Below are 60948 nucleotides of genomic sequence, written 5' to 3' on the forward strand. Positions count from 1 at the left end.
AATCCCAAGGAGGAATGCAAAGCTATGATGACAAGGAGTAAGAGGTTTATGGAGGATGAGGATGAGGAGAGTGTTGTGCACAAGAAGAAAGCTGCTGAAAAGAAAGGTACTGATGGCAAGAAAAATGATGTGAGAGGTGAAAACAATCAAGAAAAAGAGAAACAAATAATGGTCAAGAAAAAAGAATTTAATGACCAAGAAAAAGAAAAGGAAGTAGAAAAAGAAAAAGAAAATAAAAAAATTGAAAAAGATAAAAAAAAATGAAAATGAAGAGAAGAGTAGAAGTGATAAAGCTGTGAACGAAGGTAAGGAAGTACCATATCTTGTGGTACCTTCCAAGAAAGAGAAGGACCGTCATTTAGTGAGATTTTTAGATATTTTCAGGAAACTGGAAATAACCATGCCCTTCGGAGAAGCTCTACAGTAGATGCCACTCTACTCCAAGTTCTTGAAGGATATGTTAACAAGGAAACATAAGTACATTCACCAGGAAAACATCGTAGTGGAAGGAAATTGTAGAGCTGTGATTCAAAAGATCCTTCCACCCAAGCATAAAGACCTTGGGAGTGTAACTATTCCTTGTTCAATTGGAGAAGTCACTGTGGGAAAGGCTCTTATTGACCTGGGAGCCAGTATTAATTTAATTCCACTCTCCATGTGCAGAAGGTTGGGAGAGTTGGAGATCATGCCCACTAGGATGACTTTATAACTTGTTGACCGCTCCATTACTAGATCATATGGAGTAATTGAAGATGTGCTGGTCAGAGTGAAACATTTTATCTTCCCAGTAGACTTTGTGGTAATGGATATCTGTGAAGATACTGACATTCCTGTAATATTGGGAAGGCCATTCATGTTAACTGCAAGCTGCATAGTTGATATGGGTAGAAAGAAGCTGGATATGGGTTTTGAAGATCAGAAAATTAATTTTGATTTGTTTGTTGAAAACAAGCCTGCTCTAGAACAAAATGTTTTATTACAAGTAATGGAAATGGGTCAAGAGGTTCCTTTCACCCATTGAGGTAAAAGCGTGTCAAGCTAATGACGTTAAAGAAGCGCTTCCTGGGAGGCAACCCAGTTTTAATTTCTGTTATCTTTGTTTCTCATGCATTATATCATTTGGAACTTGCTTTATTATTTGTACATTGGAGTATATCAGCTTATCCTTGAATGTTAGATATAAGGGTTTCAATTTCTTGAGAAAGGGACTAAAAAATAACTTAGAAAATACCGCATTAACCGCCGATCCCCCATGACTGGCAAGAGGATTCGTCCTTACATTTGGGCCATCCTTTTGAAATGTCAGCCACCCTACGTCAATCAAACTTTGGACCTTGTTTTTGAAAGCCACGCATTGTTCTATTGAATGCCCCTGGACACCTCCATGATAAGCATAAGTTGTGTTGGGATTGTACCAACGAGGGAAAGGAGATTGGTAGATCTTCCCGAGGTTCACCAACCACCATTTGGTTAGTGATCAAGGATGGTAGCAAGTCAACATATGTCATCGGGATCGAGGTGAATTCCACAAGCTTCTTTACTGGAAAATTCCTTCCTAGATTGGCACTTGTGCTGGGATTGGAGTTGCTAGCGGGGCGAGATTGTGCGGGAGCCAAGTTTTGAGTGGGAGGCCTTTGTGATTAAGCGGGAACTTTTTGCTAGATGGGTGCCGGATTGGAAGGGTTTTAGACGTGAGCCGAAAAGCTTGGTTGGTGTGGGGAATATTGGTAAGTGTTGTGAGGGGTTTGTTGGGATTTAGGCCAAGTAAGAGCTGAAGTCACAACATGGGTATCTCCTTCTTTCATCTTGGCCCCACTTGCTCCAAATCTCCTATTGTTCACAACATTGATTGTGTTTGAGAGTTATTATGATTTTTTAAAGGTTATGTTGATTAAGATAGTGAATATGTATTTTTATGGGTGCAAAATAGTTTGTTTTAATGCCTTTCTGTTATGTGTTTAAATTTGATTATCTTGTTTACTTATTTGGTACTTAGTGAATTATGTTTTGAAACTTTATTAGTACTTTATTTTCTAAAAGTTTAAAACTTGTTAGTTGCTTTATGTGTTATGGTTCTACTTGGTTACTTTTGATGACTTATGACTTATTTGATACACATGTTTTTATTATGATTTGTGGATGATTTATTATCTTGTTTGATTTTTTTAAAGTTTTTCTCTCTTGTATGAATACATTTATTGTATGTTTACTCATTTATGTATGATTTGACATGATTGGATTTTTGTCAAAATTATATTGATATGCTAAAATAATTGAGATAAGTAATGAGTTACCATGTATCTGTTCATAACTAATTTTTGTTACTTAGAATTAAGTTTTTGATTCTCTGATAATAGATTTAGATTATAATTATATTTTGTTTTTAAGCCTTGTATTTGGCTATGTTTTTATGACATTTGAGCACTTAGTATTTCTTTTAAATATTTGCTTAGTATGACTGAACATGATGATTATATTTACTTGCTCTTGGTTGTTTATGGTTATGAGCTTTAAACTTAATTATTTTGATGATATATAACTAGTGGTATGTATTTTTATTTGGTTATTATGAATGACTTTCTGGATTATACGACATTCTATGAAGTATTATTCTTCTAGTTTGATGGATGGTTAAGTTATCTTGTTTGATTGTTTTCTATTCTCTTGTATGATTAGTCATTTATGAATGGTTTTATATTTCTTACGCACTTTGGCTTTTTGTTGATGCCAAAGGGGGAGAGAAAATAGGGATTAAATCAAGAACTCATATAATTAAGTAATTTAATTTCAAGTGAAGCTTAAACTCAAAAACAAAGGGGGAGAATATGGAGAATTAAGTGAGTGATCGACTAGGAAAAAGAATGTGTAAGTGTTTCTTGATTTCAGGTTTGTCATCATCAAAAAGGGGGAGATTGTAAAAACAAGCTTCATGATGATGAATCAAGTTTATTCAAGTAGTATTGATGGTGACAAAGATGATGACAAAAAGCCCAAACAATGATTTCAAGATTGAGTCAACAAGTTCAAGATCAAGATTAATTTCAAGTTTCATGAGAAGATGAATTCAAGATTCAAGAGAAGAAATCAAGAAGACTTCACAAGGGAAGTATTGAAAAGACTTTCCAAAAAACAAACATAGCACAGTTTTCTTTTTCAAAAGAGTTTTTCTCAAAATTTTCTAAGTTACTAGAGTTTTTACTCTTTGGTAATTGATTACCAGTTTCCTATAATTGATTACCAGTGGTAAAGTTTGATTTCAAAAGCTTTTAACTGAGTTTGCAACGTTCCAAATGTTTTTTAAATGGTGTAATCGATTACAATATATTGGTAATCGATTACCAATGTATCTGAACCCTAAAATTCAAATTCAATAGTGAAGAGTCATATCTTTTCATAAAATGCTTTGTGTAATCGATTACATGGTTATGGTAATCGATTACCAGTGACAAGTTCTGAATAAAAAGTCAAGAGATGTAACTCTTCCAATGGTTTTTAGGTTTTTCTCAAGGTTATAACTCTTCCAATGGTTTTCTTGACCAGACATGAAGAGTCTATAAAGGCAAGACCTTGACTTGCACTTGAGATAAATTTTCATATATACTTTTGAACATATTCTTGAACTTCTTCTTCTTCTTCCTTTGCCAAAAGCTTTCTAAGTTTTTAGGTTTCCAAACCTTGTTCTTTCATAGAAAACAAAAGTGTGCTATTCATCTTTTTCATTCTCTTATCCCTTTGCCAAAAAGAATTCGACAATGACTAACCGTCTGAATTCTTTTTGTGTCTCTCTTCTCCCTTTTCCAAAAGAACAAAGGACTAACCGCCTGAATTCTTTTGTGTCTCCCTTCTCCCTTTTCAAAGAATTCAAAACGACACAGTCTGAGAATTCTTTTGATGCTCCCCTTTCCCTTAAACAAAAGATTTCAAAGGACTAACCGCCTGATATATCTTTTGTTTCCCCTTCACAAAGTTTCAAAGAACTAACCGCCTGAGAACTGTCTTAACACATTGGAGGGTACATCCTTTGTGGTACAAGTAAAGGGTACATCTACTTGGGTTGTTGTAACTGAGAACAAGAGAGGGTACATCTCTTGTGGATCAATTCAAGTGGAGGGTACATCCACTTGGTTGTTCAAAGAGAACAAGGGAGGGTACATCCCTTGTGGATCTTTGCTTGTAAAGGCTTTTACAAGGTTGAAAAGAAATCTCAAGGACCGCAGGTCGCTTGGGGACTGGATGTAGGCACAGGTTGTTGCCGAACCAGTATAAAATTCTTGTGTTTGTCTTCTTCTTCCCTACACTCTTTAATTTCCACTGTGCACTTTAATTATCGCTTTTACTTTTGGTTAAGTTTCTTTTTCTTAACTTTGTAGTAAAAGCCTAATTAAATCTAGTAACATTAAGAAGGATAAATTTTTAATTAGTCAAGGCACATTAATAATTAATTCAACCCCCCCCCCCTCCCTTCTTAATTATTCCGAGGCCACTTGATCCAACATTATAGTCATGATTGTCTCTTAATAATCTACTCTACTTTTAAGACAATTCTCATTATTTAGATTGTTGTCAACTAAACACTACTAGAATAAAGACTTTCAACGTCAATTCCAAGACACATTCGGTGACAATTCCATAATCATCGTGGAAGTCACCATCGTGGAAAGTGAACACTTTTCACTATGGTTTCTCAACCATCTTAGATTTGATGGGTTCTATGACAGTTTTCGTTGAAAACCGTCTTAAAATCTTGACATTCTAAGATGATTTTCAATGAAAATCGATGTTTTTTAATTTTTTTAAAAAATATTTCTTTTGGTTTTCCTTTGACCAAACCTGCAATTTCAGTGTAACAGACCCAAACAAAATCATACCTGATTATATGTCTAGACAAACATATTTATAGAAAGGAATTTAATAATATAATTCATGTATTTATAATAAAATTGAATTGGAAGTTATGCATACCTCTTGTATATATCTATTATGGATTTCAAAGAATGAACACAGAATAACAAAAATCATCATCACACTAATAATAATAATAATAATAATAATAATAATAATAATAGATAAAAAATAGTAAAAAATAACAATCACAAGTTATACCTACAAATCCTAGGTAAGAATATGGACAAATATGTAACTTCTTCGAGCAGCTCTAACTAAATACCCTTCAACCAATTTTTGTAAAAATGAATGTATGCAATTGGTCACTAAGCAAAAACACATTGGAAGTCATTGTTGGACAGATGTTATTTACACTTTTATATTAACTATTATTTATTAGAGATTAACTTGAGAAAATGTTCAATTTGAAAACTTCAAAAAAGGTTAGAAATTTTCATTTGTAAAATGTCTGAGCTGAAGATGTTTCACTCAATGTGATCTTTTATGATGTCAAAATACTTTATATGTTTAAAGAAAAAAATGGAGAATGGACTAAAAAAATACAAACAACAATGCATAATGAGATTCACTATATTATCTCTATTTTCACCTGTGTTACAACCCGTTTCATGAGAAATTTTCCCAAGTTCATCCCTACTAAGCCAAGCTGCAATTTATGCCAAAGTAAATAGATCTAAGGTGCTAACATGAAAACTGAACAGAGAAGAAAAAAGGAAAGTTAAGCATTGATTAAGTAAGAGCACTCAGCAGTCAACTATCCTTGATACTTATAAGAATTTATCATAATAAAAACATTAACTACAAAATGATACATTAACTCCTTTAGTTCCCAATGACAAGCTAATCACAAAATGTATTTTCAAATAACATATTTGAGAACAGGTTGTCATACCCTAATTTCGTCCGGGGATTATTATTTGATGATATACAACCTTTGATTGGCCGCTTCAAGACACTTGGCGCCCTTTGTTGCACAATGAATGAAGTCCCGAGACGTGTCAGAAATCAAAAGGAAGCAGGCTTGCGCAATTCATGAAATTCCGTAATGTGGCGGAAATCGAAAAGAGGTGTTTTTGCGCAATTCGTAAGTTTCCGTAACTTCTTCGAAAGCTAAAAAAGAGTAAATACATAATCCGTAAGGATTCGTAACCTTGCGGAAGAAAAATAAGTATCATTACGAAATTCGTAAAGTTTCGTAACGTTACGGAAAAAGAATTACCAAAAAAATAGAAGGGGGGTACAAATAGCAATCTGGCCCACTTGGGCCTTCCAGATCCTTCCTCCAGAAGGTTGTTGCTTCTGGAGGAAGCAACCTTGCTCGCCTGGGCGAGCTGGGTGGCAAGCTCCTCCCCTATTTTGCTATAAATAGGGGGAGGAGTGAAGAAGAAAAGGGTTCAGCCTTCTTGGCACTTCTCCCTCTCTCGAAATTGCTGAGGAAAAATATTTCCGTGAAGAAAATCCAAGCCGAGGCGCTTCCGTAATGTTTCCGTGATTAATTACGCGAAGATTCTCGACCGTTCTTCAACATTCATCGTTCGTTCTTCGTTTTCTTCAATCTTCAACGAGTAAGTACCTCAAACCGAGCTTTTCAATTCATTCTATGTACCCGTGGTGGTCCACATTTTGTTTCATGTATTTTTATTCTCGTTCTCATTCGCTTTTTATACCCCCTTTTGACGTGCTTAAGCCATTTAATTAAGTCATTTCTCGCCTAATCTAAAAATAAAATAAATTTCCACCGATCGTTTGAATTGTATCATCCGTTAATTTCGGTTAAAATGAATTCCGACCGTTCGGTCGTGCCGTAACCACGTTGGAAATCAAAAAAAGAGGTAAAATAATAATATAATAATCAAAAATGCCCCCTTTTAGTAAAATAAAGCGATAAATCAATCGGACGTTTTCTCTTTGGGATTTCTCATTCTTAATCGAATTGACTAATAACTAAAGTGAAACTAAGGCTAAAATCAATTTGCCTAGTCAAGCTCGTCCACAAAAATAGGGTTTTGAAAGTTTATCATTTCAGTTTCTTACCAAGTAAAATGGATCATTTTTAAGGTCCAACGCCTTAAAATGATCACCCTTCAAGTAAAAAGAATCGCTTGATTCACTTCAAAAGAAAGAACTACGTAGGTCTGATTTCCTCTCCAAAGGAGGGTACGTAGGAGCAAAAGCTCCGCTTTTGTCGACCTCAAAAAATAAAGAAATAAAGTCAAGGTAACACAATTTCCACAATTCTAAAAAATAGGCTGTTGTCCTTTGAGACAAACGTAAGAGGTGCTAATACCTTCCTCAAGCGTAAATACAACTCCCGAACTTAGAATTTTCATTTTGACCGGTTTCCTTTGGTTTTTCCGACGTTTTCCACAAATAAACGTTGGTGGCGACTCCGTGCATCTTTCCTCCTTTGGAAAGCACACCCGTGAGCCTCGCCCTCGCTCGCCCGCAAAAGGGCACGTTGCGACAGTTGGCGACTCCACTGGGGATCTTTTTGTGAGTTAGGCCTATTTTAGGAATTGTGGAATTGTGAAACTTTGTGTGTGCTTTTATTGAACTGTGTAAAATGTAAATAACTGTTGTCTATTTCGCATTCTTTACACTACGTCCTAAGCACCCACGGGTTTGAGTAAAAAAAAGGGGCCCTACACTCGGGTTCATGGGAATTTAAGGAGTGGAGGTGAATCTATCATCATGCTAGGTCTCCGACTTGCTTGATAATAGTGAAACCTCGTCTAGAGCTTTCTCTCTTTATAATGTGTTGTCGCTGGTATTCCATACCGCCACAATATTATTATCTTAAGTGATGATACCTCTAGAGAACGACCGTGTGAGTTATAAATTGTTTGGAAGTAGTTATTAGAGACCCCAAGATATTATCCTATAGGTTCCCAAATAGGGGCAAAGAGCAAACACGCTTCGTGCCATTTGTTCTCATGCATCTTTTGATAAATAGCACTAGTTTATAGTTTTTTACTAGTGGTATTTGGTTTCTTTAGAGTAATACGTAACCTTTTTAATGCTATGTCGAGGCGCCATCATGCCCAAACGTAGCATTAAAATTGGGTCTCTACGGTCTCGTATGTATGAATTACCCCTTTATCTTGTTTTCTTTCTGTTTCATGCATACGCATTGCATCATTCATGTCGGAGTCTTGATCCACCCCCTTTTTTAGGTAGATGATGGGGACAAATCAAAACGGCAAAAGGTTTTATCAAGTCAAGGTTAAAAGTCTAGATGTCACTAGCCTCGAGGAATTGGGACGATTGATGGGACCCCTCCAAAGGCAAGCCTTCCGCAAAGTCTACGGGAAGATTCTAGATTTGACCGCAGCGGAGGTATTTACGGAAGCTGTCGTATCCCTCACCCAATACTATGACCAGCCGTTGAGGTGTTTCACATTTGGGGACTTCCAAATGGTACCAACTATTGAAGAGTTTGAGGAGATATTAGGATGCCCTCTTGGGGGGAGAAAACTGTATCTTTTCTCCAGCTTTCTTCCTTCCTTGAGTAAAAGTGCAGCTGTGATTGAAGATTCAGCAAAAGAGTTGGATCGGATGAAACAAACCCGCAATGGAGTAGTGGGCCTGCCACGAAAATACTTGGAAGGCCAGGCAAGGGATATGGCGAGCCAAGAGAAGTGGGGCCTGTTTGCAGATATTTTAGCTTTGCTGATTTTTGGGGTTGTCCTCTTTCCGAACGTTGACGGTTTGGTAGACTTAGCCACCATTGATGCTTTCCTCGCATATCACCATAGCAAGGAAAGTCCAGTGGTGGCTATCTTGGCAGATTTATTTGACACCTTTGACCGAAGGTGTGAGAAAAACAGTGCACGAATTGTCTGTTGTTTACCCGCTCTCTGTGTGTGGTTGATTTCACACCTATTCCGACAGGACACGAGACACCCGTGTCCGCTTCAAAGCTATCGCTCATGCGTCGAAAAAGGAAGAGTCGATTGGGACCAACATTTGGCTGGGATAGGGGGCAGCGCGATCAATTGGTTTCCTCGTTGGAAGGAAGGCAAGGAAGGAGTTCTTTTCTCGTGTGGGGACTACCCTAATGTTCCATTGATAGGGACTAGGGGGTGTATTAATTATAATCCCGCACTCGCCATAAGACAACTAGGGTACCCCATGAAGGGAGCGCCAACCGAAGAAAGTCTCTCGCCTTTCCTTGTGAGGAATCTAGGCGCACAAAGTCTCAAGGCGATACAAAGAGTCCACAAGGCGTGGAGAAGTCCGTTGAGGAAAGACAAGGAGCTTAGGGGCATTCGTAATGGCGTCATCGGAGGTTATCATGGATGGCTAAGAATTCACACGTGGGGGTTAGATTGGCTCCCCAAGTTGAAAGTTATCGATGAGGAGAACTTCGAAGCTCCGGAGGAAGATGAAGAAGTCCGAGCTCTAAAATTAGAGCTAGGAAAGGCGAGACTCGCCAAGGAGAAGTTCAAGTCAGCTGCTACACACATTCGGAAGGAGTGCACCGAGTTACAAGAGGAAAACGCGGCCACTGCAAGAGCCCTTGAACAAGAAACCAAAAGGGCCCGCAAGGAGGAATATGGCCGAGAGAAATTCCGAGGAGCATTGTGGGGTAGCAACAATGAGCTCAAGCTCCGAAGAGAGGAGAGAGATCGGTCACGGGTGCATGGCATGATCTTAAAAGAGGAGTTAGTTGCTTGCGCGAGGTCCAAAAGGAGTTTGGCTCAACACTTGGAATCCACGGAGCAAAGCATGCTAGCTATCATAGGGCAATACAAGGAAGAGTTGAACCAGTCTGTGGCCCATGAACAAAAGCTAGTGGAGGATTTTGCACAAGTGTACGCCGAGAAAGAAGCAAGAGGGAGGGTGATTGATGTATTGCATCAAGAAGCGACTATGTGGATGGATAGGTTCGCCTTGACCTTGAATGGAAGTCAAGACCTCCCGCGTCTATTAGCCAAAGCAAAAGCCATGGCCGAAGTGTGTACGGCCCCCGAGGAGATTCATGGGCTAATCAATTACTGTCAACACATGATAGATTTGATGGCCCACATAATTAGGAATCGTTAGGTTCTCTTGTAACACCTTTGTATAATCTTGGCTAGATGAAAGCTTTGTTCTTTTTATAAAATGTGAAGTTCTGGACTCATCACGTTATCTAAAAACCTTGGGGTGGATCAAGTGCTCCGATCATCCATTTTCATACTCATGTTTTGGTGGCATACTCACCGTTGTTTATTTCTTTAGGAATTTCATCATAACTAAGAAAACACCAAGGCACCCCTATAACACTCGATCCAGAAAAATGGATAATGAAGAGGGTGTGCAGGAACAGATGAAGGCCGATCTATCGGCCTTAAAAGATCAAATGGCTTCCATCTCGGAGGTCATGTTAAAACTCCAGAAAACCATAGAGGATAAAGCCACGGCAACCGCCTCCAGTACGGTTAGGGAAGCGGAGCCGGTACTGCAACCCGCTTTAAATCCGGGCCGAGACAGAAACACGGCCATGTTTGGTCGAAGGTATAGTCCGCAAGCTTATCCTTATAGCTTGCCTCCGGACTTCACTCCCCGTGCCACCCCGGAAGATTTAAGCCAAGCCCCTACTTTTGAGGGGCAACTCCCGCCTTATGACGACTATCCCGGGCAAGACGATGAGGAAGGAGATACCCATCTTGGCCCCCTGCTCCACCTCAAAGATCCGTCCCCACATGAACTACCCCAACCGAACATAGTCTGCCATATCCCGGCCTCACCCACACCCGTAAAAGAATCTGTTCCCTTCGCGGAAGATAAGGGAAAGATTGAGGCGCTTGAAGAGAAGTTAAGAGCAGTCGAGGGCCTTGGCAATTACCCATTCTCGGACTTAGCGGATTTATGTCTCGTGCCCAATATCGTCATTCCTCCCAAGTTCAAAGTACCGGACTTTGATAAGTACAAAGGGACGACATGTCCGATGGGGCATCTTCGGATGTATTGCCGAAAGATGGGGGCGTATTCTGCGGACGAAAAATTGTTTGTCCATTTCTTTCAAGACAGCTTGGCCGGGGCAGCTGTAGCATGGTATACCAATCTGGAAGCTTCCCAGATCCGATCATGGAAGGACATGGCAACTGCCTTCATTAGGCAGTACCAGTACAATACGGACATGGCTCCCGATCGGAACCAGCTTCAGAGTATGACTAAGCAAGAGCATGAGTCCATTAAAGAATATGCCCAAAGATGGAGAGATCTCGCAGCCCAAGTCGTACCGCCCATGACGGAAAGGGAGATGATCACAATTATGGTAGATACGTTACCCACGTTCTACTATGAAAAGCTGATAGGCTACATGCCAGCTAACTTTGCGGATCTCGCCTTCGCCGGAGAAAGGATTGAATCTGGACTACGAAAAGGAAAGTTCGAATATGCTTCCAATGTGGCCCCCAACAACAACAGAAGAGCCCCAGTAGTGGGCACGAGGAAAAAGGAAGGAGACGCCCACGCAGTCACCACCGCCCCGACGTGGATGAAAGCACCCCAAAATATCCAAAGCTCATACCAGCCCAATCCCCCAAATTTTTTAATCCGAGCCGGGAATTCTCTCCCGACTCAAGTAAAAGGACCACCCGCAGCAGAAAGAGCGCAGGCCCAACGCACAGCTCCAGCCGCTCCCCGGCCAATTAATAATACAGCCCCTGGCGCAAGCTATAAATATGCACAGCACCCGCCCCCGAAAGATAACTTCTCCCCTATTCCCATGGCATACTCCGAGTTATGGCCTTCATTATTGGAGAATCATTTGGTGGTGGCCATACCCGGGAAGGTCTTCCAGCCACCCTACCCCAAGTGGTACGACCCGGGTGCCAAGTGTGTGTACCATAGTGGAGCTCCCGGACACAATATTGACTCCTGCATCCCGTTCAAGTATAAAGTGCAGCACCTGATTAGTGCCAGCTGGCTAGCGTTTCAGGGGGAAGGCCCAAATGTTAAAACCAACCCGTTAGCTAGTCATGGAGGGGCTAGCGTGAACGCCGTCGAAAAGGACGGGCCATCGCGAGCAAAGAGGTTAGGAGAGGTGTTTACTTCTAGACGCTTCATCTATCAATCACTGCAAGCAGCGTGCATGGTCCCCCGAGGTGGAGACGAAAGGGATGAATGTTTGATTCACCTCGGGGAGTCACATGACATGGAAACCTGTCCCGTGGTGGAAGAATTGCTTCAGCGGCTCATGGATTACGGGCAGCTTGAAGTGTCCATAGGAGGGAGGGAAGAACCACAAATTTGCATGCAGTCGGAGGAGAAGAAGGTTCCTCTAACCCCCAAGGCCCTAGTGATATGTTTTACTAGGAAAGGGACCGGCTCCACACCCATATACCCCCGGACAGCACCCAAGCCAACACCATTTGCATATCAAAGTAATAAGGCCGTTTCGTGGAAGTATACCTCTCCCGCGTCCAGCGAAAGAGTTGCAACCGAAGTTGACTCCCTATTAGCTAAGGTAACCAACATCACCGGCCTCAGTGGCGTAACCCGCAGTGGTCGGGTGTTCGCTTCCCCTCACCCGGCGGAATTGCCCTCTAAAGGGAAAGCGCCCATGGTCCAAGAGCCCACAGATATAGCCACCCCCTCGAAAGAAGTAGATCCTCCAGTGGTAAGAGGGGCCGAAAAGAAAGAAGGACTTCAAGGAAAAACAGTGACTTTGGAAGAGGCCCATGAGTTCCTCCGCCTCATCCAACAAAGCGAGTTTAAGGTAGTCGAGCAACTGAATAAAACTCCAGTAAGGATCTCTTTGCTTGAACTACTCATAAACTCCGAGCCTCATCGTGCGCTGTTGATGAAGGTCCTTAACGATGCCCATGTAGCACATGATATCTCAGTGGAGGGTTCGAGGGCATCGTTAATCATATAACCACCAACAATTATATCGCGTTTGCGGAAGAAGAGATTCCCGTTGAGGGGAGAGGACACAACAAGGCTCTACATGTGTTGGTGAGATGTATGGACCACGTTGTCGCAAAGGTACTTATCGACAATGGATCGAGTTTAAATGTAATGCCGAAGACCACTTTGGAAAAGCTTCCTTTTAGTGCGTCACGTTTAAAACCGAGCTCGATGGTGGTGCGAGCCTTTGATGGTACTCGGCGGGAAGTGATGGGGGAAATCGACATTCCCATTCAGATAGGCCCCCACACTTGCAACGTGGTGTTTCAAGTAATGGATATAAATCCCGCCTATAGCTGCCTCTTGGGAAGACCTTGGATTCATGCCCTGGGAGTGGCCCCTTCAACGCTTCACCAGAAATTGAAGTTCGCAGTAGGTGGACTTTTAGTGATAGTGTCGGGTGAAGAGGATATGTTAGTGAGCTACCCCTCCTCCGCACCGTACGTAGAAGCGGCGGAAGAATCATTGGAAATGGCTTTCCAATCCTTTGAGGTGGTGAGCTGCGCCTCTGTGGAACCAAGTCCGTCGCTACCTTCTCTCTCCAAAGCGGCTATAATGGTGGCGCGTGTTATGCTCAAGAACGGATTTGAGCCCGGAATGGGTTTAGGCAAGGACTGCCTCGGGAATGCCGACGTGGTCGATATCAAGGGAAATCCATACAAGTATGGATTAGGGTATGAACCCGGGATGCCGGGGAGGAGGAACGTGCCGTCAAGATTTCGGGCGGATAGGGTATGGCCCGGCCGTATTAGCCAGTGTTTCACCAGCGCGGGAATGGTGTCCGAGGAGGAGGTGGCCGCAATAGAAGAGGAGTTCCCTCAAGACCCACCAAGTTTTGTGCAACCATGCCACCCCGATTCCCAAGTGGGGAACAGGCGCGTGATAAGCCAGTCAGAAGTATATACCGCTGATTCAATGTAATTAGAGCCTATAGATTTCCTTTCTCTTTTGTTTTGTGAAACCTACCTTATTAAATAAACAAAGAGATCTTGTTTCATCTGTTCTTGAAGTACCACCCTTTCTCATATCATTTTGCATGTTTTTTGTCTCTTTTGTCTTGTTTGGTATAGATGTGAGGGTCGATTCTTTGAGGAACCTAACAACGAGGGTTTGACAATCAATTTTGATCGAGATATAAGCCAAACGATAAACGAGGAAGAGGAAGAGGACGTCCTGTCACCAGAGTTGGAGAGGTTGGTCGCTCAGGAAGAGCGTGAAATGAAGCCTCACCAAGAAGAAACCGAATTGGTAAACTTGGGGACCACGGAGGAAAAGAAAGAAGTAAAGGTAGGAACCGGTATGACCGCGCCTATCCGCCAAGGCTTGATAACTCTTCCTGAAGAGTATCAAGATGTCTTTGCGTGGTCGTATCAAGACATGCCCGGTCTGGATTCCGACATTGTGCAGCATAAGTTGCCTTTGAATCCTGGGTTTTCTCCGGTTAAGCAAAAGTTACGAAGAATGAAGCCCGAGATGTCTTTAAAAATTAAAGAAGAAGTAAGGAAGCAGTTTGATGCAGAATTCTTAGCTGTGGCGCGGTACCCGGAGTGGGTGGCCAACATTGTCCTAGTCCCGAAAAAGGACGGCAAGGTTCGAATGTGTGTAGACTACCGGGACTTGAACCGAGCCAGTCCTAAAGACAATTTTCCCCTGCCACACATTGATATATTGGTAGATAATACAGCCAAGTTTGCCCTTTTCTCATTTATGGATGGTTTCTCAGGGTATAATCAAATAAAGATGGCACCCGAAGATGTAGAGAAGACCACTTTCGTCACCCTATAGGGGACATTCTGCTATAAAGTGATGGCCTTCGGGCTGAAAAATGCTGGGGCAACCTATCAGCGTGCCATGGTGGCATTGTTCCATGATATGATGCATAAGGAAATAGAGGTCTACGTAGATGACATGATTGCCAAGTCTCGGACTGAGGACGAACACCTTGTCAATCTGCGTAAGCTGTTTGGAAGGTTGCGGAAATGCCAATTAAAACTGAACCCAACCAAGTGCACCTTTGGGGTGAAGCCGGGGAAGCTGCTAGGATTTATCGTAAGTCAGAAAGGGATAGAGATAGATCCCGAGAAAGTGAAGGCCATCCTTGAAATGCCGGAACCACGCACGGAGAAGCAGGTTCGGGGGTTTTTGGGCAGGTTGAATTATATCGCGAGATTTATCTCACAACTCACCCCTACCTGTGAGCCCATTTTTAAGCTATTACGTAAGAACCAGGCGGCCCTATGGAACAGTGACTGCCAAGAGGCCTTCGAGAAGATCAAACAAAGTCTCGTGAATCCCCCGGTGCTCATGCCACCTGTAACAGGAAGACCTCTTTTCCTATACATGACCGTGTTGGACGAGTCTATGGGGTGCATGTTGGGTCAGCATGATGATTCTGGAAAAAAGGAGCAAGCCATCTACTATCTGAGCAAGAAGTTTACCGCATGTGAGATGAATTACTCAATGCTGGAAAGGACATGTTGTGCTCTGGTATGGGCATCACATCGGCTTAGGCAGTACATGCTCAGCCATACCACGTGGCTTATTTCCAAAATGGATCCCGTGAAATACATCTTTGAAAAACTGGCCCTCACGGGACGAATCGCTAGGTGGCAGGTACTATTATCTGAATTCGATATCGTTTATGTCAGCCAAAAACCGGTAAAGGGAAGTGCCTTAGCAGATTATTTGGCCCAGCAACCCCTCCAGGATTATCGACCGATGCACCCCGAGTTCCCAGATGAAGATATCATGGCCCTGTTTGAAGAGAAGCGGACGCACGAGGACATAGACAAATGGATTGTTTGTTTCGATGGGGCATCTAATGCTTTGGGCCACGGAGTAGGGGCAGTCCTTGTATCCCTGGATGATCAGTGTATTCCTTTCACGGCTAGGCTAGGTTTTGATTGTACCAACAATATGGCCGAGTACGAAGCATGCGCCCTCAGGGTTCAGGCGGCCATTGATTTTGATGTAAAACTACTCAAGGTGTATGGAGACTCAGCTTTGGTGATACGCCAGTTGAAAGGAGAATGGGAAACTAGGGATCCGAATTTGATACCCTATCAAACTCACATCTTGAGGTTAGCCAAGTACTTTGACAACATTTCCTTCCACCACATACCTCGGGAAGAGAATCAAATGGCTGATGCATTAGCCACCCTGGCATCCATGTTTCAACTTGCCCCACACGGGGATCTGCCGTACATCGAATTCAAATCTCAAGGCAGGCCGGCATATTTCAACATCAAGCAGTATGTCGAGAACAAAGAATACCCACCAGGGATTTCTGACAATGACAAAAGGACGTTGAGGAGATTGGCTACTGGTTTCTTTGTAAGTGGTACCATCCTGTACAAACGAAACCACGACATGACCCTCCTACGATGCGTAGATGCCAAAGAGGCGAACTTCATGATTGAGGAGATCCACGAGGGTTCCTTTGGGACACATGCCAATGGGCATGCTATGGCCAGAAAAATCCTTAGGGCCGGTTATTACTGGCTCACCATGGAGAGTGATTGTTGTGCCCATGTAAGGAAGTGTCATAAGTGTCAGGCGTACACAGACAATGTCAATGTTTCGCCACATCCTATGAATGTTATGTCCGCCCCTTGGCCTTTTTCTATGTGGGGAATAGATGTCATTGGGTCCATCGAACCCAAAGCGTCGAATGGTCACCGCTTCATTCTTGTGGCGATAGATTACTTCACCAAATGGGTCGAAGCAACTTCTTATACTAATGTCACAAGGAATGTGGTAGTTAGATTCATAAAGAAGGAGTTGATTTGTCGATGCGGACTCCCCAAGAAGATCATTACTGATAATGGCACCAATCTGAACAATAAGATGATGCAGGAGATGTGCGAAGACTTCAAGATCCAGCATCATAACTCTACCCCTTATCGGCCAAAGATGAATGGGGCTGTAGAGGCTGCGAATAAGAATATTAAGAAGATTGTTCAAAAGATGACAGTGTCATACAAAGATTGGCATGAGATGATGCCTTTCGCCCTACACGGATACAGAACCTCGGTGCGAACTTCTACTGGGGCAACGCCGTATTCCTTGGTTTATGGGATGGAGGCAGTACTCCCATTTGAGGTAGAGGTTCCTTCTCAGAGGATAATGGCAGAGTCAGGCCTAGAAGAGTCAGAATGGGCTCAAGCACGCTACGACCAACTTAACCTTATTGAAGGTAAGCGTTTGGCCGCCATGAGCCGTGGGCGTTTGTATCAACGAAGGATAAAGAACGCATTCGACAAGAAGGTACGCCCGCGCAAGTTCAACGAGGGGGACCTCGTGCTGAAGAAGATGTCCCACGCTGTTAAAGATAATCGAGGCAAGTGGGCTCCGAATTATGAAGGACCTTTTGTGGTGAAAAGAGCTTTTTCTGGGGGTGCTCTGATACTCACCCACATGGATGGCGAGGAGTTGCCCTCGCCCGTGAACTCCGATGTAGTTAAACGATATTACGCTTGAAGTCTGGGGCAATCGAGAGGACCGTTGCATGTTCTTTTAATTCTGAGTTTTTGTTCTTCTTGGTTTCCTCCAGGGATTCCCTTCCTTTGTATTTGTCTCGCTCCTTTAAAAGAAGAAAAGATGGGCGAGGATTTAGTCCTCCCTTTGGTTTCAAACCTTGTGCTTTAGATTTGTTATAGCTTGAGCCCTCTTCGCTCGGTGTATGGGGTGTCCCAAACGCTTATTTAAAATTGAATCTAACCGGCCTTCACTAAAATAAAATCATCGCATTAGAAGCATTCATACATGCACATGCACATGCATATCTTGTGATAGCAAGGAGCAGAATCGTCTCAGGCCACGGTCAGAAGTCAAGACAAGTCAATGGCAGAAATCAACCAAGGTAAGACGATGACCGGTCACGATTGGTCGCATATCATTTGGCTCTTACTTGCAGGTACTTAGGGGTGGAAGCGAATGGAGGATAGGATCGCGACCGACCAAGCGCCACCCCTTCCCGGCGCTAAACAAGCAGAGAACGTCGCTGCAGGGCAGCCCAGTATCCTTTGCGTTTGCAGTTTCTTTTACTATTGTTTGTTTTAAATAAGTAATCGACACCTAATTCTAATTTAAGTAGGTTCAAGTGAGCAAACGCTAACCCATAAGGAAGGAGGGGACATGGTTAATGTTCCCCTCAAAAAAAATGGCAGGTTAGCTCGCCTGGGCGAGCAACCCCTACATTCAAAATATAAAAACGAGGGAGGGGAACGTTTTTGCATCCAAAAACTCCCCCCCCCCCTCATTCAAAAGAGAGGACTTACGAAGGTTTGCGGTTCTTGCTCCCTCAAGCCACTTTTGGTTGCCTTTTGCTTTCATTTTTGGTGTTATTGTTCACTCCAACAAGTAAGTATTCAATCCTTGATGTTTTTAGCTTCCCATTGGTATATTTTCTTCATCTTTTGGTGCTCCAAATTGTGGGAATGTGCTTGTATTTGTGGGGTAGTTTTGGTTTGTTTTTTATGCTTGTTTTCTTGAATTGAGGATTTGAATGAGAAGGTCTTAGGCCTATGCTGTATTCTGAAGCAATGGGGCATGCCACATTGTCCCCATCCTCTTGCAATTTATGTCCAAACATGCGCTCACCAAGTGCTCGGTGAAATGCCCCAATGATGTATGAATATGATTTTGTAAAATTGGGAGAGTGGGACTGTTTCTTATATGTAGGTACAACATAGGAGATTCAAAATAGGTGCCCAAATGCAATTCCAAGCTTAGGAACCCAAACTTGTAGCTTCAATGCAAGGAAACATGCTTATGGCTAGGAATCCAAAATTTGGTTTTTAGAATTAGAAAAACATGAAAATTAGGATTTGCTTGTGAGAGTTTTTGCTCGAATTTGGGCTGCCCCATGTTTGATACTTTACATAGAGGTAGCGTGGAAAACACCTTGCAATAGTGTGTATACATAGGTAAATATAAGGAGCATGAAATTCCTAGCAAAGTATGAATAATTGTTTTCTTAAATGAATGTATGATAGTGCGGAATGCCCTTTTTGAATGCAAATATGTGCAGGATGTAATTAGCTTTCCAATATGCATATAAATAAATAGGAGTGAAACAGTAAAAATTTGTATGGTGTACTTCAAATGTATGTAAGTAGTTTGTGATAGCAAATGTTTAGGATATAAATTAGGTGTAAAGTTTGACGCAACACTTTGAGCATGAAAGTGTGTTTTCTTTTTTAGAATGTATATAGGTGTATGGCAATTAGAATATCTTAGATGTTCTTGTATGTTGACATGGGTAATAGGATACTTTCTACACATGCGCGTGTGCATAAATGGATTACATGAGTTTGGTCTAAATCAGAGGGGCTAGCACGACATTTTTGCGTTAATATAAGCATTATCTTGTAAAAGTAACTTCTAAATGTTTGTTCTCGCAAGAAATGGCCCTGAGGAAACTTGCCTCAAAGAGATCCAGGAAGGATAAAGCGGCCGAAGGAACTAGTTCTGCTCTCGAGTATGACAGTCACCGCTTTAGGAGCGCCGAACACCAGCAGCGCTTCGAGGCCATCAAGGGATGGTCATTTCTCCAGGAGCGACGCGTCCAGCTCAAGGACGACGAGTATACTAATTTCCAGGAGGAGATAGCTCGCCGACGGTGGGCATCACTGGTCACCCCCATGGCCAAGTTCGATCCAGACATAGTCCTCGAATTTTATGCCAATGCTTGGCCTACAGAGGAGGGCGTGCGAGATATGAAGTCCTGGGTGAGGGGTCAGTGGATCCCGTTTGATGCAGATGCTATCAGCCAGCTCCTACGATATCCTTTAGTGCTGGAAGAGGGTCAGGAGTGCGAGTATGGCCATAGGAGGAACCGGTCCGATGGGTTCGATGAGGAGGCCATCGCCCATTTGCTATGTATACCGGGGCAGGATTTTGCCCGGACTGCTGCCGAAAGACGGGTGCGGATCATGCGCACCAACATGACCACCCTGACTCAGATCTGGATGACTTTGCTGCTCAGCAACATCCAGCCCAGCGATCATAATTCCGACCTCTCCCTGCCGAAGTGTCAGTTGGTGTATGCCATCCTGACACGGATGAGCATTCACGTGGCTCAGTTAATCGCTGATGCCATCTATATATTTGCAGGTATGGCGCCTACCAGGCATCCTCTGGACCCGGATAAGTCCAACAGGGCCCTGGGATTTCCCGCCTTGATCACAGGACTCTGCCAGTCGTTCGGCGTCCCCGTCGCACCTAGCAAGGTGATTCGGCCGCCCATCACCCGAGCTTTTATTGAGAAGTATTGCATACAGAGACAGGCCTAGGGGGATGCTCCGCAGGCCGCAGATGCGCCGCCACCTCATCAGGCTGGTCCAGCCGGATCATTTGATACAGAGCAGTATTTGCGGAATTTGGTTCGCCAGTAGGCGGCCAACCACCGGGCTCATGTACAGACCCATGATTGTCTTTACCAGATGAGCCTCCAGGGTTTTACTTCTTTTCCGTGCCTTACTCCGGACCAGTTCATGGCAGAGGTCGCATGGCCTGGAGATTGGCCTGAGGCCCGGCTAGGAGAGGCGCCAGCAGAGGCACCAGCAGAGGCTCCCGACGAGGCAGATGAGGCCCGCGAGGACGAGGAGATGACCGATTTACTTGATTACTTAGGAGGGAGCGGGGCCACATGATTGGGAGATTCCTTGATCCATATTTCTTTTTGTTTCCATTTGTTTTTTCTGTTACATATCATCTTATTTTTGTTTGACTAAGGGACTAACGTTTGTTTCATGTTTTGACTTTTGTTTTGTACATACATATCGTTTGAGTTGTTACGTCGGTACTTGTTTCATTGTTGTTAATAATGTTTGTTGAAATTCCGGAACCGTGTAGAGTTTTTCATTTGGGAACGTCGTCCTAAAAAATAAAATGAACCAAAAATCCTAATAAAAAGAAAGAAGCGTTGTGAATAAAAGTCATGTTCATAAAGAAAAGAAAAAGGTTTTTATTTATACATGTATGTAAAAGGAAAATGTGTATAGAGGGTTTTTGTGTGTGTAAATGATGCGTGGAAAGGAATTCTTGTGTGTGTGAGCAACGAGTGTATATGAAGAAACTTTTGTGTGAACTATAAGTGTGTGTTGGGAAAAATGAAAAATCTTTGAATGTAAATAGGGTTTGTATATAGACCGTGTGATGTAAAGAGAAGAGTTCTTATGCGTGTACAGAAAAAGTTTGTCATGTATAAGAATATAGATGTACAAAGAAAGGTTTTCCTCATAAAGGACCACAGGTGTATAATTTTGTGAATGAAAAAAAAGTAAAAAGAAAGAAAGACCGCGAAGGTCGACATGTTATAGTTAAGAAGTATAAATCATTCGTAAAGAGCAAACGCATCTTCTGGAAACAAGGGACTGATGCTAAGAGTTTATTTTCCAGAATGAACCGAGATAAGGATGGATGAATTCATTGAACTGATGAAAGAACATAACTTGGAAACGTTGGGTCTGTCTGTGTAAATTCCCAACCGTAGTATCACAATGCCATAAATGGGATGCTTGAGGGCCCACCTGGCTGTAGCCATGACTAATTTTGCACGTTGTTTTCAAATCATCATTGTCACGCGTGCCTTATGGAGTGATATGGGAGTTCGGCCCGAGACCAACACCTTGACACCCAAATTTGTTTCGCCCCAGATATCAAGATTGGGTTCCCACAATAAAAGACCCCATTGAAACACAACCTTAGACCTTTTTGAACCTTGGCCTATAAAAAAGGAATCCTCATTCTTTCCCCCGAAGCAAAGGACAGCGGAATCTCCTCTAGGGAAAGCGAATAGAATGCTAAAACCCGATTTCCCAAAGAAAGGGATGGGAAAGGAAAAGTGAAAAGAAAGGAAAGGAAGAAATGGAAAGAAAAGAAAAAAGAAAAAAAGGATAGAGATGAAAATAAAGAAAAGAACAGAAGAAAGGAAAGGAGGATTCCCCGATCAAGGATCGAAAAGAAGTGAAAAAGAAAAAAAGCAATTCTCGATTAATGAAAGAAAGAGGACAGAAATTCTTCAAGCCAGATTGCCACTCAGAATCATTCTTGACTGGCGATATCCCACCCCACATGAACAAAGAGGAAAAAGACCGAAACACCCAACTTCTTCTCCAAAAAACACTATCCTCGAGAAAATCCTATTGGTCCGTGATCGTACGTTTGATCTTTGATTCGATAGGAAGTCGTGTGCAAAATAGAGTCATGGTGCAGTTATGGTTTGGGAATAGGATAAAACACTTGCCTTGTGAGTTTTATACACTATGAGTGATTTATTTTCAGCTTAGCCCGATGTTTCCCCTACATGTTCATTTAAAAGCTAAAAGTTGACATCCTGCCCTTCATTCTCGGTTACAAGGAAGATTACCCTTGGCACAAGTATATTGTTTCTCTAAGATGTGGTACTCTCGCGAATGATTTATTTTTCTTTGCAAAAAGCATGTTTTTCCTTTTAGGTGGAAAAACCCGGTGGACCGTTCGGTCCTGCCAACCCTTTTTTTCGGAGCCCCATGAATTGCATTTTTGTTCATGCATCCTCCACCTTCGAGTTTGGAGCCATGCGTAGTGATTGCTTAGTGCAATTCTCCATTCTCAACCCCTTTTTCGGAGCCCCATGAATTGCGTTTTCGTTCATGTGTCCTCCACCTTCGAGTTTGGAGCCATGCGTAGTGATTGCTTAGTGTAATTCTCCATTCTCAACCCTTTTTTCGGAGCCCCATGAATTGTGTTTTCGTTCATGCGTCCTCCACCTTCGAGTTTGGAGCCATGCGTAGTGATTGCTTAGTGCAATTCTCCATTCTCAACCCTTTTTTCGGAGCCCCATGAATTGCGTTTTCGTTCATGCGTCCTCCACCTTCGAGTTTGGAGTCATGCGTAGTGATTGCTTAGTGAAATTCTCCATTCTCAACCCTTTTTCGGAGCCCCATGAATTGCGTTTTCGTTCATGTGTCCTCCACCTTCGAGTTTGGAGCCATGCATAGTGATTGCTTAGTGCAATTCTCCATTCTCAACCCCTTTTTCGGAGCCCCATGAATTGCGTTTTCGTTCATGTGTCCTCCACCTTCGAGTTTGGAGCCATGCGTATTGATTGCTTAGTGCAATTCTCCATTCTCAACCCTTTTTCGGAGCCCCGTGAATGTTATTGCCTAACGCTATTCATGTGCCCTCCACCTTCGAGTTTGGAGCTATGTTTCATGATTGTCTAAGTGCGGACCCTCAAGGCAATCCTCCTTTCTCCACCTTTTTTCGGAGCCCCATGAATGTCATTGCCTAGCGTTGTTCATGTGTCCTCCATTATTAAGCGCGAAGCCTCTGGTGACTGGGAAACACGTTCTTCTGTTGTTTTCCGGATCGGTTCCTTCGCCAAATATGTGTATATGTGTATATGTATATTATATTCGTTGTTCTTGTTGTTGTTTGTATTTTGTTTTGTGCAGAAGAAAAAAGAAGGAGTAGAGACGAGAGTCGTCATCACGGAAAGGGCAGGACGAACGAAATCAGTGTCCTATCTTTGCTTTCCTCTTATCTCCGATGAGAGGTAAGTAAAGAGGGGCAACTGTCATACCCTAATTTCGTCCGGGGATTATTATTTGATGATATACAACCTTTGATTGGCCGCTTCGAGACACTTGGCGTCCTTTGTTGCACAATGAATGAAGTCCCGAGACGTGTCAGAAATCAAAAGGAAGCAGGCTTGCACAATCCGTGAAATTCTGTAATGTGGCGGAAATCGAAAAGAGGTGTTTTTGCGCAATTCGTAAGTTTCCGTAACTTCTTCGAAAGCTAAAAAAGAGTAAATACATAATCCGTAAGGATTCGTAACCTTGCGGAAGAAAAATAAGTATCGTTACGAAATTCGTAAAGTTTCGTAACGTTACGGAAAAAGAATTACCAAAAAAATAGAAGGGGGGTACAAATAGCAATCTGGCCCACTTGGGCCTTCCAGATCCTTCCTCCAGAAGGTTGTTGCTTCTGGAGGAAGCAACCTTGCTCGCCTGGGCGAGCTGGGTGGCAAGTTCCTCCCCTATTTTGCTATAAATAGGGGGAGGAGTGAAGAAGAAAAGAGTTCAGCCTTCTTGGCACTTCTCCCTCTCTCGAAATTGCTGAGGAAAAATATTTCCGTGAAGAAAATCCAAGCCGAGACGCTTCCGTAATGTTTCCGTGATTAATTACACGAAGATTCTCGACCGTTCTTCAACATTCATCGTTCGTTCTTCGTTTTCTTCAGTCTTCAACGAGTAAGTACCTCAAACCGAGCTTTTCAATTCATTTTATGTACCCGTGGTGGTCCACATTTTGTTTCATGTATTTTTATTCTCGTTGTCATTCGCTTTTTATACCCCCTTTTGACGTGCTTAAGCCATTTATTTAAGTCATTTCTCGCCTAATCTAAAAATAAAATAAATTTCCACCGATCGTTTGAATTGTATCATCCGTTAATTTCGGTTAAAATGAATTCCGACCGTTCGGTCGTGCCGTAACCACGTTGGAAATCAAAAAAAGAGGTAAAATAATAATATAATAATCAAAAATGCCCCCTTTTAGTAAAATAAAGCGATAAATCAATCGGACGTTTTCTCTTTGGGATTTCTCATTCTTAATCGAATTGACTAATAACTAAAGTGAAACTAAGGCTAAAATCAATTTTCCTAGTCAAGCTCGTCCACAAAAATAGGGTTTTGAAAGTTTATCATTTCAGTTTCTTACCAAGTAAAATGGATCATTTTTAAGGTCCAACGCCTTAAAATGATCACCCTTCAAGTAAAAAGAATTGTTTGATTCACTTCAAAAGAAAGAACTATGTAAGTCTGATTTCCTCTCCAAAGGAGGGTATGTAGGAGCAAAAGCCCCGCTTTTGTCGACCTCAAAAAATAAAGAAATAAAGTCAAGGTAACACAATTTCCACAATTCTAAAAAATAGGTTGTTGTCCTTTGAGACAAACGTAAGGGGTGCTAATACCTTCCTCAAGCGTAAATACAACTCCCGAACTTAGAATTTTCATTTTGACCGGTTTCCTTCGGTTTTTCCGACGTTTTCCACAAATAAACGTTGGTGGCGACTCCGTGCATCTTTCCTCCTTTGGAAAGCACACCTGTGAGCCTCGCCCTCGCTCGCCCGCAAAAGGGCACGTTGCGACACAGGTATATAACTACAACATATTAAACCACTAAAACACATTGGATCATATAGGCTCAAATCAATCAATTCATGTGCAAAGTGTAAACAGCAAAAAGTAGTAACACAAAATTTAATTTTTCATGCTACATGGTATGAGAATAATGAAATTCCTTTGTACTACCTACGTGTTCCAAGAAAATAAAAAGAATCACATGGAATTAAAAGATATGATGGAATGCAAACAAGCACATAGCAAGAATTATCACAGATAAAATTGATTTGAAGAGATAAACTTTACCAAATTGCGTTGGAAATTATTCGACAAGATTAACCATGAACTAAAATGGAAAGGGAGATCTACCTCCTCCTCTGCATTATTTTTGGTCCTTGTATTTAGGGCTCCATAGTGTAAGGAGGGAACCCTAGTAATGTAGGATTTTTCATCCCTTGTATTTTAGGGCACCTAGACTAGTTTTTGTATTAGGGGTAGTTTTGTAATTTCACATGCACTAAGTGCACTATTTGATGTGTGTGTGTGTTGGGAGAAAAATTTAATTGAATTCGGAGAAGCCTAATCCAATTAAATTTTGGATCATCCTAAGGGGGAGGTGAGCATTTGCTTGCTACACCCCATTGCCACATCATATAGTCACACTTTGTATATGTCCTTCATGCTTTACATGCCTCATGACACCTAAGCACACTTATTGGAGAATCTTGGACTTGATCTTGGATTAGTGGACTGAACCATAGCTAAAATTCACTAATCATAATTAGTGAAATTTTGGCTCCACAAATTCAAATTCAAATTCAAGTGAAATTTGAATAGAAATTCAAATTTCCCTCCAATTTTGTGTGACACTTAGGTTATAAATAGAGGCATTGTGTGTGTATTTTTTCAACTTTGATCATTTGAGAATTACACTTCAAAGTTCACACCTCATTTGAGGCATAAAAGTTTGTGCCTTTTCTCTCCTTCTCCTTCCACTCATCTTCTCATGCCTTCAAGCTCTTATCCAGGCTTCCTATGGTGGTGAGCTTGTTCTTGACTCATCTTCTCCTTGAAGTGGCATCTCCAATCATCTTACTTCCTTCTCCATTCCACTGTCATTGATCTTCAAGAAGCAAAAGACTCCATTGATGAAGAAGATCCAAGGCCTACAAGCTTCACATGGAGCTATATCATGTGGTATCAAGAGCAACTTCATCTAGGTAATGTTCTTTTGCTTTCTCTATCTTTTGTTCAGTCAATTCACTTTCATTCCTTGTTCTTCATCTTATTCTCCATGTATCTCTTCCATTTTCTTATGGTTTGGTGTTTTTTAGAGTGGATCCAAAAAAATAAACCGATTAAATCTTAGATCTACACTTGTTCTTGCATTTCTATGGTTCAAATTTTATAAATCTACTCTTGAATCATGTTTTTGTGTTGATTTTAGGTTCTATAATTTTTCAGTCATAATCTTCTTGTACTAAACCTTTAAATTTCAATTTTCTTGCAAAATATTGATTAGAAAAGAAAACACAAAAATCTAAGTGTAAATCACTTAATCCATGTTGTCTTAGAGTCATGTTTAGTCATAATAATTGTCACATTATGTTCTAAGTTTGTGTTCATTTTTTATTTTGTTGATTGAATTCTAGATACATTTTTTTTATTTATTCTTGCAATTCTTAGCCTATCATTTGAATTTTGAGTCTAATTCATGCATGTTATTTATTTCATAACATGTTCTATATCAATTCCTAGAAGTAGTTTTGTTGTTGAACTTTTTTTTTTGTTTTCTAAGTTTCCTATATGATGCCTATGAAGAAATTGAGTTGTGGTGCTGAGTTATGGCTGGATTTATTAATCAAAATAAGTCTTAAGCTCTCTTGAATTGTGTTATTCAAGAAAATTGATCATAAGCAAACACAAATTGTAACTAGCCAAGCCTTAAGCAACATAAACACTACTCTTGATTTCTAGGTTGAAATTCTGGTTGTTGTCAGTTTTGGAATATTGTCTTCTTAACTCCACCATGGCTTGAATACTTTGAGTTTTGAACTGAAATTTAAATGGATAAAATAGATATCTGAACAAAAACAATGGAAAAAGAATGAACAAAAATGAAAAAGAAATAAGCAAGAAAAAGAGATATTAAGAGAGCTCTTCTTCTCAAGCAATCTTTCTACCTTCTCCTTTCAAGGGAGACTTCCCTTAGCACTGCCACAATTCCCCCACTTGATACCATTCCCCTAAAGGTCCAAGAACTCTTATAGGAATTTGGTGATGTATTTCCCAAAGAGATACCCCCTGGGTTACCTCCTCTTAGGGTAATAGAACACCAAATAGACTTAGTCCCAGGAACAAGCCTTCCTAATAGGCCAACTTATAAGACTAATCCTCAAGAGACCAAGGAGATTGAATCCCAAGTTAAGGAATTGTTGGAGAAGGGCTGGGTCCAAGAGAGCTTAAGTCCTTGTGTTGTGCCTGTGTTGTTGGTGCCAAAGAAGGATGGTAAGTGGAGAATATGTACAGATTGCAGGGCCATCAACAACATAACTGTGAAGTATAGGCACCTCATTCCTAGGCTTGATGAGTTGCATGGTGCAAATATATTTTCCAAAATTGATCTTAAAATTGGTTATCACCAAATAAGGATGAGAGAAGGTGATGAGTGGAAAACCTCTTTCAAGACCAAGTTTGGGTTGTATGAGTGGCTAGTGATGCCTTTTGGGCTCACTAATGCACCAAACACCTTCATGAGGCTAATGAATCATGTCCTAAGGGAGTTCATAGGTAGGTTTGTAGTTGTTTATTTTGATGATATCTTAGTCTATAGTAGGGACCTAGATGATCACTTAGGACATCCAAGGCAAGTTCTTTTAGTTCTTAGGAAACACACTCTTTTTGCTAATATAGATAAATGCACCTTTTGTGTTGATAGTGTAGTCTTCTTAGGTTTTGTGGTTAGCAAAACATGTGGACCCTAAAAAAATCAAGGCCATCCAAGAGTGGCCCACCCCAAAAAGTGTAGGATATATTAGGAGCTTCCATGGGTTAGCAAGTTTCTATAGAAGGTTTGTTCCTAATTTTTCTACACTTGCTTCGCCACTCAATGAGTTAGTGAAGAAGAATGTGGCATTCAGATGGGGAGAGAGACAAGAGCAAGCCTTTTCTTTGCTCAAAGAAAAGCTCACCAAGGCACCTATTCTAGCTCTCCCTAACTTTTCTAAAACTTTTGAGCTAGAGTGTGATGCCTCTGGTGTAGGTGTGGGAGCTATGTTGTTGCAAGGTGGGCACCCTATTGCTTACTTTAGTGAAAAACTTCATGGTGTCGTTCTCAACTACCCCACATATGATAAGGAGCTTTATGCCTTAGTTAAAGCCCTCCAAACTTGGGAACATTACCTTGTTTCCAAGGAGTTTATTATTCATAGTGATCATGAATCACTTAAGTACATTAGAAGGCAATGCAAGTTAAACAAGAGGCATGCAAAATGGGTAGAATTCCTAGAGCAATTTCCATATGTTATCAAATACAAAAAGGGAAAGACCAATGTGGTTGCAGATGCTCTTTCTAGGAGACACACATTGCTTTCTTCCCTTGGAGCTCAAATTTTAGGATTTGATAACTTAAGGGAATTGTATGTTTCTGATGAGTACTTCTCTCCCATTTATGCTAGCTGTGGGCATAAGGCCCAAGATGGGTTCTACATTGCTAAGGGGTATTTGTTCAAGGAGGGAAGGCTTTGTATACCCTAAGGATCCATTAAAAAGTCGTTGGTCAAAGAGAGCCATGAGGGTGGGCTAATGGGGCATTTTGGAATTGATAAGACTCTTGTCTTCCTCAAGGAAAAATTCTTTTGGCCCCATGTGAAAAAAGATGTCCATAGGTATTGCACTAGGTGTGTGGCTTGTTTACAAGCCAAGTCTAAGGTGATGCCTCATGGGCTATACACACCCTTACCCATTCCATCTGCACCCTAGGTAGATATAAGTATGAACTTTATCCTTGGGCTTCCTAGGACCCAGAGGGGTGTAGACTCTATCTTTGTGGTGGTGGATAGGTTTAGAAAGATGACACATTTCATACCATGCCACAAGGTAGATAATGCTAGTCACATCTCAAGACTTTTTTTTAGAGAAGTTGTGAGGCTTCATGGTTAGCCTAAGACTATTGTGTCTAATAGAGGTGCTAAGTTCCTTAGTCATTTTTGGAAAACTTTGTGGGCTAAGCTAGGAACTAAGCTCCTTTCCTCCACCACTTGTCACCCACAGACTGATGGGCAGACAAAGGTAGTGAATAAATCTTTATCCATATTGTTAAGGGCTTTCCTAAAAGGCAATCACAAGTCTTAGGATGAGTACCTTCCTCATGTGGAGTTTGCTTATAATAGGGGGGTTCATAGAACTACCAGGCAATCACCTTTTGAGGTTGTTTATGGGTTCAATCCTCTCACACCTTTGGACCTAATTCCCCTTCCACTTGACACTTCTTTTATACATAAAGAAGGGGTATCTAGGTCAGAGTTTTTGAAGAAATTACATGAGAGGGTTAAGAACCAAATAGAGAACCAAATAAAGGTGTATGCAGCTGAAGACAATAGAGGAAGGAAAAAGTTGGTGCTTAATAAAGGGGATTGGGTTTGGCTCCATCTTAGGAAGGATAGATTTCCTACTAAGAGAAAGTCCAAACTTATCCCTAAAGGTGATGGCCCTTTTCAGGTCTTGGAGAGTATCAACAACAATCCTTATAGGCTAGACCTCCTAGAGGAGTATAGAGTTAGCAACACCTTTAACATTACTAATTTGGTTCCTTTAGCAGGTGTAGCTGATTCAGATGATGAAGGGTCTACAAATTTGAGGACAAATCCTCTTCAAGAGGGAAGGGATGATGCAATCCTCCCAGGGAGGGGACCCATCACCAGAGCCATGGTTAGGAGACTCCAAGAAGATTGGGCCAAAGATGCAGGAGAAGGCTCTAGGGTTCTCATGAGCCTTAGGATAGATTTTGGACCCATGAGCTAAGTATGAGCCCACTAATCTTTGTACATATTTGATTAGGGTTTCTTTATTTTTGGGCCTTGTATTTAGGGCTCTATAGTGTAGGAAGTGTACCCTAGTAATGTAGGATTTTTCAACCCTTGTATTTTAGGGCACCTAGACCAGTTTTTGTGTTAAGGGTAGTTTTGTAATTTCATATGCATTAAATTGCACTATTTGATATGTGTGTTGGGAGAAAAATTTAATTGAATTGGGAGAAGCCCAATCCAATTTTGGACCATCCTAAGGGAAAGGTGAGCATTTGCTTGCTACACCTCATTGCCACATCATATAGTCACACTTTGTGCATGTCCTTCATGCTTTACATGCCTCATGACACCTAAGCATACTTAGTGAAGAATCTTGGACTTGATTTTGGATTAGCAGGCTGAACCATAGCTAAAATTCACTAATCATAATTAGTGAAATTTTGGCTCCAAATTTGGCTCCACAAATTCAAATTTAAATTCAAGTGAAATTTGAATAGAAATTCAAATTACCCTCCAATTTTGTGTGACACTTAGGCTATAAATAGAGGTCATGTGTGTGCATTTTTTCAACTTTGATTATTTGAGAATTACACTTCAAAGTTCAGACCTCATTTGAGGCATAAAATTTCGTGCTCCTTCTCTCCTTCTCCCTCCGCTCATCTTCTCATACCTTCAAGCTCTTATCCATGGCTTCCTGTGGTGGTGAGCTTGTTTTTTACTCATCTTTCTTCCCTCTCCATTCCATTGTAATTGATCTTTAAGAAGCAAATGACTCCATTGATGAAGAAGATCTAAGGCCTACAAGCTCCACATGGAGCTACATCATGAGTAGGAGGAGCCTAGCGGCGAGGGAGGGGGCATGGAAGGCGAGGAAGCGTGGGAGAGGGGAGAACCCTAATTCAAAGATGGTGTCAGTGAGCAGGGTGAGATGGCGTGACTGAAATAAAAAATTAAATCCTAATTCAAAGATGATTCTCGTGAAACCGTCTTTGAATACTACAATACGACAATGGTATTCCTAAAATCATTGTCATATTGGCAATAATTACAATACGGCAACGGTATTCTTGTGAAAACCGTCTTTGAATACTACAATACGACAACAGTAGTAATCAAAGACAGTTTTGCAAGAAATGTCTTTGAAATGTTGGCAACAATTACAAAATTGTCACCACATTCAAAATGACGACGGTTTGGGGACAATCGTCGTTGAGCGCACATCGTAAAAACGTATATTTTTAGTAGTGGAAAAATAACAATTTTAGGGGAATTTCTTCCTTTTCCAATATTTTAATTTTTAACTTTCAAGATGGAGCATAATATGCTTGATTTCTTAAGGTTTACTTGTCATCCGTTTTAGATATTTAACTTCTTATGTGTTGTGGATTTGGAGTTCCCTTTAATAGCTTCTGCCTAAGTGGAAAAGTACTTGCTTATAATTCAATTCAACTTTATCATCTATTTATGTGGGTTGATCGTGCGTCTAAATATGAAGTGATGACAACGACATTCTTGAAGAAACATATCCACTTCTAAAAGGACTGTGAAATTCTAATCCTAGTGATCTACCCTCCCATCCTTTTATCTTGACACAGATGTGCCTTATCTTTACATGGCATAACTGGGATTACTTGTATGATTTCTCCTTCACTCATATTGTGTGATTTTACAAGATGCTTTGAGACCTGATCGCTCTACTTCTACAAATTTTGGACTTCAAAGGGTAGTAGTTAGTTTCACATTTGTTAAAACTTTCCTTGGACAAAGGAAATTTATTTTGATCTTGAATTTCAGTCCTTGGAGGAAGTGCGAAAAATTCAACCCAAAAGAACACTTTTTATTGGGAAGTTTAGCTTAAGCCTTCTAATTACCTAATGCCTTCTCAAATTTCTTGCCTTAATCTACTTCAGTTCATTGATCATGGACTTAGGAAGCTTGATAGAACCCCTTTAGAAGTTCAAAATTAGTTAATAAAAAAATGTGGGGTACTTAATATTTACTTTTTCTATCAATGTACAATGCTTTAGAAAATTATTTTTTCAATATCTCTTTATTAGTAATTTGAAGGTATAATGCATCTAATGAATCATGAAGAGAATCACTCCCTTGCAAAGCTATTTGAAGGTACAATGTTTTCCTTTCTAAAAAAATGTTAAGGATGAAAATGATCCTTTAAAAAACACGTGCATTTGTTTTTGTTACATCACATTTAATAATTGAACACAATGACTAATTTAAAGCTATTTGAAAATGTTAGACACTAAAATGAAACTCATAAGATATAAAGAACAAAATCTTTTTTTTTTTTGGAAGAGAAACTAAAAAAAACCAAAACGCAAAAGAACCAAATATGTATTTTAAACTAATTAAAATATCAAATCTTTATTATTATTTTATAATAAAAACTAAAAAAATTATTTGTCTTACTTTTAAGATAATAACTTATTAGAAACAAAATGATATATATATATATATATATATATATATAACTAAATATGTCTTTATATATTATTTAATATTCATAATAGGGGTGAGAAAAAATCCGGATCCGTCTGCAATCCGGAAAAACCGACTTTGAAGTTTGCTACTCCGACAGTAGACTTGGGCCACACGTTGGTTAAGTTACGAATTCAGTTAAAACTAGATAGTTTCGAGCGGGTGCTGGTTAGGAAAAATAAGCACCTAACCGGAAAAAGTAATGGAAAATGAATAAAACTCTGCCCGTCCAAGTACAGCTCTGTGCATGGTAATTATGAATGCGACGTCACACTCTGCCCTTTCGGTCTTTTACACCTCCAAACTTTCCAATTTACCCTTCATGTCTTCTTGTACTCTTAGCACTCGTTGAGGGCACATGTGCCTTTCAAATCACAAATGAAGCCAAGTTTGGGATGCAACCTGCAACACTCCCGAGAATCAAGATGGCGAGTTACGGGAACTCAACAAGTGAGCAACGGGCCTGTTGTATCATCCTCCATCCCTCCCTACATATTCATTCAACTGATTCATGTGTTCTTCTTTGACTACCACTTACTTATTCAGCCTTTATTTGCCAGCAACTGAGTTTCCACCTTATATTTTCACCCTCATCAACTTGTTAGCTACTTCCTCCATCACCAGATCATGTACTCTCATTGCATTTTCATAAGACAACCGACAACAGAAAAGTGAAGAAAACATGGTGCAGCTAGTGATACGGTGGCAAGGTTCCCACGACAATCAGCTCTCCAACGACGAGACCAAAAACAAGGAACTCAGACCCGCCTGAAACCACCCGCAAAACCCGCCACTAAAACTGAAAAAACCCGATAGCTTTCACTGTCGTACACGGTTGTGAAATAGGAGAATTCGGTTTTGGTCGGATTCAACATTTGTGACCCGAAACCGATCGATGCTCACCCCTAATTCATAAGTTGTCTTATTATCTTCTTTGAATTAGAGGTAAGTGTACATGGGACAAGTTGGAACAAATTTATTTTTGTGAACCAAACCTGACTCGATAGTATATGGATTATATAAGGTCACCTTAGTTTTATGGGGTGAAATTATTTAAAAGTGATAGTTTTTTTTCTAAATTATTAAATTGGGATAAATTGTAAATAAATATTTAAAAAGAGAGAAGTCGTAAGATATTTAATAACTTACGACTTTAAAATTATAAATCATTCAACAATTTTTATTTTTTTATTTTCTTTTTAAAAAAAATTATGACTTCTTAATTTTTTAAATGAGATTTTAAAGTAAAAAATTATTTACAATTTTATATTATAAATAATTTTATTTAAATTAATATTTTTATTATTAATTTTATTTAATATTTTTATGTATTATTTTGCTTAACATTTTTATATTTTTGTATATTATTTTGATTTAATATTTTTATATTATTTTATCTAATATATTTTTTATATTTTTTAATGTTAAGTTTTTTTTTGTAATATATTACAATGAACTTGGCTTTAAATATTAAATATAAAAAAAATATTCAAAAATACAAAAAATATTAAATAAAACATATTTATGATTCTTTAAAGTTGTAAATAACTTTATTTAAATTGATATTTTTATTTTATGTTTTATTTAATATTTTCTTACATTTTTATATATTGTTTTTATTTAGTATTTTTATATTATTTTATTTCATAATTTTTTTTTGCTTTTTTATATTTTATTTAGTATTTTTATAATTTTTCCCTAATGTTAAGATTTTTTCTCTCAATTATAATACATTCTAATGGATTTCACTTTAAAGTCGTACATATAGTCCTAATTTCTTTTTTTTTTAGTGTTTTATTTATAGAAAATATATTAAATAAAAGAAATATACAATATATATAAAATATTAAATGAAATAATATATAAAAATATAAAGTATTAAATAAAACTAAAAATAAAAAGTATTAATTTAAATAAAATTATTTATAATTTTAAAGTTGTAAATAACGACTTCAAAGTTAAATTTTAAAAAGAATTAAGAAGTTATAAATTTTTTTACGACAAAAAAAATAAAAAAATCTTAAAATGATTTACGACTTTCAATTTAAAAGTTATGGTTTATCTTATGACTTATATTTTTTTAATATTTATTTAAAATTTATTCTTATTTTGATAATTTAGAAAAAAAATTATCCCAAAGGATCGATTTGGGGTTTTATCAACATATTATATTAATCTTAACTATGTATAATTAAATTATCAAATAAAAAAAGTATAGATGCTAAACATTCAAGATATATTTTACATTATATATTTTATAAAAATAATCTGATTGTAAATAATATTATTTATGTTCTTATTCATAAGAAACAAATAATAATAATTAATTTGTTAAGACCAGTACAATGATTAAGTTAGTTTTTTTAATTAATGATATCATAATTTTAAGGTATAATTTTTCCACAGTAGAATATGATTTTACTCATTAATAGTCTTTCTAATAATAACATTATAAAAAGAAATTAACAATTAATGTAATTAAAAAAAGGTCATATGTTTCCTATATGAAAAAAATGTTTTTGTTTATTTCTTATATATAAGAACGGATATAGTATTATATTGTGTAATTTTTTATTAAATAAAATAATTTTATTATTAAGCTACAAATATTAAAAAACTTACGCATTTTAAAAGAATATATAACATGAGACTAACTTAAAACAATTTGAAATATAATTCAAACTTTCATTCGAAATATATAAGCATAATTTTTAAAACTCAAACCCATCACAAGTTATGCACTTACCCACATCCCTTACTTTTTTTATGTTTAGATCGGGTGTATCCTCTATTAAACACAATTATATTTGAGTTAAATAAGATTATTCTAAACAATAAAATTATTCTTTTAAATTTTTTAAACATTTAATGCAACTAAATATCTAGCATATAACATTTCTTACTTTGGATGTGTTTCATACTCTATCCTTAATGCGAGTCTAAAAGTTATTCTTTTAATTATTTTAAACTACTCACATTTTATCCTTATTTGTGTATATATTTAATATTCTTAATTGTATATCCTTTTAATTTAATTTATTTTCATATTAAATTTTAGTAAACTTTTCATAAACATAGTCAATAATTAAAATTGACATTATATCACAAATTAAATTATTTAATATAAATTAAAATATTATTTATATTTATAAATATTTACTCATTATAATTTTTTATTATATCGATTTAAATAAATATTTGGAAGGCTAAAATACTAATGTACAAATATTTAAAGCAGAAACATGAAAAAAGGTGTGCGTCGCACGTGTGGGCTTAAAAACTACTAGTACTTTTCTTGGTACATCTGGCAAATTTTTTGGATACATGGACTAAATACGTGCTTGATAGTATTAATATTACTTAGTTATTATGGATATGAATAATAAGGATTTTAAGATATTGATTAAAAACTAAATGAATAAAATATTTATTGTGCAAATTTTAAGATAGCCTAAAAAATTGTCAACAGATAACATAATTTTGTATGTATTCATAAAAATATTTTTCTTTTATAATTCTTAATCAATGTCCCAACATATGATTAGTATTTAGTATTTATCATTTATTTTTCATTCTTCATTTTAAGGGTATTTTTTATATTATCTCAATTAATTTGAATATATAGACATTAAAATATTTCAATTAATTTTTAGATATTTTAATTATTTGTTTCTATATATTTTTACTTAATTATTCTTTTTTCAAATATTATGAGAAATAATTAAGTAGATAGAGAAATAAAAAAATTTAAAATAATAATACATATAATTAGCAGATTTAATATCAATAATTAAATTAATTATTTTAAAAAAACATGAATTAATTTAAAAAATCTTCTAATGAAAAACGGAAGGAATATATATTTAATTAAAATTAAATTATCTCGAATTATGGCAACTAATTAATTTTGACGAAGCAGATGGTGGTGGGTACAATTGTCATTATGATATGGTCATTTTAAACCCTATTCCCACTGGGCACTTTTTCAACTATTTTCTACCGAGAACTGAGAAAAGTCACTGTTTCTTGTCTTGTCATTTAGCACTTAGCATGGTGAGAGAGAGAACGGGCCAGCAAGACAGCCATTCATAAAGAACCATTTGGTTAGGGTTTTCGGGACATGGGCTCTTAGTAAACAACAATGGAAAAAGGAAAGTTGTGATTTTGATTCCATTATCCTGCATTATTTTATACTTTTACCCATTTTATTTTGTGTTTGTAAATGTCAAATAGTAGTAATCACGTTATTATTATTATTATTATGGTTTAAAACAAAATAAAATACTCATCATTTAAGAATTATGTTAAATAGTTGAATTTTGCTTTACAATATTAAAAAATTGTTAATCGATCAAGAACAAATAAGTATTCTCAATAAATATGAATATAATGATATAAAATAAAATAAAATCGTTAAAACATTTTCATCGTTAAAATAATGATATAAAATAAAATAACTATTCTCTACCTTTTTTGACAAGACTCTATTCTCTACCTTATTTATAGAAGGAGATTTTTTCTTCTTCTTATCTACAATAGAAGAAGGGGATTTGATTCAACACAAAAGTGTAAGGATTGTAATGATCTGTATTTACATACAATTCGTATAATTAGTATATTATAAATGTAAAGTATTAATTGACTTAGTTTATAATTATTCTCAGTAAGAAATTAAACATGATTGATTACTTTGATTGGATTTATTTTCCAAATTTCCAACCACAATTTGGAATACAAGATTTTGCTTAAAAGTCTGAGCCAAAGATAATTTATATCAGCATAATGTTGGTTAATTGTTTTTAACCGTAAGAAATTACTATCATACATAATTTTGACAAAAAATAATATAGGTAGTCAGTATATATTATTAACTCTTTTATATTATTAATGCATAATAATTAAATATAATTTTTACTATTAAATCTTTTATAAATTATTATGTTTATTAACTTTTATAAAATTTATTTTAAAAATTATATTTAACACAATTTTTTTTACTATCAACTAGTTAAAAATTGATACATATATGATGAATTTATTGATTTTTTTTATCAAAAATAATAATTATAAAAGTTATATCTAACATAATTTTTCTAATGTCAACTAATAAGAAATTAAGATATATGATATATTTATTAACTTTTATAAAAAAAAATATTCAACACTAATTCATAAAGTAATAGTGTTTTTAAATAATACACAAAAATCAATTATCAATTATACCCAACAAAATTATGTTTATACTATAGAAAAGAAGAAATAGTTATTTATTGCTTTACTTCCATCACAACAAATGATTATTTCTTACCATAATATTATAAACAAATTATAATTTTTTTAAGAAAAAAAGCTAATAATAATCGACCATCTCATCATAATTCACTGCATAGGGTGAGTTGAGTCGCTTTTATAATAATTACCTTAAAAATAATTCAAATGATGATTTTATGATTAAATGATGGTATAAAACTGTCTTACACTATTAGTGCATAGTCATTAAACTCAAAATTTTATATATATTATATACAAAAATTAATATATTTTTAATGTACTAGTATTCATCATTGTATAATTTATTAAATTAAATATTTAATAATGATTAATTTAAAAAAACTATTAAAAATATATTCAAATAAAAAATTATGATAAGTCATTAAAAATGGTTATATTCACAATTTTTCATGCATGTTTGTCAAATTTATTGTCATTAATTATTTTATCTGTCTTTTTACATAAATTTTTGGAACTGTAATTAATAGTAACTGAAATATACCAATGAATTAATGAAAAAATATGGTAAAACAAAAATGAAAAGGCATATTAATACTTCTATGGTAAAAAAACATTCCTATTTCCTATCATAATAAAATAAAATATTTAATATTTTTTCTGACCATAATATTAATACAAAATAACAATCAGTTTTTATCAAAAAACTCAAATACACATAAAATAAATATTTTTTTTAACACAATTAATTCCATATTCAATAATCAATAAATATTTCTAACATTTTGATTTTGATGATTTATTTCATCAAGCTTGTCCAGCAGTTAAGTGTAGTGTACGACTGAATTGTCTTTAATTGTGGCTACCCTCCCCACCATATCTCACCTTACCACATCCTTTCTTTCTTGGTAACAGTAATATTTGTATCTTCAGCTGCCAGGCGCCGTTTCCTTTTACTCTCTCTCCTCCTTTTTCAAAATCCAGTTTTTACTCACTGTGATCAGGCTCCACTGCCTCAGTGTTCTCCATAACACCATAAAACACTGACCCAATCTTTCTCCTCCTCCTCCCTCACAATCTGACACACTAACACACCAAAATTCAAATTACATTACCAAAAAAAGAAAAATGGTGGGTACATATGCATATACATATACATATAGACTACTATAGAGTGAAAGTGATATACTTCTTGCTATTCAATTTTTATGTCTGTTTTGAAGTTAATTCTGTTCACTCTCCTGGCGCAAACACAGATCAAAATTCAAATTGCAAAGTAAAAAAAAAAAACCATGGTGCATGGCCTTTCCTTTTCTTTTCTTGCTTGCTTGCCACTTTGTTCTTTTTTTTTTTTTTTACTGTTTCAATTATCTGTATTTTGTTGAATTTAATTAGTTGAATTAATTGGCCTTCGCAGTTCGTTTCTTCTTCATCGCATGTTCCCCGTTGGCTCCAAGTTCTCCTCACGGAGAAGTTCTACAACGTTTGCATAATTCACGAAGAGGCAAAGAAGAACGAGAAGAACGTTTATTGCTTGGATTGTTGCATTAGCCTCTGCCCTCACTGTTTGTCCCCCCACCGCTCTCATAGACTCTTGCAGGTTCTGCTCTCCAAGTTTTTCTTCACAAAAAGATGCAAACAATTACAAACATGCTTCCACTTAATTAATTTAACTATTTTTTACTTGATATTTTTTATTTGCTCCCTTTTGCAGATTAGAAGATATGTGTATCACGATGTTATAAGGTTGGATGATGCTGCAAAGTTAATTGACTGCAATTCCGTTCAAGTTAGTTTCTTCTTCTTCTTCCTTTTTTTTTTTTTTATAATTTTCAAATACGTGTTCACTTCAGCATAATTGAACAAGAATATAAAACTACATTGTAGCATACCAAGGTTTTAAATAGTGGTTGCCGTCAAATACGACCAATGCGGTCAAAATTACGGTCGCTCATAGTTAAAGAACCTTGATGTGTTGCAGTCCAAATTACGGTAGGCGGACCGTTTTTTGAATCCTTTTAGCATACATAAAAAGATTCGGGCTGTGTCTTCTTGCACCTTCAACCTTTAAAACTGGCTTTCTTGTAATGACCGAAGTTAGAGTTTCATTGAATCATTATTTTTCTTTATTTTATTTTATTTTAAATTTGTCCTTTGAGCTTATAATTTACATGCTAGTTAGTTTTCAATTCGGTATGGGTGAGAGGAAGAGTTGCTTGCACAAATGATAGAAGGAGAAGAATAGGGGGTGTGGTTTTTATGAAGTGTTGTTATTCTGAATTTTGAGCTCATTCATTCACTCATTCACTTTCTCTCTCTACATGCAGTCCTACACAACCAACAGCGCAAAAGTGGTATTTTTAAACCAAAGGCCACAGACAAGGAACTTCAGAGGCTCCGGCAATTTCTGCAGCACCTGTGACAGAAGCCTGCAAGACCCATACCACTTCTGCTCCCTCTCTTGCAAGGTCTTTCCTTTGGTCACTCCCATTTTCGCCCTCTCACCAACGTTACCATTATTCTTTATTCTTATTATACATATTATTATTATTACTATTCTTTTTTTCTCTTATTTATGTAATGTGTGTCTTCTAATAATGTTTATGTTTATGTTTATTTCCTCAATTTTTTTTTCTCGTTTTTGTTTTTGTTTTAAACAGATAAATTATCTCGTCAGAACAACGGACTCTCTCTGCGGCTACCTCTTCGAGTGCAACTACCTGCCGCTACTGGAATCTGGGCTCGACGATGGTCTAATGATGACTCCTGATTCGGTTCTCGAACCGTCTGGTTCAGGGGGGTACGGAGGGGTGGATTGTAGGACCACCTTGGCTTGCACTGCCACCACCGAGATTGTGAGGAAGAAGAGGACCGGCGGTGCCGCTTTCCGGCTTCCGTTCCGGCCGGCGTGCTCGCCGGTCTCGGAAATCTCGGCGTGTCTCATGAACCGGAGGAAAGGGAACCCCCAGCGGGCCCCACTCCATTGAAGAACTTGAGAGAGAGGGTGAGTTTTTTTTTATATGAAAAGAGAAAAAAAAACGTTTATTAAATATTAATATTCTAAATACTGTTATTATTATTATGGAGTTTAAATCTGGGGTTGGAACTTACTATACCTTTACAGGGAGAAAAAAATAACCTCCTAGTTTTGTAGAGATTATCACCCTCTGCTTTGTTGCTGCTGTGTATCTATCTACCCGGATTGTTAGAATTTATTGAGGTTTATTACTGCTTCTGTTATAGTACTAGTATATATAATTTGATAATTTGATTTGTTGTCTCTTGGTAAATTGATGGTGTCTTATGCTGAATTTGTGGTTTTATGAGTGCACATGGTTTGACCAGAATGGAAATTTATGGTATAGGGTTGGTTTTTGTGATCGGCTGCGATTTTGGTGTTGTCGTTTGCACAACTTGCTATTCATTTTGGTGTGTTGTGTATGCTTTCTCTGGGCTACAATATTGGACATGAAGAGGAAATTGGGTGATCAATTTGTGTAAAACTTGGATGAATTTGACTTGGGTCATGCCATTTGTTGAGACGAATAAATGTGTTAGGATTTGGTTGGGTTAGGCCAAAACTTAAAATGAAATGGACAAGGCGCAGATAGAACTAATTTTATCGCGGAAAAAATTATTGATATTCAACATCAATTAAAAATTTGACAGATAGAAAAAGAAGAAAAAATATATTCATATAATAAATGATGTGATATAATAAAAATAAAAAATAAGAATTATTGACGTAAAATAAGAGGTTTTTAAAATATCATCACTTTTTTTTGTACGGTTTACTTCAAAGAGGAAAAAGCAGGAAGGCATCGTTTTTAAGAGGAAACGGCTATGGGTTGAGTCACTTGAGTGTGTCCCGTACTAATCTTATGGTGAATCCCAGAATATCAAGGATCGGGTATGTACTGCACGTTAATTTGTCTTATATGTATCATTTTTTTTCTTCTTCTCGTTTCTGCTTCCTAGTGCAGCGTAGTGACAAAATTCAAAGACAGTGGTCTTTAATTTATTGCTATTTGTCCCTAACCCCGTTGCGCAGCATTTGAGGTTTCCTATGGGAAACTTGCAACTTCTTTATTCAACTCCCAACCATTCAAATCATATAATATTAAATGGTGGATTTTTTGACTGGTTTACGTCACCATGAAGGAAAATAAATGATATACTAGTATATTTGTGTAAATTATTATTTTATTTTATTAGTTTATAAATGTCTTTCTGTTTTATTACTTGCTGAAAATATTGAAGTAACAACTGAGTTTTATTGTGATTGGTTTAAATTGAGAACATTAAATCTTTTTATCCATAAATTCTTTCTGGTTAAGTCGTTAAACATATTAAATAGTTACATTTAAATATTTTTTCTTGTGAATGTTATTATTTGCTTTACTACATAAAAACCGAGATTAAATATAAAATTAGGAAAATATATTTACTGTATTATAATTTTTAGTAAAGTAAAAATATTTTTTTTCATTTATTTAAATAATTAGTATTATAAAACCGAAATATTCAAGGAAATGTATTTATTAATTTTATCTAACATATTGAATTTTTATTTATTCAATATTTCTTCCTTTTATAATTCCTAATCAGTGTTTTTCGAAACTTGTCATTTGTCAAAACATCTTTTAGGGTGTGTTTAGAAGGAATGAGAAAAATAATTTTAGAGAGAAATGTTATACTTTTTTTTGAGACTCCTATCTTTTACATTTTATTTTAATTAAAAAGAAAAATTATTTTTATCTTTTCTATTTTCATGATCTAAATTAAACACACTCTTAGATTACGTTCCTTTTAGAGGAAAGAAATGTGCTAAAAGTGATTGCACCAACGAAATAGAAAAAAAGACAAACTTTCGTTCGTTCATTTTAGTAGAAAATTACAGTGAAATTTGTACAAAATTTATGGGGTCCATGCTTTCGGATTTCTCCGCTAAATTGAGAAGAAATGCACAGAAAGAATACGGTAAAAATGTTAAAATGGGTGTTTTCAAGAATTGATGATGTGCGTGGGTCACTTTTTTAATTCATCACGTAGGGAACAAAATCAAATATAATGCAGGCACACTCGAATATGGGTTGGAGAATGAAATATGACTAGCATAATTTAGAATATGCCTATGCCTAGTAAAATTGAATTTCCGTAGAGCATCGAATTTGATGGCAGTAAAATCCATTACACACACATAAATAAAACGTGATAAAAAAGGATACAATTTGTTTTCAAAAAAACAAAATCGTTTAAGAGAAAAATATTAAAGCAGAAAAAAAACATGAGTATAATTGAAATTTCACAAATACTTTATTTATATTTTTTTATTATCTACCATATCACTTTTTTTCTTATTATTTCATTTTTTTTTATCTCTACCTAACAATCTTATTTTTCACTCTCTTTCATTTTTTTTTTCTTTTCACATACTTTATTTCCTTTTCTTTCATTATAATAGAACAATGTTAAAGATGGATGTCTAATAGTGCTGTAGATGATGACGGATTTAAAAGCTTTGAAAATGGCATTATACATTCATACCATGTGACTATTTTTTTTTTAGTATATGTGACTATAAGTGAACAAAAACGATATGACCACGAGTTTAAATTCAATTTAAGCCAAACATAAAAGATCTTATGGATAAAAATAAAAGAAGAATTAATGGCATGTTGATTGATAGGTGTAACTACAATAAGCACTCCCACTTTGGCTTTAATCTGTTTTTTTTTTTTTTTTTTTTCAATCCTTCCACTCCAAAGTAGTCATGTAATATGCCACCAAATAGGAGAAAGTTTGCAAATCTCTTAATTACTGGTTGGCAAGTGGAGTCCATTTGACCCACCTTACCTGAGCAAAGGGCACAGCTACTTGTCGTTTTCACGTTCTGGGTAAAAGGGTGACTTTTCATGTATCATATCCCATTGGATATCATATTGGCCTAAAAACATAAAATGACATAACATCTAAGAACCCTTTATTTAACGTCTTGCATTTTGAAGCAACAACTTGGGTTCAATACCACAAAAGCCCTTCCTAGTTGTCAAACGAGTATAAAATGTATCAGGGATTTGGATTAGTTTTCCACTTGTCCTATACTAGAAGGGCTTTATACGAGTGTTATTCAGTTTTGTCTTATAGTTTTTAATTTTGTCTCTTTCAGCTGAAACTAAGCCATGATGTCCATACTATACAATCTTTTCTGAGTTACTATTGAACCATTTTTTTTTTTAAATATCAACAAGAACGATCCATTCTGGGTCAGAGGAAGCTGTAGTCTTGGCATTATTCAAAGATCTTAGCTAGTAATGTGCAATACATGTTTTGTGTAATTTGTATTTTGTTTCTCCTTTTTTTGACTGAAATCGATGAAGTACTTTTGTGACGGACAAAAATTATTGTAGGTGGACAATTGTTTACGAGTATGAACAAGAAAGTTAGATTTAAATAATAATAAAGAAAATCCTTTTAGTTTTTACCCAATTCAATTTTGATTCGTATGAGTTACTTCTTAAGGTATTGGTTAATGCATTGTCACTCATTTGTGTTTTTTTTTCTCTTACAGCAAGGTGCCTTAAAAACATATCTTAAAACAAGTTTTTTTCCCATCTAAATCTTACAATAAGGTTTTGATCCTTTTATATATATATATATATATATATATATATATATATATATATATATATATATATATATTAAAAATAACCACTTTTGTCTTTGTATTTTATATTTTATATTTGGTAACAATTTTATTCATGATCTATGAAATGATCAATTTAGTTCACAAAAATATAAATGTATTAAAAATTTAGTCCAATAGTTAAGTTATCTTAGTTTTCATTAACGTTGAGTATATACTAACGTGAAGATTGATGTGGCAAGTCCATAATTTCAAGAAGACTTTCAAAGTTAGCCAACAATATTTTGGATTAAATTATTAATAAAACTTTTTTAATTGTTGATTTTTGATTTTACGAACCTAACAACTAATTTGAGAAAAATATTCTTCCCGATTTCATGGTAATAGATTGTTACTCAATGACATTTTGGTTCCCAATAGATATAACTTAGTGACAAAATAGTCCACCATACTTACTTGAATTTGAAGCGCACATTCATCATTATACTTAAAATCTTGTCATAACATAGCCAAATTGAGAAAGATGTTCAGACAAAATTTGAAAATGGATAAGAAGATTCATAGCTTATTTCATACCAAATTCTGAAAATAATATTGTCATTAAACTTAAAATTTTGTTCATAACATAACTAAAATACTAGTAAAAATTGTAACATGACAATACCCAAAACATACAAAAAATGATACCAAATCATCCATGATTCTACCTGGACTTAGAACATGAAACACCCTAAAATTGGATTTACAAATACACTTCAAATATCTTTTATTTATCTTCATAAACAAGTGAGTTCAAAGTATTTTCATGAATTTTGTAATAGAAAACGAAAAGACAGGATAATTTTTTTACTGAAATAAAACTTTTCATGAAGGCTCCTCAATCCTTTTATTTTTAATGAAAGCTATAAAATTGAAGAGAAAAAGGTCTATTTTCAAAATTGTATGCAACATATGTATTTTAAAAATATTGTTTCATTTAAAGCCACAAGTTGATTTACATAATAAATAGTTAAAATTCAAGTATAACATCTTAAAGTCTTTAAAATAACATCATGTATATATATATATATATATATAAAGATTTGAGATGAGCCTCCATGACCACCAAACATAATTAAATATGCATCAAAGGTAAATAGTAAGTAAGTAAGATGACTAAACAAATATAAAAGTTTTCGAAACCTATGTCTATTCAAATCATTACACCAAAATGGAAAACCTAGGTCTCAAAGCAATCATCTATCTAAGCCCTATGAAATAACCATGTCACCAAGAAGGTACATGCCAAATGAAAGTGAACCCTCCAACGAGAACCCAACGAAGAACTCTCAGAAGGATCCTTTTACACTCAAAGATGCTAACCTACGAGTGAAGATTTGTCCTAATGTTCATCATCTGAACCTGAAAATGTTGGTGTAAGAGGTGAGTACTCCATCCATTTTCGAACCACAAAAATGGATGTTGTGTCCCACATATACCCTAACAACCATCATGTGTGGTTGATGTGCCATCATTTTCTTCTATTTTCTAAACCCTTTTTGCACCATTTTAATTATTGATTGGTCTTAATTGTCAATTAATTAGGCAGTTTTATTATTTGGGCTCATTTAGCTAATTTGATGTTTTTAATCTAATTTCAGGAATTAATGAAACATTGGGCTTAATCTGGATTTTGGTTGTGGACTTGAAGAGGGCAAATAAAGCAGCGCTTACCTTAGTTAATTTCTAATTAGGAAATTTCGCAATTTTATTTTATGTTGTTCAGTGTTTATTTCGTTTTGGGCCAGAGTATTGTAATAGGGCCCAGTGACTTTGAGTGACTCTTTTTAAATAGCTGCCTTGGGATTCGTGCAGGGCATTCTATTCTGTTATGCTATTCATTATTCAGAGCTTTGTTTTTAGGGTTTTCGTTTTTCTGTTTTGATGCTTCTGAGTTCGTAATGCAATTTTACGTTTTCTGCTTCTAATTACAATTTCGTTCTTGCTTCTTCTTCTACTCTCATTTACATTTCTGTTCCATTTTACATTTCTGTTCCATTTTACATTTCTGTTCGTTTACGTTTCCGTTCATTTACGTTTCTGCTTCATGTTTCAATTACGTTTTCTGTTTGAATCCATGGAAGGCTAGATTTTCTGGTGTTGTTTCCTTTTGAGGATGAAGCCCAACTCTCTTTGAGGTTTCCGCTTGTAATGTGGTTTCCTGGCAGTTCTCCCTTCACCAGTAGCCCAAATTCGTGAATATTAATCAGTGCACGCTTCGTGTTCGATTAATTGCCTCTGAGCCTAACTTGCGTTCATGCTTAATGGACGAAGGGATAACTGGTGTATGTGGTGCCTAATCACGTATTGAAAACCCTAAGTTGATTTTCGCTTAGTAAATTGAAATAGGGTTGGATTAAGTGGTTGACTATTAGGGACGAATTCTCCATAACCCAGGATAAGAGAGTGACTTCTGAATCAGAGGAAACAACCCGTTTTTAATATTAGTAGTTTCGTATTCCATTTTATTTGTTCTGCTCTTTAATTACCAAACAACCAAACCCCCCCCCATCGTTACTGTTACTGCAAGTATATTGTGAACATTTGGCTTGTCACTGCTCGTTGGGAAACGACCTAGGATCACTTCCTAGTTACTGCATTTTCATGTTTATTTGATTCGGGTACGGCCTCGATCAGTGGTTGACTAGCAAACATAACTCACAACATCCTATTTCACATTCTACTCTCACACTATTATTATCTTGGGCCTAACACTGCTACTAAGCCTCTCAGGCCATCATGGCCTTACGCAACATGTGGATGACGATTGGGAGGACACGTTGATTGAGCATTTGTAGTTTAGTATTTTTCTATTCTTCTTAGCTCAATTGACATCTCTTTGAACCTTATTTTCTCACTTTAACTTAGTTTTGATCTTAGGCAAATGATTGAGCTTAATTGATAACTGTGACTTATTTTCAGATTTTTGTGCTTACTTGACCTATCTGCCTTGTGCAGGGCCTATAGGACACTACAGAATTCCAAATGGAGCGTGTGAGTAGTCCTTGAAAAGATAAGAAAAATATATTCAATTTTGTCACAAATAAGCATGGGCCATTTATGCCATTTCAAGGGTCAAACTGGGCTTGAAAGTCAGAACCTCTACACTTGAGTAGTTGGGCTGCGAGTTTGGGCTTTGTTTTGTGTAATTAGTTTAATTAGGTAGATTAGATGGGCCAAATCAAGTCCCATCCCTTCCTTCTGAGTAGTCACTATATATATTAGTGTAAGTTAGTTAGTTAGTTACTTCATTTTATAAAAAAAACAAATTTAGTTACTTGTTGTGTAGGCTTTAGGATCAAACTCTTTTATCTCTTTTTCTCTCAATTGTTCTTCATTCTTCTTCCTCTTTTCACTTCTGTTCTTCCTTTCTCTTGCACAAATTTCATGGATTTTCCATTGGTGATGATCATGGAAGGCTAAGAACTTAATCAATCCAAGGATCCACTCCAAGCAAGGCTGAATTTGAGTTCTGGTTTAGTATTTCTAATCTTTGTGAATGCTCATCTTTTTCTTGAATCCTATTTTTTTATTTTCATGATTATGATTATGCTTAGGATTGAAAAAAAATTAGGTTATGGATTTATTTCCTAATTTTTAAATTTAATCACAAATTGTTTGAATGATTTTTCAACCTAATTTGTGATCTCAAATAATTTAGGGATTGATTCGATCGAACTATCTCTAATGCATTTGACTGAACTTTCACACTCTGAACATCATTCATAGTAACTGTGATAATTTGATTTGCATTGGTTTGGTGAATTGTATTGATTCTATTAAACTTGATTCATATTCTATTTTGTTTTGTTCTATTCTATTTCTTCATCTCTGTTTTTGTGTTTTCACATTCCTTTACATTCGCCTACAAACTATTCATTGAAATTCTCCTTGCTTTTTATAAGTGAATTGAAGTAGGAACCAAAATGAATTGTATCTATGAGTCAACCTAGGTTAATCCTATACTATAGAATTTCCTAGTTTTATTTGTTTTGGAGCGATTTGACAGTCATTATGAAAACTGGCGTTGTTGTCGGGGATATGATTCATTGTGTGCCAATCTTGATTCACTGATAGTTGACATTAGTATAGTAGTATAGGTTTGCATCTGTCTATTAGAAAAAGAAAAAAAATACACATTTGTGCATGTTTTACATTTTATAACATTCTGCATTTTGTGCATTATCTTTCTTCATACACCAACTGTTTGACATATTGCATTGGCCTTGTTAGTATTGTTGTGTAAGATATGGTGAGTAATGGAGTGTTTTACATTGAGCATTAGAGTAGAGTAGTGGTAAAATAGAGTAGTAGTGTAGAGGAGTAGTGTTGTGCATAGTGTAGTGTATTGTGAGTTGCAGAAGTAAACTATCTTGTGGAGTTTGGCTTCACAACTTGGTGTCCATAGTTTATCCCTTATTCTGAGAAAAATTATCCCCTTTGGGTTTAGGTTTGGGTCAAAATTGGCAAATTCAATTTAGTGGACAAAACTCCTGTTGCTGCCAGACAATTGATTTCCAACATGGAAGCAAATTACCAGTAATTTGGTACTAGAGTTGCTGCACCATCCAGAGCTACTGTAAGTGAAGTTTTTGTTTCTATGGTTGCTGACAATCAAAGGTTGGAGAATAAATTTACAGAGTTGACATCCCTTGTGAGGCAGCTAGCCATTGGTCAACAACAGAATGTGATGGCAGCCAATCAACCAAGGTTGTGTGGTATATGTTGTGCTCCTAATCATTCAACATATGCATGTTCCACACTCCAAGAAATAGAACAAATTGCTGATGTTTCTTCCATGCAACTTGGATAGCCATTCAAACCTCAACAACAATAATATAATCCTTACTCCAACACCTATAATCATGTTTGGAGAGATCATTCGAACTTGAGGTATTGTCTTGGTCCATAATAACAACAATAGACACAACAACAATAGCCATTCAGACAACAATAGTTTCAACCTTCCATAAACAAATATCTAGCTCGTCTTTTCAGACAATAACAACAATTCCAACAATCTACACCTACAACTACACAGCCTGTGCAAAATAGCAGTTTTGGACCTCTTGGATGGAGGGTGGAAGTCAATATTCCCCTCTTGAATGCCATCAAATAGATTCCAAAATATGAAAAATTTCTTGAAGGATTCGTGCACTCATAAGAGGAAGCTGAAGGGAAATCAACAAGTGAAGATAGGCAGAAATGTTTCTACACTTATACAGGGCAAAAGTGTTGCTGCCATTCCACCATCCACCTTGCCACAGAAGTGCAAAGATTCTAGCACCTTTACTGTCCTTTGTACCATTGGAGATTTCACTTTTATAGATGCCATGCTTAACCTTGGAGCCTCAATTAATGTCATGTCCACATTAGTTTACAGATCATTACATGTTGGCGATCTAAAACCCCCTAGTGTTGTCATCCGTCTAACCAATTAGAGTGATATGATTCCACTTGGAGTCATTGAAGAAGTGTTGGTGCGAGTTAAGGATTTGATTTTTCTAGTAGATTTTTACATTTTGGATATAAAGAATGAGTCTTTTAGCCATGGGTCCACATTGATCCTAAGGAGATGATTTTTTATGACAACCAGGACAAAAATTGATGTGCATCCAGGAACTCTTTCCATGGAATTTGGTGATGATGTTGTGCATTTGAACATTTTTGAGGCCATGAGACATTCTTTAGATGAGCATTTTGTTTTCCTCGTAGATGTCATTGATGATGCAGTAGATAGAGTAGATATTTGTACAAATTTACTTTATGATTTTTTTGATTTTGATCTTGGTTCTTTTGATTATACCTGTGATAATTTTGACGAGTCTGCTACTGTATGTAGTATTTGTGTAGAGATTTCCTCTGCAATTCACTTTGGTTGTGATGCAGGTGTAGGTTTTGATCCTCTTGTTTCTCTTTCACCAGTCGCCAACCTTCCTTTGCTTTCCACCATTCAGCCACCTTCCTTGGAGCTGAAACCACTACCTGAGCACCTTAAATATGCTTATTTAGATGATGCTCGGAAGCTCCCAGTCATCATATCTAGCAGCCTTTCACTTGAGCATGAGGATATGTTGCCATATGTTTTGAGAGGCCACAAAAAGGCCATTAGGTGGACACTTGTTGACCTTCCTGGAATAAATCCTTCCATATGCATGCATCGAATACTTTTGGAGGATGATTCCAGGCTTGTAAGGCAACCACAGAGGAGGTTGAATCCCACCATTCTTGATGTGGTGAAGAAGGAAGTGATGAAGCTACTAGCTACAAGGATCATTTATCCCATTTTAGATAGCACTTGGGTTTCACCTGCCCAAGTGGTCCCAATGAAGTCGGACATCACTATTGTGAGGAATCAGGATAATGAGTTGATCCCAACTAGAGTGGCCAACAGTTGGTGAGTTTGCATTGATCATAGGAGACTGAACCAAACAACTCGTAAGGATCACTTCCCTCTCCCATTCATTTATCAGGTTCTGGAGAGGTTGGCAGGTAAATCACATTATTGCTTTCTTGATGGTTTTATTGATGTTTTCTTACTAATCATGGTCATTTGATTTTTGTGTTTATTCCTTTTATAATAAACTCACCCTTTCAATTTTTGTAATGTGTGGTTGATACCTATGATGATCATGAACCTTCATTCATGGGAGAAGATGGACAACAATAGATTACATGGAGTGAGATTCTTTTGTTGAAGCTACCAAGCCAACGTGATGGCGTTGGGATTATTTTGGGAGAGAGTTGTATTTTGTTAATCAACTCCTTCGTAGTTGGTTCTATAGTTCTTTTGAATTGAGGATGTAAATCACAAATTTAATTAACTCAATACACATCATTCACATGACAGAAAGTAAATCAGTTCATGCATATAATTAAATCAGTGATTTACATCCTCAATTCAAAAGAACTATAGAACCAACTACGAAGGAGTTGATTAACAAAACACAATTGTCTCCCAAAATAATCTCAATGCCATCACGTTGGCTTGGCGGCTCCAACAAAAGAATCTCATTCCATGTAATCTACTATTGTCCATCTGCTCCCACGAATGAAGGTTCGCAATCATTATAGGTATCAACCACATGATACAAAAATTGCAAGGGTGAGTTTATTATAAAATGAATCAACATGAAAATCAAATGACCATGATTAATAAGAAAACATTAACAAATATCATACTCATACACAAATGTCCATTAGTCCAACAAACATTCAACAAGTAGTCATTAGCTTTCCATGATTTCAATCAATCTTACTCAATATGATGCATGCACTTGACCTCAACTCTCAAATGCAATGTGGTACCATTCTTCAGGAATTAGCCTAAGCATGTCCACGTGACACTCTCACTTAGGAAAACTAGGCAGCAAGTGTTGAGGTCTTCCTGTCATGCACAAGCAACTCCCCCTTAGTGATTACCCTGAGTCTCAAGGGAGTTCCAAACTAAGTGACATGTCCCTATGTACAAGTATTTCCCCTTGTGAGAAACTAAAAGTACTTACTAACAAAGTTTATACTATTTTCATAGAATATGAAGTATGAAATGTGGGCACCATCAAGGCACTAACCGTGGATAATTAAAGAGTCTAAGCCATCCCTTTCCAGAGATGCCTAAAACTCTTTAACCACTCTATTTCCCCCACCAGGGATATCCATCATGGTCACTGCACCTCCCATGCACATACACAACATACATAATCACAATGACATTTTCAATGTCAACAATATCTCACCGCAATGTAATTATCAACATCAACATCATCTCATCTCAATTTCATTTTCAACATCAATATCATCTCATTTCAATGACATTATCATCATCTCATCTCATTGTCATTTTCAACATCAACATCATCTCATCTCAATGACATTATCATCATCAACATCATCTTATCTCATTGACATTACCAACATCAACATCATCTCATTTCAATATTATCATCAATAACAACATCACCTCATGTCACATTATCTTCAATAACAACATTATTCTTATATCAATATTATCACCAATAACATCGTCATTCTTTATCAATATTATCAACAATAACAACATCATTCTTTATCAATATTGTCATCAATAACAACATCACCTCATACCAACATTATCATCGATAACAACATCATCAATAATTACATCCCACAAATACATATAAATTTCATGCCTGAGATTCACACTTCCCAGGTCTTCAAACCACATAAGTCTAATAAAATGATACTATCATTTATCAGTAGTTGATGTATCGCATCCTATTAGTCGAAAACATTATTTTTCTTGAAAACCAGCATGCATAGGGACAAACATACATTCCCATAATTGGGTTCCTTGGCCTCAATTATGGTATCAAATCCATAAATTATAATAAACTCCCTTCACCTATCAAGAGCTCTCCATTAGCTCTTCTCTGCGTCGCTCATAGGCCTTATTTGTTCCCGTTCGTTGGTCCAAACGCAAAGTTCTATATACCAAATTGAAGGGAATTTAGTATAGATTTCAAAAACAAGGTTAATAATAACATTAGGGGTCAAATACCCCTACAAAATAAAAAAGGCTAAGGGGTGTTTCGAGTTCTACTACAAAGAGCGGTCATTTTGAAATTCCGACCATGCCAGTGTGATACAGGTTTAGTGAAGGTCATGAAAATAACATCAATTTTATAAAAAGGTAACTTCTATAATGTCTCATTTTCAAGGGTTTTTCAAAGGAAGTATAAAAACATCCTATTATGATACCCATAACACAAGAGACACTAAGAGAGGCTCAAACTAATCAGGAGAAAGGTGTAGAAGTCAAGATTACCTCAGAGAAACTACAAAAATAATTGAGAGTTTCTCCACTGAATCTGTTAGTCACCTTATAGAACGAACTTTTGTATAGAAATAATTTTCCAAAACTTGTATAGTTCCCTAATTTATGGTTATTTTGTAGTAATTTTTGTAAATAAATTTTGTTTTATGGATAAAGCTGTCTCTAGAATATATCTATTGGATTTAATGATGAAATATGTGCAATTTCAGGTGAAAAAGAGGCTAAGTCATGAAGTGCCAAAAGTGACAGTTGAGCTTAGCTCATCAATGGGCTAAGCGCGGATTCACCGCTAAGTGCAGCTTCAACGTGCTTAGCGCAACAGAAGAATCTGGCAGGGCATCAATATCAAGGCCACGCGCTAAGCACGAGATCAGTGCGCTAAGCGCAATAGTTGTCTTCAGTAAGGCTCAGTGCACGACTGACGCGCTAAGCTCAAATCCACTTACTCGCGCTAAGCGCAAGGGTGGCGCTAAGCACAACGTCACGAATTTAGAGCCTATTTAAAACCTGTCTTGTGCAGAATTAGGGTAAGAACTTGAAGAAGGGCCAGGGCACAGAATTCTACAACACACCACAGTGCCTATTTCGGGAATAGAGCTCTGGAGGCAGCAAGAGGAGCAGCTTTTGTAAAGATACCTAAGTTTTGTAAGCTTATTATTGTTAGGGTTTCTTCTGTAATGGCTGGCTAAACACCCTAGTTGGGGATTTCTAATCAACAGCTGATGTAAATACTTAATATCTAATTGATTATGTTTTCTATGTTCAAGGCTTCCTTCAATGCTTAATGTTTCTATGCTTTTGGTCTGATCACCCATTTGTGTGCATAGTTAGGTGACTTTAGCATTGGGAAATGTACTGTTGCCTTAGAACTTGATTGAAGCAGGATCGAAACTTAGTCTTACAATAAGGATCTGCAGATTAAGTTTTGATTTTAATTATGTTGTTACAATAATGCTGTTTAGTCTAGGCCTAGTCTTACAAGAAGGATCTGCGGGCGAAGCTTAGGCTAAATTAGGCTAAACTTTCATAAGCTGCTTGAGTTGAGTCTAGTCTTACAAGAGGGATCTGCGGACGAAACTCAGTTTAAGTTAGTCTAAACCTAATAGGGCCGTCTAAATTGGGCCTAGTCCAACAAGATGGATCTGAGGACGAAGCTTGGATTGATTCGATCTGACGAGGGATCGAGGTTTAGTAATTTAGGCTACAACATAGAGCACAAGAGCATGATTGATTAGAGAAATATATTTATATGCATAAACTTGTTTGTTAGAAAGACCTAACATTTCTACCTACTGTTGTCACTTTTACTTTGCATTTTATAGTTTTTATCATAAAAGTTTAGTTTAAATTCTGTTTGAAATTATCAATCATACATTTTCTCTCAACAATGCTTCATTTCTGAACTTAACTCATGCTAACATTAGTTTCCTGTGTTCGATACTCGGATTCATCCGTTTTAATTTTTAAATACTTGAAGATCCGATGCGCTTTCCGGCAAACCGGATTTCCCTTGAATATATTTCTACAGATCTTGCTTAGCGAGCTCGTATCGCTAAGCGGAAATCCACTTTTGGTGCTGAGCGTGACATTTTGCGAGGAGCGCAATTTCTCTCGGGTTGGGATTTATGCTGAGCAGTTTTATTGGAACAAGTTTAGGTAAAACTTGAAATCTCATAATTTCAACTTAAGTCAATAAAACTCTACATAACTCAACATCCACATCAAGCATATCACACATGGCTAATTCACACAACACCTCAACTTATCCAAATCAATCAAATAACACAAGAATTACATTAAACATCAATTTTAAGTTATCGAAATTGCAGGGCGTTACACTGAAGACCTGGGGAATGTGAATCCCATGCATGAGTTTATATGTGTATATGGGGAATTCGATTGCTTGTAATGTTGATGACAATGAGATGAGATGATGTTGATGTTGATGATGTCATTGAGATGTATGCTTGTTGTGTACGTACATGAGGGTGTAGTGATCCTGTTTGAATATCCCTAGAAAGGGAAGACGATTGGTTTAAAAATTATAAGCATCCCTGGAGAGGGAAGGTTTTTTTTTTTTTTTTTTTTAATTTTTACCTATCCGAGGTCAGTGTATTGTTGGAGCCCATGTTTCATACTACATAATTGCGTGAAAATAGTATAATCTTGTCAGTAAGTACCTGTGGTTCTTCATGAGGAAAAATTGTGGTACGAGGTAGGTCGTTACAATTTGACTAAGGGCTCTATGTATCTAAACCATTGCTCCTTAGACTCAAGACTTAAATCTAGGTCACATGACTATCTAATGATGGTTCTATGTCTTATATGTATGATTACGCTAAGAATAATACTACTACATTGCATATCAATAAACATAGACAATTTCTACATCAAACTTCCTAACGTGAGAAAATTTGGATGTGACAAAACATAATATTGTCACAATAGAAATTCCAAAAAAGAAACAGGTTAAGAAAGTAATTTGTTCTTCAAGTTAAAATAATAGAGGAAATTGCAACTTATCCATCACAACCTAATCATCTTCCATTTCACAGCTTCCATGCATTGATCGAATTATGATATGGTTGATGCCCTTGCAACCAGCATTGAATCCCTTCTTACATGCGTCAAGGCACACATACATTCTTTCAAACTGTGGTTGGAAAATTAAGGGTTCAAACATAGCATCCTTATTCACGCATTTGTTGTGCAATGAAGTAACAAAATCTAACCTTACCTTACGAGATGGTCTCTCTCGTCTTCAATGCATAGGGATATATTGTGTTCAAACAAAAACCACAAATGCAATGCCACCATCTGATGTTGCGTTGTCACCATTGGCCACTGATAATGCAAATGACGGGAAGAAGAACAGTCAAGAACACTGGGGTTTTAGGCTCTTCTCTCTTAGTGTGGTTGTGGTGACTTTTAGATGTAAAAACAAAAAGAGTAAATTGACAAATTGGTCCACAGTTGCTTGGCTCAGCGCATGCTATTCACTTTCGCACCTGTGGATGTGCCACATTGATCTTCACATGCCACATTACCTAAAACTTTAACAGAGACGAAGATAACTTAATGGTTGGACTAAATTGTTGGGACATTTGTATTTTTGTGGACTAAATTGATCATTTTCATAATTAAGGGACAAAATTGTCACCGAATGCAAACTACAGGAACAAAAAAAACTATTTATCCTTTTTTTGGAATAGAAGGAAAAGAAAAAGCAAAATATAAACCAATTAAGCTACAAAAAGCAAGTCATGATGCGCCTCTCCCAACACAAAGTCTAGCTATATTTATTATATATTTGGGTTTAAATATTATATATATATATATATATATATATATATATATATATATATATATATATATATATGTGATTTTAGTTTTCCGTAGACTAAATTTAGTTAATTGAAAATATAAGAACCCATGCCTTATAAATTTATAAGGATCAATACTCAAATGTATAAAAAAACAATGATTAAAACATTTAAACTAAAATCATATGTGTAATTATAAGATGTATATTTTTTTTCTCTAATAATCCATATCTTTATCATTTTTTATTTATTATAGGATTTTTTTTATTCATATTCATATCTCCATGATATGGTTATGAGATATTGAGAGGTATTATCCTATCCCTCTGAAGTCTGAAACATTATAAACATAAACCACAAAATGAAGTATTTTAGTTAATAGAAAAGAGAGATAAAAAGGGAAGTGATATGATCCAAAGGTTTAATTAATTTAAATATATTTTTCGTTCTTATAAATATTGAAAAGTTCAGAAGTCATCCCTGCAAAATTTTCAGTATGTTTTTCTTCCTCTTAAAATTGAAATTTGTTATTTTTTTGGCTTAGGGCTAGGCTTGGACGAATCTGAGCCTACATGACATTTTTTAGAACTTAAATTATAGGCTAAAATATGTTTTTTGTCCCAACAAATATCGAAATGTTTGGAATTTGTCCTTGCGAAATTTTGAGTCCTTTTTGGTCCTCAAAAAATTGAAATCTGTTATATTTTGGCCCATGTTAGAGATAGGAGGAGCAACATGAAGATTAAGCTTTGAAGAGTTTTGTCTTTTTACATGCCCAACTTATTGAGTGACATTTGTATTAATTGTTGCCTTTTTAGTCTTAATCCATCTATGTGTACATCATGCATCATCATGTAGAGATAGGAAGATTGTTTATAAGGTTAGAAACTTCTTCAATGCGTAAACTCTCTGTTTTAATCGATTTACCTGCTATCTGTAATCGATTACATAAGTCTTTTGAGAAGTTTACAGAGAGATCTTCATTTTGGTTTAATCGATTACTCCTTATCCGTAATTGATTACTCTGTTCTTTTGAGACCATCTTAGTTTTCTTAGGATCTCTGCTTTAATCGATTATGTGGGTATAGTAATTGATTACATCATTCTTGAAGTGTTCCTAGAAGTGATCGAGAACACTTTAATCGATTAAGTCAAGAATCAAATTGATTACATTGCTCTTGAAAGCTTTCCAAGTTTTGGGAATAACACTTTAATTGATTGAAATGAGAATCTAATTGATTACTTCTTTGAGATAATCAATTACATTGGTAATTTAATCAATTACAAGCGGTTGTAACTATTTTCTCTATAAATAGCCACCTTGTGTTTTCACTTTAAACAATGATTTAGAACGAGCTTTCACGACTCACACATTCTAGTCGTCGTTTTTGAAGCTTTAAAAGGTTAAAGTGAGTTGTTAACATCTTGTGAGATAAAAAAGAAATCCATTCAATCGAGCTTTGGTTCTTGCATTTAAATGATAAGGTTGTGTCTCTCCTTGACTCTATTTTCATATGTTCTTACATATTGTTACAGCATATGCATGAGTTTCTAAAGCATTCTATAATAGGGTTTTCTAGTTTAAGCTAAGGCTAGGTGTCTCTTAGGTTTTTATTCACAATGGACCCTAGGGTTGGGTGTCGTAGTCTCTTTTTTTGGGTATCAATTGAGATTGATTATGATTGCTTGTAAGAACTCAAAGTGTATAGTGGAAATCTAATTTAGGTTGAATTAGATAACTGGAGTAGCTTCTTTAGAAATAGAGACTGAATCAGTATAAATCTTGTTATTCATCTTCTCTTGAATCTTATCTCTCTTGCATTGCATTCTTGATCAATTTGATGAGTTTAAAGATATTTATTTTTGAAGTCCTTTAACATAAGGATATTGTGTATTGGTGATTGATTAGATATTGGTTTGAAATAAAAAGTTTATGATACGATCCTTGGAAGCAAAAGTTTTTCAAAACTTTGTTTTTAATTTTGATTTGTTTTCAAAACCAATTCACCCCCTCTCGGTTTGTGAGTTCCACCATCTTTTTCAATGAGTATTAGAGCTACGTCTTGAAAGTTGCTCAAGGTAATAGTTTTTCAAAAAATGGGCTCTAAACAAATCACTTTCAAAGGGGTTCTTCTCTTAATCGACCACCATTGTTTGAGGAAGAGCATTTTTTGTTTTGGCAAAAGAGAAAGGAAATATTTATTCAATCAATTGATCCTGGTGCATGAAATGCTATTGTTAAAGGACCATTTATACTAACTAAAGAAGTCAATGGTGAATTGGTTCCTAAAGAATGGGATGAGATGAAAGATGAAGAGAAAAGAAAAGTGCAAGATGATCAAAAAGCTAAAATCATTTTAACTTTTGGTTTATCTTCTGATTGAATTTTTCCATATTGCAAGGTGTAAAAGTGCATAGGTGTTAGTCAGTCAATATGACTAACTTTTGTGTAAAAAACTGTTGTAAATTGTATACAACCCCTCCAATGTATTGTTGTTTTTGGTAGTATTGTAATTACTTTTTGATAATTTAGGTAATAGATACTTTAGTATCCCAATTTTGTGTATTTAATGATCATTCCAGTTCAATTTCAGGTAAAATAAGCAATATTGGTGAAGTGTAGATTTCATGAACTCGCTAAGCCGCTCATCTTCTGGCTAAGTGCATCATCCACTAAGCGCCCCATCTGATGGCTAAGCGCATGAACAATTCTGGAAGAAGGATGAGCTGTATAGAGGCACTGAGCGAAAGCCAACTCGCTAAGCGCATCATCTTCACCTTCTGGCAGAACGAGTGTGACTGGTGCTAAGCAAGAAGTCACTTACATGCGCTAAGCACACGTCCACCGACAAGATTGCCTATTTAAGCTAAAATCACGATTTCTGAAGGAGTTAAGTTTTTTTTGAGAGTTTTTAGCTGTGGAGAGACTAAGAGAGAGCTGAGCTTGAAGAGGAAGCCATCTTGCGGAGCTTTGGATGAGATTTTGAGAGATTGTGAGGTTTCTAGAGGTGGAGGAGACATCCCCGCTACTTGTATTTCTTCTATCTTTCATCTTTTCTTCTCATTGTTGTAAATGAAGCTTCCTTGCTATGGAGATCTAAATCCTTGGTTGGTTCTTCCTATGGGGTACTAATACTTTCATATCTATCTAATGATGTTTTATGTGTTCACTATGCTATCAGTACTTAATTCTAGTGTGCATTTGCCTTGATCATGCACTTGCATGCTTAGTTAGGGTCACTCAACATTGGGAAATGGTTTGATCCTTAGAACCTAATAGGATAGGGCTAGCTTATCGTATTTTCATGAGACATCGGGGTACGGTAACCTAGTTTTTGTTATGTTATGTCTTAATGCAGTTCTGGTTAAGTTTAGTCCAACAAGAGGGATCTGAGGATGACGCTTGATTAGGATTAGGCTAAACATGCACGGGACATCGGGGTTTAGTAGTCCAGGAGACAACATAGAACACATGAATATTGTTAAGCAAAGAACATCCTTAATAACATCAGTCATCCAGTAGGAAGACCAACACGTTTTTTTTATCTGTCTTCACACACCACTACTCACATGATTTACTTTTGAATAGTTTAGTTTGCATAATTGTCCATACCACACACCAAAATTTAATCCAAAGACACTTTTTACTGAACCACAGCTTACCAAGTAAAACAAGTTCCCCAAGAGTTCGATACTTGGTATTCACTTACCGTTTTATACTACTTGCGCGATCCGGTGCACTTGCTGGCCGTCGAACAATAGGAGATATGAAAAATGCTTGAAGTCACTCATGAAGGCACTGTAGATGTGAGAAGAGCAAGAAAGTACACTCTTGTATCCAAATATAAAGCTTTTTGAATGAACAATGGTGAAACCATTTCAGAACTTGAAACAAGATTCATCCATATAGTAAATCACTTGCTTGGTCTTGGAAAAACGTTTGAAGATGATGAGTTAAACATTAAGATTCTCAACTGTCTCACAAGAACTTGGGAATAAAAAATCACAATGATCAAGGAATCCAAGGACTTGGCATCTATGTTGATGGAAGCTCTCTTCGGAAAATTTCTTGAATATGAACATGGGTTGATTCGACAATCTCATGTGGAAGATACAAAAAAGAAAAGGAAAGGGATTTCACTCAAGGTTAGTTCCACAAAGGAAGATCACAAAGAAAGCTCTAGTGATGATAAAGATGTAGAGAATTTGAGCTTGATGGTGAAGAACTTTGATAAAGTTCTCAAAAGATCCAATGAAAAAAAATTCTCTAAACCATTAAACAAGGTTGAAAGCAACAAAAACACCTTCACATGCTTCGAATGTGGGAAGCAAGGCCACATCAAATCAGATTGTCCTATCTACCTTAAAAAACAACTTGTTGAAAAGAAAGGAAAGAAATATAGTAACCATAAAAGGCCTACATAGCTTAGGAAGACAATGCATGAACATCCTCTGA

The 60948-nt window shown here is 36.7% G+C and overlaps 1 protein-coding gene across 2 annotated transcripts; it reads left to right on the plus strand.

Annotated features, from left to right (window-relative positions):
* Positions 1–38557: 38557 nt before the first annotated feature.
* LOC114375785 lies at positions 38558–41265 on the plus strand. Of its 2 annotated transcripts, none has more exons than XM_028333643.1 (5): positions 38558–38803; positions 39090–39272; positions 39387–39461; positions 40000–40140; positions 40333–41265. In XM_028333643.1, the coding sequence occupies exons 1-5, from the start codon at positions 38801–38803 to the stop codon at positions 40657–40659; spliced, it is 729 nt and encodes a 242-aa protein (XP_028189444.1). In that variant the 5' UTR covers positions 38558–38800; the 3' UTR covers positions 40660–41265. The 2 variants fall into 2 exon arrangements, with proteins under 2 accessions (XP_028189444.1, XP_028189445.1); XM_028333644.1 differs by lacking the exon at positions 38558–38803 and adding an exon at positions 38826–38967.
* The last annotated feature ends 19683 nt before the right edge of the window (positions 41266–60948 follow it).

Source organism: Glycine soja, chromosome 11, assembly GCF_004193775.1.
Source record: "Glycine soja cultivar W05 chromosome 11, ASM419377v2, whole genome shotgun sequence".
NCBI lineage: Eukaryota > Viridiplantae > Streptophyta > Magnoliopsida > Fabales > Fabaceae > Glycine > Glycine soja.

Excerpts from the sequence above, each read along its gene's own strand:
- LOC114375785 (XM_028333643.1), top strand. Across the intron at positions 39,273-39,386 it reads GCTCTCATAGACTCTTGCAG|ATTAGAAGATATGTGTATCA; the intron begins GTTCTGCTCTCC and ends TCCCTTTTGCAG. Across the intron at positions 39,462-39,999 it reads TTGACTGCAATTCCGTTCAA|TCCTACACAACCAACAGCGC; the intron begins GTTAGTTTCTTC and ends CTCTACATGCAG.